This window comes from Malania oleifera, chromosome 2 (assembly GCF_029873635.1).
Source record: "Malania oleifera isolate guangnan ecotype guangnan chromosome 2, ASM2987363v1, whole genome shotgun sequence".
NCBI lineage: Eukaryota > Viridiplantae > Streptophyta > Magnoliopsida > Santalales > Ximeniaceae > Malania > Malania oleifera.
The window spans coordinates 110,524,240-110,596,328 of NC_080418.1; the positions used below are offsets into that span (position 1 = coordinate 110,524,240).

General features: G+C 35.8%; 2 protein-coding genes across 2 annotated transcripts; one reads left to right on the plus strand and one right to left on the minus strand.

Annotated features, from left to right (window-relative positions):
- The first annotated feature begins 19,270 nt into the window (after positions 1-19,270).
- LOC131148671 (uncharacterized) lies at positions 19,271-43,378 on the plus strand. The gene is made up of 18 exons (XM_058098540.1): positions 19,271-19,527; positions 20,313-20,430; positions 20,539-20,726; positions 20,834-20,941; positions 21,322-21,386; positions 22,194-22,299; positions 24,200-24,283; positions 24,553-24,699; positions 24,842-24,970; positions 25,952-26,019; positions 41,254-41,287; positions 41,371-41,455; positions 41,723-41,790; positions 41,863-41,976; positions 42,092-42,127; positions 42,274-42,360; positions 42,776-42,867; positions 43,069-43,378. Exons 1-18 carry the CDS (start codon positions 19,381-19,383, stop codon positions 43,190-43,192), a joined length of 1,800 nt encoding a protein of 599 aa, XP_057954523.1. The 5' UTR covers positions 19,271-19,380; the 3' UTR covers positions 43,193-43,378.
- Positions 43,379-44,348: 970 nt separating this feature from the next.
- On the minus strand, positions 44,349-48,870 carry LOC131149498 (uncharacterized). The gene is made up of 5 exons (XM_058099969.1): positions 48,214-48,870; positions 46,213-46,334; positions 45,645-45,736; positions 44,683-44,769; positions 44,349-44,592 (listed from the first exon to the last, which is right to left on the minus strand). Exons 1-5 carry the CDS (start codon positions 48,573-48,575, stop codon positions 44,485-44,487), a joined length of 771 nt encoding a protein of 256 aa, XP_057955952.1. The 5' UTR covers positions 48,576-48,870; the 3' UTR covers positions 44,349-44,484.
- Positions 48,871-72,089: the final 23,219 nt, after the last annotated feature.

Sequence of the window (72,089 nt, forward strand, 5' to 3'; positions counted from 1 at the left end):
CTTCAGGCTTTTCATAAGCATGTCATTAACATATGCCTCCATCATTTTCCTGAGTAGATCTTTAAATATATTGTTTACCAACCTCCGATACGTTGCCCCCACATTTTTCAACCTGAAGGGCATCACCCTGTAATAGTAAAGCCCCATTTCCATGATGAATGATGTTTTCTCCTCGTCTCTTGGGTGCATTGGGATTTGATTGTATCCTGAATACGCATCCATGAAACTGATGAGCTCGTGTACAGATGTCGAGTCTACCAGATGATCGATATGGGGAAGGAGAAAGCTATCTTTTGGGTACGCCTTGTTCAAATTCGTGAAGTCAATACACGTCCGCCACTTTCCATTTGGCTTATTTACCAAGACCACATTACTGGGCCATTCAGGATAGTTAACTTCCCTGATAAACCTGGCCTTTACTAGTTTTGTCACCTCTTCATATATCACCTTGATTCGCTCCAGCGCGAAGGTCCTCTTCTTCCATTTAACAAGCTTATGGTTGGGGTCTACCTACAACCTTTGCTACATGATCGCAGGGTCAATCCCCGACATGTCATCAGCCGACTAGGCAAAGACGTCCACAAACTCACTTAGTAATCTGCTCAGCTCTGCTTTCAAAGTGTCTAGTAAGCGACTTCTGATCTAGACACACTTCTCATGATCTCTATTTATGGGGATATTTATAAGGTCTTCGTCAAGCATGCTGATTTGTGAATATTCTCCCCTTACCTCTAGGTCTTCGACAGTCAGGGCCTATCGTGCTTCACCTTTGCCTTTCAGTGCCATCACATACCAATTTCGAGCTGCTAACTGATCTCCTTTAATCATCCCCATCTCTTATGGGGTAAGGAATTTTACCTTTAAGTGGAAGTCACAGCTCGAGCTGCATTGAACGATGGGTGGCCCATTATGATGTTGTAAACTGATGGCCAATCAACCACCAGGACGTCTATCATCAAGGTGATTTGTTGTGGGGATGTCCCCATTGTCAATGGGAGCGTTATCGTACCCATTGGATGTATGACGTCTACTATAAATCCAACCAATGAAGTGGAGATGAATTTTAGGCGTTCTTTACCTATTTTCATCTCTTGGAGCATCAACCAGAATATTATGTTGGTTGAGCTCCCATTGTTTATCAATACTCGTCTCACCTTGTAGTTAGCCACTAGTAGCAACACCACCAGGGCATTGTAATAAGGCTGTTGTATTCCCTCCTCATCTTCCTTGTTGAAGGTGATAGTGTCTTCTTGCTTTTTTTTTTCTTACCATCTAGCTTCCTTCCCTCTGTTAAAAGTACTTGTTTGGCATATCTCTTCCAAGCACCCCCGCTGTCTCCACTATTAGCGGGTCCGCCAAAGATCACGGCTATCTCTCCAACGACCTACTTTTCCTTCTCTTCTACATCAAGCTTTTTCTGTTTGTGAACTTCCGTTCGGCAATCCCCTTTTTTCATGAACCTTGGTAGATGCCCCCTTTTTATCAAGGCCTTGATTTCATTTTTGAGGTGAATGCATTCCTAGGTATCGTGCTTGTGATCCTTGTGGATCTAACAATAATTTGACATATTTTTCTTATACGAGGGTGTTCACATAGGCTCAGGCTATGAAATGTATGCTTTCTCCTGTATGTGCATTAAAACACTGGTGCGAGGCGCGTTTGGGGGAGTATAAGATTGAAACTTACTAGTATATCCCGATCTCCTAGAGTTGCTTTGTGGTTTGCTGCTCTCCTGTCTTTTCTTGGCCCTGGAGGATTCACCGATATCTCTAGCCCCCTTTCTTTTCAATTCAGCCTGATCTCTTCATGTATCCATTACTTCCTCCAAGTTGATATATTTTTGTGCCCTATTCATCAGCTCTCCCACGTCGGCTGGTGGCTTCTTCCCTAACGAGTATAGGAAGGCTCTAGTTTGGAGGACCGTGGTTAGGGATGCAAGTGCCACCCCATGATCCAAGTTGCGGATCTATAGGGTTGCTATGACGAAGCAGTGTATAAACTTCTTCAGTGTCTCCCATTCCCTTGAACCAGACACATCAGATGGGTCATGGTTTTGGCGATCCTTTAACTGCTAATGAAATGGCCAGTGACCTGTTGCTCCATCTTAGAGAAATAGTTGATCTATCCAGGCTTAAGGGTTTAGTACCACGCTTTGGTGTTACCTTTAAGGGTGGTAGCAAATGCACGACACATTATGGCATTAGGTGCGCCGTACAATTGCATCAATACCTTGAAGGTATCTAGGTGATCAACTAGGTTAGTCAAGCCTTTATACTGTTGACTTTTTGAGTCTGATCCCTGTTTTGATGCTGACAGAGCACATGTATCTTATGTGTGTGCTTAGTGTTTTGAATAGGTTTACAATTCAGAATGCACACACAAAAGAGGAAGATGGAAGCCAGAAAGCTTACATCAACTGATGTTTTCCACGAAATACAGAAGAGCAAAGAAGAAGACATTTGTTTTGTAATTGTATTGCATTTAATTTGTTATCTTTGGTCTATAATAATGCATGCATTTGCATGATATGTTTGAATTCTCGAAACGACCGTAGATAGACCCTAGGGATCAGCACATTTCACCAAAAACTTTTTTCTAAAAAAAATTAAAATCATACAAAGTTTTTGGAATAGCTTTAGGGTCAAAATTGGGGCAAAAACAAAGTCTTCTTCAGTCAATCGATGCCAAATTTTTCGAGCAAAATATTCATTATTAATGCCCTCGGTCGACCAAACCAAACCAGTAATAACAAGCTTGGTCGACCACACCACTATTTACCCAGAAGTCAAAGTTTGACTTGCTCGGTCGACCGAACCTGTGGCAGTATAAAAGCCACGGTCGACCGAAAAGTCAAAAGTCAACATTTGACTTCGCTCGATCGACCGTTCCAATTTGAACACACCGCCCTCGATCGACCGAACCAACATGTGTCTGATATCGAACTACTTGATCGACCGAACCTTGTAGTTCATTTTTGCCACGATCAACCGAACCCAGAGAAATGGTGAATCGAACCTTACCTTGGTCAACCGAACCTACGAAGGGTTTAAAATCGCCCTAATATGGTCGACCAAACTTGTAGTTCAAATTATCCACAATCGACTGAACTCAATGATATGGTCAACCGAACCTCTCGAGTTGGGAATTTTTTAAGAACTAAAACGTCATTAATTTTTTAATTAAACTTTTTCAAAATACCGAGTGTGTCCCCAACGGTCATAATTTTCAAAAAATCTATAAATACCCCCTCCATAACTCAGATTAGCAACTTTGATTAACTCTAAATTCTCTCTAAACTTTTGTTAATCAAAGTTCCCCCAAAACCAATTTTTATTGATAAAATCATTCTTTTAGGACAAAATATTTTATACAAATCTCTCCAAGTCTCTTTCATGCTTTTATTTCAAAATCATTTTTTGAGGAAAGTATTTTATTTAGAGCATTTTATTTGCATATACTCTTACTTAGCACTCAATCTTTGAAAAAAAATTTTGAGAGTATTGTTTAGGTTTTCTCCCAGTTATTTCTTTGATAAATATTTTTTGGGAGAAAATTATTTATAACACAAATATTTTCTTGAGCCTAAGTTTTTAGATTCTCCAAATATTCTTTATTTTCAAAAAAATTTATAGGAGAACAATAATGCTCATTTTTCATATACATTTTATTTGTGCAAAATTATTTGATAGCACCCTTACTCTTATAAGCATAATGCATATCATTAAAGAGTGCATGTATTTGAGCTTAAACGTGTACATCTTTTGTAACAACCCAAAGAATAATGTTATTTAAATAATAAAGAAGGGGGGGGGGGAATGGAAACAGAAACAGAAACAGAAGGAGGCAGCAAATTTCGTCGATGACATTGCATTTTGAATATAATAACCCTAGAAATTTTCCAAGCATTCGTCAATGAATACATGGGTTTCGTTGACGAGGGTTCTTCAGGATCTCGTCGATGAGGTCTCGTCTCATCGACGAGAAGATACTGAGAGAGGATTATTGGGAAGTCTAAAATTCATCGATGAGGGGGCAGGTTTGTCGATGAACTTTCTATAGAACTTGTCGACGAGGTGATGTGGCTCGTCGACGAATCTCGCAGTATAAATAGTGCAAAACCTCGGTTAAACGTAGAAATTCAGCGCCGTTCTCTCCTCTCTCTCTCTCTCTCTCTCTCTCTCTCTCTCTTTCTCTCTCCTATGGTCTCTCCTCCATCTCTCTTTGATTTCGGCCCTGTAAGTCACTAGATCGATGATCTGAAGCCACCACGACACTCTTGGCAGAGTTCTCTTCAACTCTGCTGGGGTGGATCATCGGTGGGATTGAGTCGAATTTCTTCCCATAATCAGGTTAAGGTATTTTATTCAGTTTTTGGCCTTCTCGCAGTTGTAGGAAATGATGTAAACCAAGAAATATTGATATTCTGTTTTAACAAATGTGGTTTTTAGGGTGGGAAATAGGAAGCCCTGCGGGTGTAGGACCAGTATTCAATAGGGGCTTTTCGACAGTTAGGTAAGGGAAACATGCTATGCTAGGAAAACCTAGTATGATTTCAGTATGAAGTTTATGTTTTTACTATATTATTATTTAGCGCAGAAATTTATGCAATTTATTATTGAGGTTAAACTATTTTAAATTATTGTGTGGCATGAGAGTATGAATACAATATAGAAACATGTTTATACAGTATTTTCAGGAATATGTTTTACAGAATATACAGACAATGAAATGCGTTTATAGTATCTTTCAGAATACCATTATTTTACAGTTTTATAGCACCATAACAGGTAGATTTATAGTTTATCTCAGAAAGATACAGTTATTACAGAATCATGGTAAAACAGTTAGTTGTATATAGAAATGTATTATATAGTATCAGACCCTGATGGATCAGACAGCAGAGCACGGTACCGTAGCTACAGATATACAGATATTCAGTTTAGAGTGCAACCACTTAACTCAGATAGTAAGTGGTATGAGGTCGATCTTTCCTAGTTGTGGACAGGCTCCCCATCAAACATGGGTTAAGGAAGGCCGATATGACCAAGGAGTAGAGTGGTTTACCCTGCCAACCAGGATAGATCCAGCCTTCGGGCCGCACAACCCTGTCATAAGGGGTTAAATCATGACATACAACCATCCAGGAAAATATTCTCAGATATTATAGTATTATCAGATTTTCCAAAATAGTAGTATTATTATGAAAATTAATTTCATACAATTTGATATGTTAAATTATCTAGTTAAAGGTTTTATAATATGTTATGTAGTACCAGCATTTTCAGATTTAGTTATTTATACTACTATTAACTCGGATTAATTTTTACAAATCTACATCTTAGTAACCACACACTAGTGATAGCATGTTTCATCTTACTGAGCTTTGGCTCATCCCAGTGTTGAATTATTTTTCAAGTGAACCAGTTGGGCGAGCGGAGTAGGCTCGCAGATAGAGGAGCTGTTAGTCTGCCCTTTTTTAGGGTGAGTGTTTTGGGGTTCAATTTTGTTAACCCTGATATTAGTAAGAGTAGTTCTTAAGAGTACAATATAATATGCAATATTTGTGGAATTTTTAGACACTCTGGTATTGTATATATATATATATAAGGTTGTGCTTCATGTTACTTGCTTTCCACTGTGTAGGAAATGGTTTTAATTTAAAATAGTAGAAAATTTATCTTTATAAGGAGGTTGTTACATCTTTGTTTGTATTTTCAGAAGCACTATCATGTACAAAAATAATTTTTATGTACCGATTGAGTTGGATTCATCCCATTAATTGAACTGAGGAGTCTTAGCCCCGTAAGTGAGATCGTTTTGGTTCAGCCCGAAAATTGAACTGGAATTTTTCTTGCCCTGTAAGGAGAGGATGTAAACGGCTTCTACTCCGCCCTTTTAAGCAAGTAGGTTTAGTGGAATCCTTAAGGGTATGCCCAAGGCGGGGACGTAGGTTGGTTTGGTCAAACCTCGATAACAAAATTGTGTGTTGCTATCTCCTTATCTCATTTAATTGATGCCCTTTAAATTTAGCATGTGTATGCTTGTACATTTATAGTTATAATTATTTGCATGCACAATTTTATTTAAATGGGATATGTTGCACGTGTATGTTCACACTTATAGTTTAATCATTTTTCATACACGTTATTATATTGAATGAGATATGATATGTAGTGAATCGGCGTAAATGTTTAATTTAGCCAAAATGCTTTTAAAACCGAATTCACCCCCTCTCTTGGGATCACACCAATTACAACACATACCTTTAAAAAGTTAGCATTTTGGACTTGCTGGGCAGCGGGACCTCCATAACTTCTTTGGTGAGTGGTGGATCCGACGACTTTAACAAAGTCTCTCCATAAGAGGGGTTGGTTCGGCCTTCTTTCATCATTTTTTCTATTTGATCTATCTTTTTTATTCTCTTCCCTAGCTCATTCGATCATTGCTCATTGACTCCTACGTTGTTCACGTCCTCCACCTTCTTTGTAAGGTTGGTTTCTCCATTGCTCTCCTTCGGGTCTTCCGCTTTCTCTTGTGTGTTAGAATCAGCTAGCTGCTGGTAGGAGGCAAGTTCTCCATGACTCTTTTGTTGTAAGAGAATGTTGAACATGTCCTCTATCTTCTTTTAGGAGGCTTCCATTCTCCTTTGGAAGATAAGGAATTCCTCCCTTGTCACTCCCAAACTATCTTTAGGTGCAGAATGAATTGAGCGGGGTAATTGATCACCCACAATAGGGTCGGATCTGGAATTGGTGGTTGCTGTCATGTTTTAAGAATCAAGATCGAAGGTAGGATGTGCACCTCTTATAAGCGTTCCCACCGACGGCGCCAACTGTTGCTAAATAAAAATGTCAATGACCTCCGATGAACTTTCTAATCTCGATCACCTGAAAAGGATGAAGAGGAGATTGGCTTGGAGAACCTGGGGTGTACTCTGGGGGATCTCTCTGATGCCTAAGTTAGGGATTGGCTTTGAGACGTATGAGGCAACAGTAAAGTATGGTTTTAAATGAGATACCTTTGCTTCTCTACGTTACCTCCTTTTACAGTGGCGAGGTTTGACTCTTGGGGAGACCCGCCCTTATGACGTCCGACGTGATCAGTCCAGCTATTATTGCACCAGTGTGGATCTCTCCAGTCATTATTGGATTGGAACTAAATGCTCTTGCTAGAGCATTTGACTTGGGAAATGACTGCCCTCATCAATGCTGAGTGTAGGTTTCTTTTTATTTTGGTGCTGATATATTTAGGGCATATTAGATTCTATAGTTCAGTTCAGTTTGTTTCAATTTTTCAGCTTTTCTTACCCACCCCTACCCTTCATCTTTTAATGCAGTAGTGTAATATGGGTACTCCTGATCCTAGTTGTAGGCATGTAGTGTAATATGGGTATTTTTCAGCTGGGATTCACTGAACTTTGTAGAACATGCTTCCAAGTTATGAACATCATTCTTGATATATCTCCAAATATCTGCATTTAAAAGGAGGAATGGTTTCAATTCCATCATTAAACCTTCTTCCATAACCTACTATTTCAGCCCATAAAGAGACTTCTTCAATTTGCAAACTAAGTGCTCTTGCCGAGGTTGACTGAATCTCTCTAGTTGTACCATATAGATATGCTCCTCCAAGTCACCATGGAGAAATGTTGTCTTCATGTCTATTTGTTCTAAATGTAAGTCATAATGAGCTACTAATCCCAACACTACCTGATGAAAGTGTGTTAGACCATAGGTGAGAAGATTTCATCATAATATACTCTCTTCTTTTGCGAGTACCCCTTTGCCTCTAACCATGCCTTGAATTTCTTTCATTCCTTTTCTGAAATTCTTTCATTCTTCCTATATACCCATTTGCAGCCTATTGCCTTCTTCCCATTTGGAAGCTCCACCAAATCTCAAGTTTGATTCTTATGCAATGACTTAATTTCCTCAATCATAACACTCATCCACCTACTTTTCTCCTAGCTGTGCACTGCCTTTTAAAAATTAGTTGGATCATCGCAACTGGTAATGAAAGCATAAGATACCAGTTCATCAAATCCATACTTGGGCGGTTGTCTGATAGTGCGTATGGATCTCTGTATAGGAACACTGTCAACTTGCTGGTTTCCTAAACTAGAACTCCCTCCAACCGGGGGATCAAAATCATTGCCCTGAGTTTCTAACTCCACCTGCACAGCATGCTCATTTATACTTTAATTTTCTAGCTCATGTTTCTCTTCATCATCTTCTTAAGTACACTTCACCACGCCTGAAAAATGTAGCGTCTAGACTTTGCGTCAAGTTTCGATCTCTCCGCACTAGATACATATACATAGGCTAGACATCTGAATACCCTAAAACCAGAGTAGTCTACCTCATTACCTGTCCATACCTCCTCTGCCACTTTCCCCTCTAGTGATGCCATTGGGAATCGGTTTACCAAGAAACAAGTCATACTAACTACATCGGCCCAGAAATTCTTCGCAAGCCTTACATTTAGCCTGAGACACCGAACTCTCTCAACTAGAATCCAGTTTGTGAATTCCAGTATTATCCCAAGAGGGGGGGGTGAATTGGTTATTTTAAAAATTAAGTCTTTCAAGTTCTATTTTTGAAAACTATCAATTACAAACTTGCAAGATACTTACAACTACCTCAATGTTTTTCAATTAATCAACCTAATAAGTGATTTTGTCAATCAACCTAATTTACTCAATTACTTTGTAGACCTACTATATAATTAAAATATTCACAATATTCACCCAAATAAGATTATGCTAAAATTAAATAGAGGTAAGGGCAAGAGAGATGCAAACTCGATTTTTACGAGATTCGGCCTACCTCAGTCTACATCCTCGCCTTAAGCAACCCACTCAAGGATTCTACTAAAAATCTGCTCCTTTAACTAGGTCAGAACTTCCCTTACAATCCGTTACTTACAAGAGACGTAACTTCCTCCTCAACTCCGGTTCACAGCCTGAACTATGAATACAAATTAATGAATACAATTTTTGCAAAACTCAAAATGCTTCTAACCAAGCTAGTGAGTACAAGATAAATCCTAGTACATAATCATATGATACAACATGAAGCTCAATGAGTGTGTAAGATGTTTTCAATGATATTTGTGTATCAACAAATATATGATCTTTGCCTCTAAAAATTTTATTCAACCTAAAACTAATGTAAATGTATCTTTCATGAAATGCATGAGTCCTAAGGGTCTGTTTAGGGTATATTTGAGATTTGAATTATATCATATGACATATGTAAATACATTCAATTCTAAATACCCATTCCGATTGAAGATTTTGAACTTGAAGCTTGCTTCTTCATCCTTTTATTCCTGTAGTTCCATGGATTGAGTCAAGTGATATGTACTTTAGGTTCCTCATGGCTTCCATATCAAGTTTACCGTTCATGCAAATTATAATCCGATTCACAAACTCAATTGCACAAATTAAATACCAAGTGATTTGTCATTATCCAAACAGAATTGGACTCATAGAGTCAACACAGTTCATCATTTCAGTCACACCATTTTGTTGAGGTGTCCGATGAACAGTGAAATGTCTCCTAATGCCCTGCTACTCACAAAATTCCATGAACCTAGAATCAGCATACTCGATCCCATTGTCTGACCTGAGGCATTTAATTCTCTTCCCGGTCTGATTTTCCACTTCAGTTTTCCACAACTTAAACTTGACAAATGTATCTGACTTGTGTCGCATGAAGTTCACCTAGACCTTCCATGGGTAATCATTAATAAACTCACAAAATACACATGTCCTCCCGTGATGCTACTCTCACCGGCCCTTAAACATCAGAATGTATGTAATTAAAAATGCCTTCTGTCTTATGCATAGTTGTTTTAAACTGTACGTTGTTCTACTTCCCAAGAACACAAAACTTGCAAAAGTTCAACTTACATGTTTTCATACCCTTCACAAGTTTCCTCTTATGAAGTTCTTTCATGTCATGCTCACCTATATGCCCTAACCTCATATCCCACAAAACGGTGTCATCAAATTCAAAATCTACGGTTGTAGCTCCACCTACAACTGTAGTGCCCAGGAGTGTATAAATGTTTCCATCTAATTTTTGCCTTTTCATCACCATTAGATTGCCTTTACACACCTTTATAACTCTACTTTTAGGCTTGTAACTAGATCCATTATAGTCCAAAATGCCTAATGAAATTAGACTCTTCCGTAGGTCCGGAATGTGTCTTACATCATATAGGGTTCTTACAACACTATCAAACAATTTAATTCATACATTTCCTATTCCAATGATTTTACATATAAACATCATTGACCATAAGGACTGAACCTGAGTTAACTAACTTGTAAGGTTGAACCACTCCTTATTTGAAGTCATGTGGTAAGAACATGCTAAGTCTAGGATCCAAGAGTCCGTGAGGTTATCCAATCTCGACAAAATTGAAAGTATGTCACCATCACTGCATTCTGAATTTCCTTTTTCAACTACATTTGCTAATTTTGAAGTGGCTCATTGCTTTTCAGCATTCCCTTTCTTCCATTCCGAACACTTTTATTTTATGTGTCCTTTTTTACTGCACTTAAAACACCGGATATCATTTTTCTTCTTGAATTGAGATCGGGACTTACTTTGACTCGATCCATTTCTAAATTTTCCTCTCTCACATTCATGGTTACCCTTCACCACAGGCCTTTCCTCGTGTGAAATTTCATCGCTGGCTTTTTTTTTTTCTTTAATGAAAGCCCAACAACGCGCTTGTTACCTCTTCCAAATTCTGGATCTCTTTACCCCATGTAAGAGTCGTAACCAAGTTCTCATACGTGTGAGACATTGACAGGGAATTCAGTAGCATCAACACCTTGTCATCTTCCTCGAATTTCATAGCAACCCACATTAAATCACTTATAATTTGATTAAATGCATTGATGTGTTGGTTCAAATTTGAACCTTCCACCATCTTAGGCCAATATAAATTTTGCTTGAGAAAAAGTTTATTCATAAGAGACTTAGACATGTACCGGCTTTCAATCTTTTGCCAAATAGCCACAGGAGAATTTTCTTCCATGATGTGATACAGCATGTCTTCGACCAAACACGATCTAATAGTAGCCACAGTCTTTGCCTCCAATCCCTTACAATTTGCCTCATCCATGCCTTCTCGTTGAACACCATACAAGACCTTCACCACCCTTTGCTACATAAGCAAATCTTTCACCCTTCTTTGCCACAAACCAAAGTTCTTGGTTCCATCAAACTTGACAACGTCAAATTTTACAAACGAAGTACCCGAAACCATTACAGCAATGCTTTAATATCAATTTGTAGTATAGATTGTTTTTGCACAACAGAATATTGAATAAATCAATTGCAGCAATCAATGATAAAGCAAATACAAAACACAACCACGTAGTATGTCTAAAAACAATAGAAACGACACAAGAAATTACGTGGTTTGGCAATGCCTACATTTATAGGAGCAATTGGTAAAGAATTTTACTATTTAGTATCAAAGACACTTACAACACTTGGAACATTAAAAATACATCAAAAGCAATGTATACATAAAGTTCTTGGGGGCTTTCCCTCCAAACCCCAACCAACTTAATGTTCCTTTTTCAAAATTCAAAAATTTGTGCTATGTTCTTGAGCCAAATCGTTGACTGATTGGGCCAAATCGTCAATGGTTTCAGATAGAATGTAAATTGTCTGAATTCAAGTGTCAAACCGTCAACGGTCATAGCCAAACCATTGATGGTTTCCCTGCTGCTCCTCAACACTTTGATTTTTAATCATGATCTCTCCTTTTATATGTATCTCATTCAGTATATGAGCCACATATCACAACAGATATTAAAAACTAAATAATGAAGATATGATAAGGATCTAATGCTAATGGTATGAAATCAAAAGGGAGGAAAGGATGAAGAAAATATAAGGAAGGAAGAAGAAGAAGATACAAGGAGGATAAACAAACCTAACCTGTCAATTTCAAATTCAAAAAGTTGTTTACAGCAAAGCCTAAATGCACATCTATTTACAAACAAACCCCACATACACATACACCTAACTAATAATATAACACATTTTAAATGATCCTTTGAACCTATTATTTAAAATTAGCCTCCAAATTGGATAAAATGTGACCCATCTAATAGCTAGTTTGCATCCAACATCACAACATTAACTCTCTGTCATTCTGGATCATCTATAGATCAAATAGTTTCATCCACTCCAAAGCAACTCTAGAAGTCATTGCAGTACATTTGAGTTTAATTTTTTATAAGTTCCCAAGATTTTTAAATTTTATATCATTGTTACACTGGAAAACTATTTTTTCTTCTTATTCTTCTTTTTCTTTTTTTGGGGGGGGGGGGTTTGGGGAGTTTGAGAAAACAAAAGTGAAACAAGTAAAATTAAGACGTGTACCTTAGTTTTCTAAGTGACCAGACAATAGACCTTCCCTATATATGATATAACAAGTGATGAACAACATTCAACATATTCTTTAGATATGCTGCAAAAATGTGTAGATGTACCAACAAAAGTTTAATTTTTAGCATTAAATAAAGTTAAAAAATTACCAATAAAAAAAAAAAACTAATGCTCATTAAAAAAAAGAATAAAAAAATTAGCATTGCATGTTAAGGTTGTTCATGATATCTGAGTCAAACCTGTATTTACCAAATCAAAACAATGAACAACCCGAATCAAACTTGTATTTAGCAAGTCAAACCGATCTCATCGATTTGGAGATTTTTTAGAGATTTAATGAACCAAAACTGAATCAAGTACTTTGATTAACTGACAACATGGTTAATCGATAGCATGGTTAACTAATGGTTCAATTCAGATATCTGATTCGAACAAAATATAGTCACCTTTTATATTATAAACAAATATATAAATATTGATCTCTTACAATAAAAGAGTTCACTTCTAGAGATAAAATTGAATGAAAAAAGAATCTATTATTGTTGGGAAATAGAAATAAGAACACATAAATGGAATTTAAACACTAGATCCACCAACAGAAAGAAGAACACAAAAACGGAATTTAAACACTAAAAACTGAACCAATATGAACACTAAATCCACCTACTAGAAAGAACATAGAAAATGGGATTTAAAATTATAAACTTACTAATAGAAAATTGTTAGGAAAGGGAAGGGGTGAGTAGAACTACAAAAGGGCAACAAATGGTGAGGGCAGCAAGGGGCAATTGCCTGTAGAGAACATGGGAATAGTCCAACAAATATTTGGGGCAATTAGGAGGGTAGTTTTGGTTGGAGCTTGGAGGAGAGAATGAAACTTGAGAAGAGGCAATAGAAGAGCAATCAGAAGGGGGTGAATGAAACTATGGAAAGGTGGTAGTTGGCGAGGGCACCAAAGAGTGATGGACGATGGAGAACAAAGGAGGTAATTTGATGGTGATTTGGAGCCGTTGAGCCGAAATAAAAATGGAGCCAGCTTTGATGAGTTGTAGAGAGCTAGGTTTGTTGTGTTGTAGTGTCAGTACCAATCCTAGCTCACCTCATTGAACCTCATTACCACCATTCATTTATATCCATCCCCATCCATCTATATAAATGGAGATGTGTGCACATGAAAAATATGTGAGTGAATAATTGAGTCGAAGGTGAGAGAGAGAGAGAGGTGTGAGAAAGAGTGAGTTGAGTTAAGTGAAGTGCAATTGCCTCCTCCTCCTCTTGTTTTTTCTCTCAATTTTAGTGAAGATCGGCGTGCTCTATGGACGTAGGTCAGTTTAGGTCGAACCACATTAAATCTTAGTGTTCATTTTGCTTGTTTATTTTATTTGTGGTGTGATTGTTGCTCCTAGATCCCCAACAATTGGTGTCATAGCTAAATCAGAGAAAAAAAGCCTCTACCCAGTATCTCAAAATCAAGTTTTGAGCATACCAGTGTGTTCCTCTCGACGAGACAAAGCCAATGGTACAAACCGGAGTTCAAATGGAGGTTCCACGAGCCCACATGCGCTTTTAGGAGTTTGCATCATCATCATGCACCACTAGATCATCGACTCGTGACCTCACGTGCCCACATGCGCAGCATGTATCTCACACATATGTTGCAGCAGCTGACATCAGTGTGTCCTTATCAGCTCCTTGTCAATAGCCGCAGTCCACGTTTGTTATCCTAATTAGTTGCTGCAGTAGTAGTTGGGACCCACTTTGCCACGTTAGCAACTGGGACCACTTTACCACGTCAGTTGCCACGTCATCATCTAGACCCCACTTTGCCATGTCAATAGCCACATCAGCAAACAATGTTGATAACGACTTTAGCATATTCCGTTAAAAAGAAAGATATTTTGTTAAGTTTAACGTAGTTTAACCAGAAAGTTTGACTAGGTTTTTTAGAGCCATTTCAGGTCTGTTTTTTGAACGAGTTGAACCATTTCCAAGGTTTTTGGCCATTCTAGATTCAACCATGCTATCCGTTTGATCTAATTCCATCTTTAGGTATGTGAATCGAGATGTAGAATGAAAAGAGCTCAAAGATCAAGATGTTTGACGATATCAATTTCGATTTTTGGAAGATGTAAATCAAGGACTACTTATTTGGTAAGGAGTTGCACTTACCACTGAAGGGAAAGCCAGAATCCATGAAGGAGGACGAGTGGGAGTTGCTTGACTGAAAAGCTCTCGGAGCTGCTAGGATGACATTAGAAAAATTTGTTGTCTTCTACATCAAACACATGACAACCACCAAATCACTTATGGATGGGCTTTCCAACATGTACGAGTAGCCATCAGCTGCCAATAAGGTGCACTTAATGAAAAAATTGTTTACCATACACATGCCCGTAGTTGAAAGTTTTAGTAAACATCTGAACAACTTCAACAAGTTGTCAGATCAACTCGCCTCAGTTAAAATCATATTTGACAGTGAAATTCCTACCTTACTGATTATTAGTCAATTGCCTGAGAGTTGGAAAGGTATTGTTTGTTGGCCTTACAAGGTTTAAAATCTTGTTCTCTTGTTTTGATGCTAAGTGGAATTTAACATATTTGTATGAGTAATGTTGTCTCAGGGCTCATATATGAGAAAGCACGGTCAAAGTGCTCACAAGGATCAAATGAAGTTTAAAAGAGTCAAAACATGGATTTAAATATCAAAGCATGAATTTAAAGATGATATATTAAAACTTGAAGAATATGAGGATATGAATGATTTGTTGAAAGGCAAGGAATGTTTAAAGTCAAAAGAGCCAAAGAAAAGCAAAGTGGGAGAGCTAAAAGAATATTAAAGCTTGAAGACCAAGAAAGAGCCAAAGCAAACACGAAGACTTGAGCGTTTAGAATGTTAATGTCATAGAAGTTTCATGTAAGTGCTTTAATGTTTAAAATATCGTTTGAAATATTATAAACCTCTTAAGTTAACTTATTAGACCTAGATACCTTTTAAAATACTTGAAAAATATTTTTATAAGGTCAAAAATTATTTTAAAAAGGTTAGAATCATTTTTGGAATGAAAAACACCAAAAAGTGTTTTTCCAAATGTTGTCAATTTTTATACATCTGCATTGAGGTACATTTTTATCTATCAAAAACTCATTATTTTAAAATATGTTCAACATGAAAGTTGTAGGATTTTCTTTTAGATTTCTTTTGATACTAAGAACACCTAATATGGAGTTATATAGAAAATGTTATGAGCAAAACACTGAAACAGGGTCACAATTGTCAGCCAACCGAACATTGTTCACGAGAGGAACTTCAGTTGATTGAACAACACACAGAACTACTTTAGACGACCGAAGTGTAACTTCAAATGTCTAAAGAATAACTTCAGATGACTGAAGATTAAGTTCAGTAATCTAAAGATTTTTTGTTGAATTTTTTTTAGAGGCAGAACCACCTAAGATGACTGAACCCGAGACTTCAGTCATCTGAACACTGTTCAACGGGCAGAAATTTTAAAAGTTTTAATTTTTAAATATTCGTTGCTTGGGCTCCAAACTTTTTAAAATTTTACTATAGCAACATGGAAAAGAGTTTGAAAGCCTATAAAAACATGGAATTGCAAATTAAAATACATCCAAGAATTGAAAAATCTGTTTTGAGAAGCTGAAAGCACTCTTGTTCTTCCAAAGTTCTCTTGCTCACTCATTGAAAATATCTTTTGCTGAGATATTCTGAAGTGCTAATCCTTCCTTCTCTGAATTCCTACTACTAATCCTCATCTAAGAAGGATATTGGTGAATTCTACACTTAAGCTTCATCGTATTTCATATTGATATTTTACATTGAAGTATATAGTGTTGAACTTGTACTAACTTGCTCTTTGTGAGAGTATATTTGTACGCATACTATATCTTGTTTCGTATAGTTCTTTGATGTTCCAAGGATTGTTTGGATCGTTGGCTAAGCAAGGGGACATTGCTTAGAGAGGCGGGCTCTAGCCTAAGTGAAGGAGTGTTTGAGCGTGGGGTATCACTTGTAAAGGTTTTGTTCCACCCGTCAATGGAACAGGTTTAGTGAATCCCTTGGTGGTTTGCCAAAGGTGAGGACGTAGGCCGGGTATTAGCCGAACCTCGTAAAAATCTTCATCTCACTCTCTCTTTCCCTATTCTTTATTTTCAATACATATTTAAATTGCGTGGATGGTTTAAATTTGAAAATCATATAAACTACCTATATTTGGAATTCAAGTAAACCTTAAAGTTTGATTTTGATTTGGGTTGTGGAAACTGAAAGGGAGTACGTTGGTTGAACCATTCTATGCGGAAACCATACAGGAGTATGTTACTTAACTAAACATCCCAAAGAAAAACTAACTTAAGAGTTTATTTGAATTCTGAAGTTTGGAAAGAGCAATTGGATCTTATATTGAACATCACATTGAAGAAGCATTTTCATATACACAGGGCTTTGTTCAAACTCGCATTTATTATAGGGCTTAACACAATACAAAAGTTGAAAGTTACATATACCATTAATATATTGTGATTGTATGGTATAAAGCTTGAGATTAAGTGAGCTGTGTTTATATTTCAGAAAGTGCTAAATCTTGAATGATTTCATCAATCTAATAGTGCTGAAGTGAATTTATATTTGGCAAACAAATAGGTTGTTGGTTTGAGCATTGTGGTTGATAGGCTTGACTAGTTTAATTATTTGTGTGGTTGAAGATTGAATGTTTTATTAGTTGTCTTGTTTATCGTTTAAGAGAAACCAAGTTATTGTTTGATTGAAAAAATAGATAAACAAGTCAAAGAATTGGTTAAATATTAAAAGAAGTTAAGGACTTTAAAAAGAACTAAAAAGAAAGTTTTAAAAACCAATTCACCCTCCCTCTTGGGAAGTTATTCCTAATTTCATCGTTATTGTGATCAGTAGCTCCGCAGGAAAATCAAAGCAGAAGTACGACAAGGTCATTAGCATAATTTTGACGGAAGAAATCAAGATGTAGTTAAATAATGCTTCCACTTCAAGTTCAGCCTCGAACGTGGAAATCCAAGTGAAAGATTTAGGGAAAGGAAGCGGGAATGGATGATTAAATAATCGTGACAGATCTAGGACCAGATGGTCCAGATTCAAAAATCCCAGAGGTTCCTAGTGCACAAAGAACATTGAGTGCTAGAACTATGAAAATATTAGATATTACAGAAATTAGTGCAAAGGTCCAAGGAGAGAATATGAGGCGAAGACAAAAGCAACCGTAGCTTCAGAAAAAAAGTGATATGTTGATATGCTTTTTGGAGAGCAAGAAGGAGTCTTGGGTCTTAATCATTGGAGCCTTATTTCACTCCACTTGTAGTAGAGATTGCTTAGAAGAGTATACACCAAGTGATTACGGTAAAATATACATTGGTAATGATCAACCTTGCAATATAGTCAGCAAAGTAATTGTGAAAATCATGATGAATGAGTCTATATGAAAGCTAAAGAATGTTAGATATATTTCAAACCTGAGAAAGAACTTGATCTCAATTGGACAATTGACATATGAGGGATACACCACAACATTCATTGGCGATGAATGGAAGATATCAAAGAGTGTACTGACGATTACATGAGATAAGAAAAGTGGAATACTTTATGTAACATTCAATGTCTACATGTCTATTTTAGTTGCTACAGGAACTGACGATAGTAACATTTGACACCAACGATTCGGTCACATGAGCGAGAAGGGACTCAGGGTGAAGCACTCAAAGAGAAAATTGAGTGATCTACGGTTAGTCGAGATTGATATGTGCGAGGATTGCATACTCAGAAAACAAAAGAGGGTCAGTTTATAGACATACACTCGTACCCCAAAGAAGGAGAGACTTGAACCAGTTCATTCAAACGTATGAGGACCGACAACCGTTTCATCCACAGGCAGAAGGAATTACTTCGTGACATTTATTGATGTTCAGAGCAAAAGGAGGGTGACTATGGTTGGAGCTTGGAGGAGAGATTGAGAAGATGGAACAGAAAGGGCAATCTACTTGAGCCCTAGTTGTAGTTTGATAAATTGGGATTTTATTTTTTATTTTCTTTTGAGTTTTTATCTAGTATGTTTAGCTAAACACTATTTACCTAAGGTCCTAAATAACCAATAAAATATAACCATGTGAATTCATTTTTAATTTTAAAACATTTTATAATTAGTTGTATATTTATACAATAAATTAGAAATATATATATATATATATATATATATATATATATATATATTGGTTTGATTTGGGACTAGTTCAAACCGAAATCAAATTGATATCCCAAATTTGTAAAAAATCTTAACCAAATTTAACCAAACAAATTGATTACCTTAATTTTTTATTTAATTTGATTGATTCAAATTTTCGTATCAATATGATTTTTTAAATATTTATGAACAATCCTACTAACAAAGTTTCATGTTAGATTACCACTTTATCTAAAAGTTTAAGTTATGTAGAGATAAACACATGATAGATAGCACCCATAATAAGGAATATAATATTTTTTTTAAATTGCGAGCAATAAGACTAGAACTCAGGATCTCCTGATAACTCAATTCTGATATCATGTTAGATTATCACTTTATTTAAAAGTTTAAGTGGTTAGGTTATGAGTAAACAATGTATATTAAACTTTAATACCTCATATGATAAAATTATTGGAGTGAAATAGGTTATTTTTCCTGAAATTAGAGGTTTTATCTTATGGATCTCGGAAGCTGGGCAAGTCGATACCCAACCTTTTTATTTATTTATATTTTTCCAATTTTTAAAATGAGATTCCTATTGCTCATTTCAGCAAAACACTGTTCGGGATTGGGAAGAAACGTGTGCAGTTGTCCTTCGCTTATTCTTATTTTTTAAACTCACACTGTTCCAGCCAGTGTAAGGGATAAACTATACTGGAGAAGGCAGGAGCCGAAGTGTTGAGGGACTTGAAATGGCCATATTGCATCATCAGCAGCCACCCATCAATGGATTTCTTCACTACCCACTTCAGATTTCGCCAGTTCAGAGACGAGGGCAATGGCGGGTTCAGAGGAACTTGTCCCTTCTAGCACACTCATCAGCTCCTTCAAGGACCCAAGTACACCCTCCAACCCCCAATACGTGATGTGGTCTAACAGGGCTTTCACCTTTTGCCATATCCATTTGCATTTTGGTCGAGCAGAATATCAGAATTATCAGACTGCCGTTGTTCTAGAATCACTTCCATGATTTTATAAAACTTGTCATGTTTTTTATTTTTATTTTTTAAATTTAATAGCCATTTAATTTGCATTTTGGCACCTGTCCATGTTCATTTATAATGCTGGATAGACCCCAAAATTATTTTATTTTATTTTTTGTTAAGTAAACGAGTATTGTATTGGAAGGCAAGGTGGACACCAAAAACTAAAAGGAACCCCAAGCATGCTTAATCTTCTAAATGCAATAATTATATATATATATATATATATATATATATATATATATATATCTTCTGAACGCAGTTATGTAATATGGGTATTCCTAGTCGTAGCTTGTATTTAACTTGGGAGAGAACAAATTTGGAATTAGCCTATGTTTCAGGAGCACCTGGGTTTCGCTGAACTCTATAGAACAAGCTTTGAAGTCGTGAACATCATTCTCATCTCCCAAGTTATAATTTTCTTGCATTCTGATAAAATCTTGCTCATCTGGGGAAGCATTCATCTCCTTTTGAGCTGTCTTCAAATTTGGGGCGTGCATTACCGTACTTGCTATGGCCCTTACCGTGAACTGTGACAATGTGATGGTTAATACAAATGGTTTGCATTAATTTAGTCAATATGTCTTATACTTCTTTGTATCCCAGCTTAATTTTAACTGGCTTTTGTTTCAATCTTGTAGAGGATAATGGAGAGCATTTCAGTAGATGGAGAAGTTGGTGGTGCTGGAGGTGCATACTCATATAATGCTTTGAAAAGGTTGGACCAATTGTGGTCTAGTGTATGCTGTTCTCAAACCGGTAGAGTTCACTTGGCATTATTAATTTTGTCCATCATTTTGAAAGTTTTGAGTATGCTACACGTTGCAAAAAATATGAACTACATTGATCTTAATTTCACACTGGCAGTTATGCAGGAGCCCCAAAAAGTTGTTTCAAGTATCCCTGGTTTGTTTAGACATTCTGATCAGGCTCACAAAGCAGTTGATACATTTGATGTGTTGATTTGTGGAGGTACTTTGGGAATCTTCATTGCAACAGCATTGAGTTCCAAAGGTCTCCGAGTAGGCATCGTCGAAAGGAATATACTAAAAGGGGTATACTCCATATTGTAGTTATTTTAGAAAATTTATGGCTTGAAGAACTGCTTTCAATACTCAGCTTTGCAATGGGGTGACATGGATTTTTGATAATCAATAATCAGAGGGAACAAGAGTGGAATATCTCAAGGAAAGAGCTTTTGGAACTTGTAAAAGTTGGTATACTAGTGGAAGATGACATAGAACAAGCTACAGCTGTGAAATTTAATCCTGTAAGTTCTTAAACTTTTGAAATTCCTGAACAAATTTTCCTGGATCAGCTAGATTCTCCTTGGGCCATATAGTTGCAGAAAGCTTTGTAGATCTGGGCTATATCTCTTGGTTTGACAAATTCTATATGCCCATGCACTGCACTATTCCAATTTTCCAACAAATTGCCTTTGGAAGCAAATTTTGTTGTAGAATAGTTTCATAATGATACACTGCTGTCAAAGAACTTCTGGAAGCACTTTGTCCCTTGGGTGCACTGTGACACTTTAGGTTATTGGGAAACAAAGTCTTTTCACAAATTATGAAGCTATGCGAAACATTAATTCTTGATGCTATCCTACTAATCTTCATATTCATGCATGGAACTTCATTGGTTGCACAGAACAGGTGTGGATTTGAGGGGAAGGGCGAGATTTGGGTTGAAGACATTCTTAATCTTGGTGTTTCGTAAGTCCTCCTTTCTATGCTTAAAATGCCTTTTATTGCACTTGCTGGAAACCAAGAGTTATTTTAATTTTACAGAATTTGAGTCTCTCGACAGAAAGGAGAAAAAACATTCAGCATCCAATGGTGCTTGTTCTGCGATACAGCTTTAGGCCCTTGTTAAATAAAAATGATTGTTGTCAAAGCAAAGTCTCATTATCCCGTTTCCTTGCATCCCTTCTCTTAAGGTTGTACTATTTTGTTTGGAAGAAGCCAGACTATGTCTCCACCCATTTAAATATAGGTATGGTTTGAAAACAAATCTTGAAACACATGCTCTAAGTTCTTCCCCGCCTTCCTTTTCTTCTCTCTTTTTTGATGGATACATATTCCTATTAGTTACTTGTAAGAACCCTTTTTTCCCTCCTTTTTTATGTTGGAATGTCCTCTCCTTGTACATAGATTTGTTTGTTTTTCCACAGCCGGTCTAGGTTAATATTCTTTTCGAAAAATTCTAAGAGTCTTAGTTCTAATATTAACAATTTTCCAATATTTATCTGGGAAACAAAGTAACAAAGAATAAAGCATTTAAGAGACACTGCCCAAAATTCAAATTGGCAGGTGATCCAGATTGACAAGGATGCAGTAACTGCTGAGGAGGTTTCACTTATGTAGTTCACTTTATTTATTTATTTATTTTTCTGTTTCTGTAGTTGCTGCGTGTTGCTAATAGCTTTGTTTGACTTTGGTCTGTTTGCTAAGCATTTCAAAAGAAAACACATGTTTTTCTTTGTTTAAGTATTAATATTAATAACTTTTCTGTTGGTACAGACCTGTAAAGCTTATAGAGGTGATGAAGAAACGCTTCAATTTGCTCGGTGGAGTTATCTTTGAAGGTTGCAGCGTGTCTGGCATAGTCGTATACGAGGATGCAGCGGTGAGCTCACTAATACCTGTGACTGTTTGCTCATGATAAAAACTATGACAAACAATATTGTTCATTTTGCACAATGTATGCGAATTTGCGCACTGTGTGTGTTTGTGTGTGTGTGTGTGTGTGTGTGTGAGAGAGAGAGAGAGAGAGAGAGAGAGAGAGAGAGAGAGAGAGAGAGATCACGTATTGATGTTAGAGATCCTCCAAACTTTAGGGATGTCTTGCCTTTATAGCTCCCTTTTTTTGTTCTGTGTTTTTCACCTGAGGACCTTCAACAGTAATGATTGAGCATGGAATCTAAAGTTTGATGTGAAAACCGTAGAATTGTGAAATGGAGTGGTCAATGGTTTCAAAGAGGCATACAGAGGCTAGATCCAATATTGTAATAGTCCTCCTAGAAATACTTGCTGGTGGTAACGAGGTTGAAGAGAAAGTTGTGTTTGATTTAAAAGGTAAGAGGATTCAGAATTTCAGATTCAAGAGAGGAAGTGATGTTAATGTTCTACTTTAACGACTTATGAGGAAACAAAAATAAAAGATATGAAAAGGCTAAAAATGAGTCTAGGAAAGTATTGAATGGCCAAACAAAAGGCATGGACAATTAACATTAAAAATTTTGGAACAACTGTTATCATTAATTGACTAGAGAAGGCAGAAATTGAATGACAAAATGTGCAAGCTAATACACAAACTCATAGAAGATGCAAAAGCACTTAGAGATCTAGAAGCTAATACACAAACTCATAGAAGATGCAAAAGCACTTAGAGATCTAGAATTCTTTGGATGCATTATGGAAGACTCAAAGAGACCAATGGTCAAAGACACTTGGAAGAGAGAATATCTTTAAATATTGTTGAATGAACATTATATGGAATTTATACTAGGGTGAGCGTGAAATTGAACTCTATGATAGTGTAGCTACAATGACAACAACAACAAACCAAACCATAAGTCCCACTAGGTGGGGTTGGTTACATAAATCCTTTAACGCCAATTTAAGTAATCAATAATGATTCATATCATAGTGATTTGATAAGTTTTATGTTGGCTATCAGCTACCTAACACGAGCCTTCTCCATTATACATTTATACCTAAATGTTCTTCTAAGGTGTAATATAACCAGTGCTTTTAGCCTTCAATAAGCTTCATAGGAGAAGTTTATAAACAATAATAAGACAAACTGTGGGGAATTCCAACAAAATGGGGTACTAAAGCATGACGCTTTCTTGGAATTTTAGTGTCTAAGATGAAGATGTCAAGATGGACGAGACTAGTAATGATACCATTGAGGAAATTAGAAAAGAAAAAAAAAAGTGAAGTCGAATACAAGTAACATCCTCTACTCAATGCATTGTGTTACTTGGGATTAAAGACTTAAAGCTTGATATGCATTGTTGGACCACAACCTAATAGCTTAAGCCTTTCGGTAAAGTGGTAATCTAACATGGTATTGGGGCTAGTTACCAGGAGATCTTGGGTTCTAGTCTCATTGCCCGCATTTATTTTGTGGTGTTTAAAAAATTATTGTTTTCCTTGCAATGGGTGTTTTCTATCATGTGTTCATCTCTCCACATGCTGTTGGGGTGCACGTGCAGGGGAATGTTAAAGCTTGATGTACATTGTTGGCTCATAACCTAACAGCTTACACTTTTAGGTAATGTGGTAATGTGACACCTATGTTCATTGTTTGGTGTTTAAAAAGATAATTGTATTCTTTGTAATGGGTATTTATCGTTTATTTATCTCTCCACGTGCAGTCAGACAGCACAAGTGAGGCAATGTTTAAAGCTTGATATACATTGTTGGCCCACAACCTAATAACTTCAGATTTTAGATGAAGTGGTAATTTATCAACATGCATGAGTTGTTCTAACTGCATTCTCCATTTCCATTGTTTGTAGGTTTTGCAGCTAGCCGAGGGTCACATTTTGTCATCACGTCTTGTCATTGACGCAATGGGAAACTTTTCCCCAGTAGTTAAACAGGTAAGGTTATTACACTCGAAGTTGAAATTCACTGGTTCCAAGTGACAGAAAGAGTCTTTAAATATTGATGCAAGGCATACATGTTGCTCTTCCCAGACGCCACGGTATGGCATGGGAACTTTGTACATTGGGTGGTGCATTCAGCAAAACTGATCAAGATTTTATAATTTTGCTTAATGAGTGTATGTATTAGTGGTTCCAAAATCAAGCACAAGAAAGTTTTACATGCTTTCACATAATCTGAACCTCCTATTTGTTATGTTCCACAGATAAGATGCGGAAGGAAGCCAGATGGTGTCTGCCTCGTTGTGGGTTCTTGTGCTCGAGGTTTTAAGGACAACTCTGCAAGTGATATCATTTATAGCAGTTCATCAGTGAAGAAGGTTGGAGAGACAGAAGTACAATATTTTTGGGAGGTAATACTATATTCATTTTTGGTTAATTGTATATACAAAATATCTTTGCTTACAATACTTAATGTGTGCGTGTGTGTAGAAAGAGAGTGAGAGAGAGATTTCTTTGTTTTTAAAAAATTAAGCGTTCCTTGAACATTTACAGGCATTTCCCGCTGGTTCTGGCCCTGTGGACCGGACTACTTACATGTTCACTTACGTTGATCCTAAACCAGGATGCCCAAAGTTGGAAGATTTATTAGAAGACTACTGGGATCTGATGCCAAAGTATCAGGTTCACTTTTGAATTCACATTCTACTCTTCGAAGTCATGATTTTGCTTGTCCATTTCATCTTGATGTGCAGCCCAAAAGAAAAAGTCAAGTTTCTTGATGGTGTTTGATTTCTACTTTTCCTTTGCTATCTGCTGGAAGGACATGCTCAGCTTTTTTGTTTTTCAACTGGATACAACTAATGAGTCTTTCAAGTCATGGTGCCTCTCTTATGTTCTGCATGATGAGAGGAATGAAGGAAGGCAGCTTCCTAGTTATTTTGTTTTGGTTCTTCCTTTACTGGTTGTATTCATTCTTGCCCAAAAAAAAAGCTTCTTGCATATTTTTCCTGTAAAGTTCTGTCTTCCCAGGCCCTGTGATGTTCAGATTTTCAGCAATTTTACTTCCTATCTAATATAACAACCAAGATTCTGGGTTTTTTGAATCCAAATCTCACCCACAGAATGGTGCCTTTTCTCATGTAATGAATGTAAATTGGAACCTCAATCCTTTTGGCCTTGAGTTGAATTTTTTTTTTTTTTTTTTTAAATTGTACATTTTTTCCATAATTTTGACTTTAATTTTTTTCCACAATTGTTATTTGTTTACCTTGTTCAACACTCCTATCCAAACCATTCAGCAGGCACATGTAATACTATGCTGTTCGCTTTCTTGCACCCCACAGTTCAATGAATAAATAATGGCATTTATATTGGGGGCTGTTTTATCTGGTTAAGTAGTCTCATACCAAATGTAATTCATGCTATAGTATGGCATTTATAGGCTAGGCTCGTGCGATAAAAATTTTTAGAGAAACTTTCTATTTTCATCATCTCTAAATGCATGCTTTTTTGAAGTTATATTTTTCTGCCAAAAGTTGTACTCTCTAGCCTTTAAGTTGCTCATTCTTCAAAATTGCCAGTTTTATTTCTCTGCAATCTGCATTCCTTTTTCTCTGTTCCTTTACAAATGTCAACATAAATGTGCTATTTTATTCATAGCAGGGAGTCTCTATCAATGATCTAGAGATGTTGAGGGTTATCTATGGCATTTTTCCTACATATCGTGACAGGTAGAGATTGCATGTACTTGAATTGGGCTTTTTTTTTTCCTTTAACATTCTTTAATATTTCACTTGGGAATGTATAGAGACTTGCATTAGAGTCATTACAGTATAGATACAGCATGACAAATGCAAGGGATGGGATTTTTTATGTCAAATGTTAGATTCATAACTGAGAGACATATTGATTTAAGGCCAAAATGTCTTCACAAAAAAGGGATATGAACCCTAACCAAGATCATTTTAATTCTCCATAAACTAGTTGGTCAATAGCAACTGCAAATATTTATATAGGGCTACCTACTTGATAATAAAGAATCCCACTTGGAATCTCAAGATACCCAAAATAAAAGAAATGGAAAAAAGCTCCAATAAAATAAAAGTAAAAATAAATTCATGAAAATTTCCTTTTCCTAAATGAATTGTAAACAATGTGGGCATGCCCCTCTGTCCAAGTTAGGTCTGAGTAACACCTATAAGGTAGGATTTTTTAATTTTTATTACCACGCTGTATCATTTTCCCCAACTTCAAGAGATTTCAACCTTACAAGTGAAGAAGATTCAGAAGCTAAACATGAATTCCATTGCAAAGAACAACTAAAGGTGTCCTTGTGAACAACTGACTGCAAATAATGTCTCATAGAACTAGCAGTAATGCAACAAATTCTTTTTGCTGTCATATCATGTGGTTTTGGAATTCCCAAAGCCGTTCAATAATAATGTCATGTCACATCCAAGTCACTAACATAACAATAAATGGGGAGTCTCAATCAAATTATAAATCAATTAACACACTGTCAACACGTTCCAAATGCTCACCTCTACTAGGGTGATCGAATCACCTTGAGACGAATGGCGAACTCGAAATGAGAAATTGGTATTTAGGGGATGAGATGTGGGTCAATAATATATCAATTGAGTCGCCACTAACCTACTTTGTCCTAGGTGAGGTTAGAACACCTATTTAATTACTATCTTTTAATTTGGTCAACTAGCTATCCCTAGGGTCCAAACAACCGATAATCGAAAGTCTAAGAACCAAAGTTCAACTTTGGGAGTACATTTATGCGAGGGAAAGGTACTAGCACCCCTTATGCATCCGTTCTACGAACGGCACCTGCTAAACTTCATATAAACACCAATACATCATTATTGTCCTTCATCTTATTAAAGTTACCTTCCCATTAAATATTGTTCCACCTAGCATTCCCAAGGTATTCAGATTTAGAATGCAAGGCTTCCCTGACCTCAAGAAAATCAATAGGGAGTGCTATTACGACCCCCTATGACATCTATTGTAGGATTCATTAAAGTATTTTATGATTTCTTTAAATGCAATTCAGATACATCTATACTAGGACACATTCACAAAGAAAATAAGATGTGTAAAACAAGTAAAACACCTCATGTAAATAAACTTATCTTGACACATTCCAGAGAAGCATCAAAGGTAACTATTGTTAGAATTGAAAGTCAAATATTACCTGAACTAAAAAAGCTAAATCAAAACTTTCTAAAATAAAAGAAGTCATTTAAAGATATAAAGAAATATACCTAAATTAGAGAATTCTACCTTTCTAAACTAAGAAAGAAAAACAAAAGTAAAAGCTTTATATAGGAGGAAATTGATTTTTTTTCCCTTTTTTCTTGTGATTTTTGCCAAGATTAGAAACCCTAATTTGAGAAAAAAGAACCTAAAAACACTTGAGAAATAATCTAGAAATTTTAAACAACCTTCCTACAATTTTTTGGATTTTTAAATTATTAAAAAGCAATTAAAATAGTTATCATTCTATGAATTTAAAAATAACGAAAATAAGGAAAACAAGATCCATATCAAGCTACCATAATATAAAAGGGACTACTACATAAAGTCTATAAGTTTCCTAAATCACAAGATTCTAATCTTACTAAAATAAGGAAGGATAAAAAATAGAATTATACCAAAATAAACTCTTTATGTTCAAAAGGAAAGCTTTCCTTCTTTATTTTTTTTTTAATATCTTTTACTGGTCAAATTGAAAACCCTAATAGGTTAAAACACAAAAGAAAACCCTAAACCTAAAAATCAACTATGGAATTTCTAGGACTTTTTTTCAATTTCTTTCTTTTTTTTTTCCCAAATTTTTTTTTTTTATAAAAAAATTAAGGCACAAAAAAATCATAACAATAATAATAATAATAATAGAAAATAAACTACTTTTAGCTAATTTTTGATTTTTACAAATTTTTATTTAAAAATATTTATAAAGTAATAAATAATAAAAAAAGAAGATTTTTTTTAAAAAATAAAAATTAATTGAGTCAAGTTTATTCCCCTTTTTCCAAAACCCTAACATGAATCAACCTAGTCATTCATGAACATCAAATAATCACATGCTTATCCTAGATGACTTATTTTATTTGAACATTCTAAAAAAAATTGGAACTTTAACACCGCATATGTAATGAAAATTAAATCTTTGTTTCATACATGAAGAACATCATAAAAATTTCAACTTTGAGACAATGAAAGAGATTTTTCAAACCATTCTCCCATGCTTGCCATCAATCTCAAATCCAAGTTTATGAAACCATGTAAAGGTGAATGAAGATAGTAGATTTGCCTTATTCTTTTTTGAAGATTGTTGTGATATGTGACTCATATATTGCGTGGAACGCATGTACAAAGAGAAAACATGGTGGAAATCAGAATGCTGGTTTGCAGGAGGAAACCGTCGACAGTTTCCCTAACCATCGATGGTTTGGCCCAGGAGCAGTGAAACAGTCGATGGTTTTGAGTCTGTTTATGCGACTGCTTGCTCTCGGTATTAAACTATTGACAGTATGTCTGAAACTGTCAACGTTTTGGCTCGGTAACCTAGCGTAGATTTTCAAATTTTGAATTGGGACGTTAAGTTGGTTGGGTTTTTGGGAGAGCCTCCTGGAACTTTATAAATACATTGTATATGTTGTATCTGTAATATTGTCCATGTCTTTGGACACAAGATAGTAAGAAAAACACTACCGATTACTCCCGTGGATGTAGGTATTGCCGAACCACGTAATTCCTTGTGTTATTGTTATTGCTTTCATTATTATCAACGTGATTATTGTTCTGTATATTTCACCATTGAGTGTTGCGTTGTAAGATTGGTTTATTCCACTGCGCATTCGTTTATTCACAACAAATTGGTATCACAACATTGTTGTAATGACTTCTGGAGCTTCTTCTGCAAAGTTCGATGTTGTTAAATTTGATGGAACGAGAAACTTCGGACTATGACGGAGAAGGGTGAAAGATCAGTTAGTGCAGCAAGGCATGGTGAAGGATTTATACGGAATTCAACTGGAAAGCATGGATGAAACAAGTTGGAATGAATTGGAAACGAAGGCCGTGTCGACTATCCGACTTTATTTGGTTGATGATGTGTTGTATCACGTCATGGATGAGGATTCTCTGGCAGCAATTTGGCAGAAACTGAAAAGCTGGTATATGTTTTAGTCTTTATCGAACAAATTATTTCTTAAGCAAAGATTGTATTGGCTTAAGATGGTGGAGGGTTCGGATTTGAACCAACACATCAATGCATTCAATCAGATCGTAACTAATTTGATGCGGATTGATGTGAAGTTCGAGGAAGAAGACAAAGCGTTGATGCTATTGAATTCCATTCCAGCGTCTCACACGTATGAAAATTTGGTTATGACTCTAACATGGACCAAAAAAACCCTGAATTTGGAAGAGGTAACAAGCGCATTGCTGGGTTTTCATCAAAAAGAGATGGCCAACGATGAAATTTTACATGGTGAAAGGCGTGTGGTGAAGAGTAACCCAAAACGTGGGAGAAGCAAGTCTCGAAGCGGATCTCAATTGTAGTTCGGGAAGGACATAAGGTGTTTTGAGTGCGGTAAAATTTGGCACATAAAATCGGAGTGTCTGGAGTGGAAGAAAGGGAATGCTGAAAATCAAGAGGGTTCGTCAAAATCTGCAAATGTAGGGGAAGGAGACTCAAGGAGCAGTGATGGTGATATGCTATTTATTTTATCGGGTTTAGAACGCCTCACGGATTCTTGGATCCTAGATTTTGGATGTTCTTATCACATGACACCAAATAGAAATTAGTGCAACACCTACAGGTCAGTTAATTCTGGTTATGTTCTAATGAGAAATGATGCTTCATGCAAAATTATCAGAATAGGAAATGTTAGAATTAAAATTTATGATAGTGCTGTGAGAACTTTATGTGATGTAAGGCATGTATCGGATCTACGGAAGAATGTGATTTCATTGGGCACTTTAGATTGTAAAGGGTATAGTTATAAGTTTGAAAGTGGGATAATGAAGGTGTGTAGGGTACCACAATTGTAGATGAAGCTACACTTGGAGATTCTGAATCAGGTAATACTATTTTGTGTAAAACAATCACACACAAGACAGAAGGTATTCATAACTATATTTATTTAGATGTTTGGGGACCGGTGAGGATAGCATCATGGGGTGGACATATGTATTTCGTGGGTTTATCACGAAAGGTCTAGGTGTATCTCATGCGGCACAAGTCAGAAATGTTTGCCAGGTTTAACTTGTGGCTGAGGTGGTAAACTAGATCGGGAGAGAGATCCTTGGGTCAGACTTCGGTATTGAGTACGTTGGTTCAGTTCAAGGAGTTTTGTGAGCAGCATGGCGGGTTGTATGTGGGGTTTGTAAGGAACTTTTTGGTGAAGTCAGTGAGAATGATGCGTTTCTCGTTTAATCGATCGCCAAGGGTATCACTAGATGGGAGAGTTGCAGGAGAGGTGTGGACAGGTTATGCAGTAGACCACTCCAGTGTGAGAGTATTTGGATGTCCAGCCGTGCACATTTCTAGTGAGGTTAGACCTAAGTTTGGTGTAATATCCGAACAGTACATCTTTCTAGGGTATAAGAAAGGTAGGTTCAACTGGGTGATCCAATGGCAAACAAGGGGGTAATCATTAGAGACATGATTTTTGGTGAGAAAGTCATGGTGCAACATACTTAGGTAAAGGAAGAGAAAAAGATGTCAGAAAACTACAGCAGCAATGAATATGTGATGTAGATGGAATTACAAACTCAGGGCAGAGATGACATTGTTCATAATGCAGGGGGTTATAACTCGGGATACCAGCAGGATAACAATGGACCCAGATGCACTATCAGGTCACCACTCAGGTATGAATTTGATGATCTGGTGTTTTAGGCATTCATTACTACTAGCAAGGTTCCTACTATTTTTTAAGATGCAGTGCATAGTAAAGGGAAAAATAGATGGATGAGTGCTATGGTGGAGGAGATGAAGTCATTGTATATGAACCAGATGTGGGAGTTGGTGGAGCTTCCAGAAGAAAAGTGGGTGATAGGATGCAAGGGGGTGATGTTTCTGTTGTTTGTGAATAACATGTTATTTGCTAGGTAGGCTTTGACTGAGGCTAATCAGTTGGGAACTCTATTGAGTGAAAGTTTTGACATGAAGATTTTGGGTACGGTCAAGGAGAATCTTGGTTTGGAGATTCGCAAGGATAGAGCTGTAGGGAGATTGAGGTTATCTCAATGTGGCTTTGTGGACAGAACTGCAAAGAGATTTTGTTTGTCGTCTCAGGGTGGTTTTGTAGAGAATCAATGTAAATTGTCTACCGCTTAGTACCTAAGGACGGACGGTAATGTTTAGGATATGTCAAAGGTCCCCTATGTTGGTGCAATGGGGTGTTTTGGCCAGCAACAGAGTTGTCTATTAGTTGTGAGATTTATTGATGTAGACTATGCACGGGGCTTTGATGACAGGAGGTCTACAATGGGGTATATGTTTACTGTTGTGAAAAGGCCTTGTTGGAAGTCTAGGGTGTAGTCTCTGGTTGTAACATCTATAATTGAATCGTGGTTCACGACAGAAGCTGAAGCTGCCACGGGTAGGTTCAAGCATTGTCTGGACTTGGTTTTTGTCTCCAGTTGCTAAATGGGAGATAATCCCAACCTATTGTTCCAAGGTCAAGGTGGAGCAGCGGGGTTTATGTTTTCAGTTTCTCTTAAGGGGCGTATATTCGCCAAGGTGGAGATTGTTGTGATATGTGGCTCATATGCTGAGTGGAATGCATGTACAAAGAGAAAACATGGTAAAAATTAGAATGCTGGTCTGCAGGAGGTCCCTGTAACTATCAACGGTTTGGCCCAAGAGCAATGAAACAGTCGACTGTTCTGAGTCTGTTTGTTTGCTCTTGGTATTAAACTGTTGACAGTATGTCTGAAACCGTCGACGGTTTGGTTCGATAACCTAGCACAGATTTTTGAATTTTGAATTGGGACATTATGTTGGTTGGGTTTTTGGAGGGAGAGCCTCCGGGAACTTTATAAATACATTGTATATGTTATATCTGTAATGTTGTTCATGTCTCTAGACACAAGATAGTAAGAAAAACACTGACGATTGCTCCCGTGGATGTAGGCATTGTCGAACCACGTAATTCCTTGTTATTGGTATTGCTTTCATTATAATCTATGTGATTATTATTCTATATATTTCACCGTTGAGTGTTGCTTTGTAAGATTGGTTTATTCCGCTGTGCATTCGTTTATTCACAACAAAGATTTTGGATTGTCCAAAACCTTAAACAAGTTTTGGTCTCCTTCTTGACTATTCCTTCGTCAAACTTTTAGCTTCCTTTCTTCAATGGATTCCTCCTTGTTCTTTTTTTTCCTCTCATTGAAAGTATGCCTCTTGTGCTTAATGTGTGTTTTTCTTGTGTTGAATGTCTCCCCCCTTTGATGGATGTGTCTCCCTTTGTGGTTCAACATATGCTCCCCTTTTTGGCAAGGGCTATAGCTTCCTTCTTATAGAGAAGCAAGGGAGCTTGTCCTAACCTCAAATTTTAAAAAATGCCCTTTAACAAGGAAACCCCTTCATTGTCGTAAATGAGCTTTTAGTCACAAGAATTAGCTTTTCCAAGGATAGAAGCTTATCCTTATCTAGTATAGCTCCTAAATTAACCCAATTAAAGCTTAATTTAGCCTTAAAGAGGTGCAATTAAATGCCTAAATTTGAATTACATAAAGAAAGGCCTAGGACAAAGGGAAAGAGACTTCAATTAGACCTTCCTATTCTCCAATTAAATTCAACCCAGAAAAAATTAGGTGTCTACACTAACCATGGTAAGTAATAACTGTTAAATCAAACTTGAGTTCCAAATACGTGGATGTGATGGGATTGTATCAGAATTGAAGTTGATGAACAATTCACCAAGAGATGAGATTCACAGAAGCTCCTGTATAAGCAATAGTGTGAACCTGTTGTTTCCCATTATGCACAACAATACTGCCCTGATAGAATAGTGCATTCAATTTAGGATACGAGTTAGGACTTTCTCCTATACGCACTGAAATTCAATACCAACATTTTCCCTTTTCATCTGTTGTACAAGAAATACTGAACTGCATTATAGACTTGATTTTTCAGAGCGTCCTCTTTAGTATATCATCATCCATATCTTGTTTTGGAACCATAACATTTACTCAATTGTAATAAAAAATGAATTAATCCTACATGGTTATGAGGTAGGAAATCCTGTGAGGTACTATCATTTGCATCCTTTGGGGACTCTAGTGATAGTGGGCATGACACTATGGCATTTAGCCTGTCAGTAGAGATGATTGTGAAAATCAAGTTCAAGTGCGCGATCTCTAATTGTGCTGACATACAAACAAGTCTTATGATTGGTAGTTTGTGCTACTAGTTGAAATTTGGACATGGGCTTAATTTAAGGCCTAGTTCATCATAGTTCCTTAAATGGAAATTATCATTACTAAACAAGTATCAAGTTGGAGAAACCTATGCTTGCACAATATTACCTGCCCACTGGTATTATTTTCTTATATATATATATATGTTAAAATCCCAAGTATCTTTGTGAATAATGAGTAAATTAGGAAAGTGGGTAAATGTAGAAGATTATATATTATTCTGTTGGGGGATTATTTCCTTGTTTAGAATAGTTGATTGTATTATATAATGTAAGATTGGGATGTACATAATTAGAAGAAGAATTCAAGGAGTATTGAATTGAATTCCGCTCACATGGTATTAGAGCCAGGTTTTCTCAACCTTAGCTAACGATGGCTAGCAGCACTAGCAGAGGGTCGACCTCTTTTGGAAAACTTGACGGGGATTCAGAGGCTACATCTGTTGGGGTTTTGAATGGGCTGGACAATACAGCCTTTCCACTCTCAGTGGAGAAATTGAACGGAAAAAACTTCAGTGAATGGGCTCAATCTATAAAATTGGTGATTGAAGGAAAATGGAAACTGGGTTACCTTACTGGAGAACGAAGGAGACCAAACCCTACTGATGTTGTCGCCTTGCAAACATGGAGGTCCGAAGACTCCATGGTCACAGCTTGGCCCGTCGACTCGATCAAGCCGGTGATTGGAAAAATTTACCTGTTCTTGCCTACTGCGAAGGATGTCTGGGACGCCGTTCGTGAAACCTACTCTAATGTTGAGAGTTGTTCGCCAATCTTCGAAATCAAAACCCGATTGTGGCAAATGAGGCAAGGTGATAGAGATGTCATGGAGTATTTTATGGAGATGACCCATCTTTGGTAGGAGTTTGATCTAAGCATCGAAGAGGAATGGGAGTGCTTCGGCGATAGCACGCGATATAGGAGGAGGCTTGAAAACGAACAGGTCTTCGAGTTCTTGGCCTGCCTCAACCTAGATTTGGACGATGTGCGGGGACGAACCCTCGGCCGGTGACCTCTACCTTCAACCTGAGAAGTATTTGCAGAGGTAAGGAGGGAGGAGAGCAGGAGACGAGTGATGCTGAGGCCCCAAGGAGATCGTATTGGGCCGGACCTGTCCGTCCAAAATCTGAGTGCAAATCCTAATGGGCCTTACGTCTCGGCCCTTATATCAAAAGGCCCGGCGGGACCTGGGCAAAGATCACAAAAAGGTAAATTATGGTGCGAGCACTGTCGAAAGCCAGGTCATTCAAAAGATACCTACTGAGAGATTCATGGAAAGCCTGCAGATTGGAAGCCGAGACAATATAAAAAAAATCGTGGGTATCAGGCTACCACTGACAGTTCAACTGAAAAATCACAAGGCGAAAAAACCAATAATACCACTCCAAGTAGTGCATTCAGCCCTGAGCAGTTGGATTAGTTATATAAAATGTTTTCCTCAATTCAAACATCGGGTCATTCTTCCATTGGTTCTCTGGCTCACCGAGGTAATTATTTGTTAGCCTTAAATACTATATCCTGTTACAAATCACCATGGATAATTGACTCGGGTGCATCTGATCATATGACTGGTTCTTATCAATTGTTTTTATCCTATTCACCATATGCTAGAAATTTGAGAGTCAAAATTGCAGATAGTTCTCTCTCACCAGTTGCTGATAAAGAAAGTGTTCGCATATCTGACCCTGTAACTTTAAAATCTGGCCTGCATGTTCCCAAGTTATCTTGCAACTTGTTATCCATCAGCTAGTTAACAAAAGACTCCAATTGCTCCGCTAAATTTGTTTCATCTCATTGTGTTTTTTAGGACCTATCATTGGGGAAGACGATTGGCACTGCTAAGGCATATGAGGGACTCTACTACTTTGAGGAGGCAAGCTTGAGTGAACAATGTAATTTTGCAATTTGTGATTTTGCATCTATTTCTAGAGATAGTGAATTTTTGTTATGGCATTCTAGGATGGGTCACCCAAATTTTCAATATTTAAAACTTTTGTTTTCGTCTATCTGTTCAAATAAAATGTCTTCTGAGTTTCAATGTGAAGTGTGTGAGCTTGCAAAACACCGGCGTGCTTCTTTCCCAACATCCATATACAAACCATCCGGTCCATTTACTATGATTCACAGTGATTTATGGGGACCCCCAAGATCCCTCAATCGCACCCATACAAAATGGTTTGTTACTTTTATTGATGACCATACTCGTCTTTGTTGGGTTTACTTGTTGAAAGATAAAACTGAAGTCCATTCTATTTTTGTTAGTTTTCATTCCATGATTCAAACACAATTCCAGACTCACATTCAAATTTTACGTACTGATAATAGTACGGAATATTTTAATGATATTCTGGGAACTTATCTTCAAGAAAATGGGATTGTTCATCAGAGTTCTTCTATGGATACCCCTCAACAAAATGGGGTTGCTGAACGAAAAAACAGACTTATACTTGAAGTAGCTTGAGCATTGATGTTCACTTCAAACATGAAAAGCTATTTTTGGGGAGATGCCGTCTTAATAGCTACACATCTCATTAATAGAATGTCGAGTCAAGTACTTTCCTTTGCCACACCTCTCTAGAAATTTTAGGAACATTTTCCTACCTCTCGACTCCCCTCCAGTCTTCCGTTGAAAATCTTTGGCTGTACAGTGTTTGTTCATGTTCATGCTCACCATCAAGATAAATTGGATCCTCAGTCCGTTAAATGTGTCTTCATTGGTTACTCCCTTACCCAGAAAGGCTACAAATGCTATGACTCTGTCTCAAAAAGGATGTTTGTTAGCCTTGATGTGACATTCTTTGAAACCACTCCTTATTTCCCAAAGGCCTCTCTTCAGGGGGAGAAATGGAGTGAAAATCGGTTCTTTGACTTCTTTACTACCGAATCTGTGCCATCTATTGAGTCTCCCATTCCTTCATTTCCTGACCCATCTACTGAGCCTCCCATTGCATCACTTCCTGACCTGTCAAATACAAAAGAGCACTTAACCTCAGGGGGAGATGCAGGAAAGCAAAACAACACAGACATACTTGTTTACTTAAGAAAGCCGAACACAAAGAACGGGGAGAATCTCATACCTGAGGCACCAAGAGCATTGGGACAGGTGATGGCTCCGAACTACCATGACTCCATGCCCAATCCCGATCTAGTAATAGATAGTCATGAGCTCTCTTCTGATAATCCTGTACCTGATGACATCAATTTACCTATTGTAGTCAGAAAAAAAACCAGGTCATGTACTCAATATCCCTGGTCTAAATACATGTCTTATAAAAGCTTGTCTATAGGATATCGTGCTTTTGCCTCTAACCTTGACAGGATGAGAATTCCAAAGAATATTCAGGAAGCTTTGGAAATACCTAAATGGAGGGAGGTTGTCATGGAGGAAATGTGGGTCCTGGAGAAAAGTGGACGGGATGTAATGAATTTGCCGAGAGGGAAGAAGTCAGTTGGTTGTAAATGGGTCTTCACAGTAAAATATAAATTTGATGGGACAGTTGAACGATATAAAGCCAGACTCTTTGCAAAAGGATTTAAGAGACTTATGGCATTGACTATACAGAGACATTTGCTCCGGTGGCAAACTTGAATATAGTTCGGGTCCTCTTCTCCTTGGTAGCCAACTTAGATTGGCCACTACAACAAGTTGACATTAAGAATGCATTTCTAAACGGCGAGTTAGAAGAAGAAGTTTACATGACAATACTACTAGGCTTCAGTAAGAAAGGTGAAGAAAACAGAGTGTGTAAACTCAAGAAGTCCTTGTATGGACTTAAGCTATCTCCCAAAGCATGGTTTAATAGATTTGCAAAAGTAATAAAGAACCAAGGATATCAACAAGGGCAATCAAATCACACCCTGTTCTTCCAATAGTCTGAAAGGGGTAAGAGAACAATTCTAATAGTGTATGTTGATGATATAATCTTAACTGGGGATGATACGGTTGAGATGGAAAGATTGAAGAAAGTTTTAGCTATTGAATTTGAAGTTAAAGACTTGGGACAAATGCGGTATTTCTTGGGCATGGAAGTTGCTAGAACGAAAAAGGGTATTAGTGTCTCTCAATGAAAATATATCACTGATCTCCTAATTGAAATTGACATGCTTGGATGCAAACCTAGTGAAACCCCAATTGAAGTAGTAAAGAGGGTCAAAGACTGTGGAATACCAGTTGAAAAGGAGAGGTATCAGAGATTGGTTGGTAAGCTAATCTACCTATCACATACTAGACCAGATTGCATTTGCGGCTAGTGTGGTAAGCCAACACATGCATTCACCAAAAGAATCTCATTTAGATGTTGTGTACAAGACCCTTCGATATCTCAAGGGCTCCCCAGGAAAAGGATTCTTCTTCAAGAGATGCGAAAGTAAGGAAGTAGAGATCTTTACTGATGCAGATTGGACAGGATCAGTGGAAGATAGAAGGTCCACCACCAGTTATTGTACATTTTTCTGGGGAAATCTAGTAACTTGGAGAAGCAAAAAACAGAATGTAGTGGCTCGTAGTAGTGCCGAAGCTGAGTTTAGGGCTGTTGCTCAAGGAATATGTGAAGGACTGTGGTTACAAAAAATCTTGGAAGAACTACAGGTCCCGGTGAAATTTCCTATCAAACTCTATTGTGATAATAAAGCAGCCATCAGTATCTCTCTCAATCTGGTTCAACATGATAGGACTAAACACGTGGAAGTGGATCGACATTTTATCAAAGAGAAAGTTTAAGATGGAATTATCTGTATGACTTATGTACCTACCAAGGAACAAATTGTAGATATCTTTACCAAAAGGTTGGCACGATAGAACTTTGATGATCTTATTAGCAAGCTGGAGATGATTAATATCTATGATCCAACTTGAGGGGGAGTGTTAAAATCCCAAGTATCTTTGTGAAAAATGAGTAAATTAGAAAAGTGGGTAGATGTAGAAGATTATATATTATTCTGTAGGGAGATTATTTTCTTGTTTAGAATAGTTGATTGTATTATATAATGTAAGATTGGGATGTACATAATTAGAAGAAGAATTCAAGAAGTATTGAATTGAATTCCGCTCACAATATATCCATGCGTTATTTATTTTTGAAGTTTTGAATTGTGGAGTGTTGGTAATGAAGAGACCCTTAAAAACTTCTCTACTGATAACTTTTCTTTTTTTGATTTTACTAAGTATCATAGTATAGGTAAAGGCCTTTCTATCTTTGAAGGAATTTTTTGCTTTCCAGATAAAAGAATAAAGACAAGGATTAGCACAATCTTCCACTATGTCAAGACAATAGGATTAACAATGAATTGGATTTACAACGCATCTTCCCTAGTCGAGCCATACATCAACAATAATAATCAAGATAAACAAATTCTTGGCACTAAAGTGCAATATAAGTCATCACTAACCAGATGGAGAGTTCTCAACCAAAACAGAGGCTACTGTGGCTGCAACAAAAATCAGCTCTGCAGAGCTCCAAATAACAATAAGTGTCCTGAACAAAAAGGATGAGTGATGAATGTGCTGTCAAAATTTCAGTTCAATCGGATAAGAAATAACCATCAGATTGTCATGAACGAGCGGGGTGTGCAGGCTCCTTCAACCCAAAACTTTCAGCAAGCTTTTCCCTCACAATCTCTCTTCTTGGCCGTCCCAAGACATGCACGAACCGCTGCTGCTGCAAGCTTTTGCTCCCCAAAGAATTAGCTTTTCTTCTTCAAAGATGACTACTCATCTTCCAAGGAAAATTATGACTATGCCATTGATTCAAAGTCCATTTCAATTGCTTCCAACTAAGTAGGCTACCACTAGAAATACATGTCTTGTAACAAGCCCACATAGGAGGGAAACCTAGTATTAACTCTGCTTCTCCAAAGATGACAACTCATCTTCCAAAGCAAATTATGGTCATCACATTAATTCAAATTCCATTGCATTGGCTTCCAAATAAATGGATCACTCCTAATGCATGTGAGCCATTCTCCGCATAAGAAGGAAGCCCCGTGTGACGTAGTTGGTACCAGCAGTATGTAGGGAGGTGATTCCATCTTTAGGACAGCCTGACGTGCATTATTTTACTTGAATCTTCTGTTCATTTACATTTTTTGATTTTATTGCAAATAGGACACAGATTAATCTGTATTATATTTCCCAATATATATTTGTTAATCCAACATATTCCAGTCCTCACATACAAACACACACCATGAATGCGTACTTACTCCATTCTAAATAAATGCATTATATTTCTTCCCTAAACTAATATGGAATATGGTCCACACGTGATTGGAAATATATGGGGGAGTTTTCCTCGTTTTTGCATAAAAATGCTTAAGAATTAAAAAAATCAAAAGAGGTTTTATCTTCCCTTTCTTTTGTAAACTTCTAATCAAGAAATCGTATTGTGTGTTCATCAATATTAGACCTGACTATAAATTATTGTCAGATTATCACTTCACCTAAAACTTAAGCTTTTAAATTGTGGGCCAGCAATGTATATCAAGTCTTAACACTCTCCCACGCGTGCAGCCCGATAGCATGTGGAGAGACAACCAAACAATGAGTAACATCCATACTAGGGACACAATAGTTTTTTTTTTCCAAGAAACTTACATTAAACGCAGGCAACAAGATTAGAACCCTGGACCTTCCAGCAACCAGCTCTGATACCATGTTAGATTACCACTTTAACTGAACGCTTAAGCTTTTAGGTTGTGGGCCAACAATGTATATCAAGCCCTAAGAATTATCAATCTAAATAATGTATTTTTTTCTGTTATATTTTGGATCTTAAATTTTGAGTCTCCAGTGAAATCAGATGTAGGATGTGTGTTTTAGTTAACTATTAATAGGACTATGATTAACAAGGTGGGCAGTTTACTCTTTCTGGATCTCCCTTAAATCTTTTATTTGATGAAGTTGAATTAATATAAAGGTATATGAACTTTTTTTCTTTTGGGTCTTTTTAGCTTCTTGAAAACTCCTTGGACCCCAAACGGATTTCATCAAATTGAATTCGTCTTAACTTTGGACATCACAGTAGTTGAATTATACAATGAAGGATAGCCCATCACCATTTCACAGACGCCGTCATTCTCCTACCACATCCCAAGTTTTGAGCTTGGGACCTCCATGATGTAAGTCCTATGGTCAACCTGTTGGGCTGTCCCACAGGAAACTTACAACTCTTATTCAGATATAAAATTGAAAAATTCCTATGGTAGCTTAGTTATATGCCTTCATGCAGATATTTTGTTACTGGGACCTAGGGTTTTCATATATGTTCGATCAAAAGCAATGGAATGGAAGTGGATTTTGGCACTTCTATATTGTACAAATGTTGTGCTCTTATGACGTGAGTAACTGAGTTCACATGTTGTCAGCCATAGTTTTGTAATTTGAAACTTATGTTTTGGACGCCCATTTTAAGTAAATGCAACATGTCATATGCATCTAGTAAGGAATTTTTGGTATATCTCATTTATTAAATCTGATACATATCTCTTCTTACTGGGGGTGGATCAACTGGACAGCCCATTGCCAGCAGCATTTAATCGTGTTTTACAGGTTTTACATCACACTTCTAAAGACTAGTTGAATATGGTCACATACCAAATGGAATGCTAGTGTCTCAAAATCATTCTCTGCAGTTCGGTGATGCTAGTGGCATACAATCACCAGTTTCATTTGGTGGTTTTGGGAGCTTGACTAGGCACCTTGAGAGATTATCCACTGGTATGTTCTTGATGTGTAAATTACTGCATCATTAGATCTGTTGCTAATTTTTTTTAAACAGGAACAAGTGACACAAATAAACCATATCAGTTGGGAGTTATTCAGAATTTATGATGTTGGTCATCAATGTTTAACTCATCTAAATTTCAAATTTATATAAGAAAAAAATTTAGTTTATTCCCCACTTAACATCAAAATGTGTGTGGAATGTTATGCTAAAGCTTTAAAATTCCTAATAATTTCATCTCTGTTTGTCTGAGGATTAAGGAATATATGAAGCAATTAGCGAAGATCTTCTCGACTCACAGAGCCTGTCCCTGCTTAATCCTTACATGGTTAGTGTTTTCTGGTCTATTGGTTTCATGCCTTCTGCATGAATATCTAAATCCAATTTTTCTTTACTGCAGCCCAACATAAGTGCATCATGGTTGTTTCAAAGAGCAATGTCAGCAAAGGAACAGTCTAATGTTCCATCAGATTTCATTAACGAGCTTCTCTATATCAATTTCCAGACTATGCAGGTTGATTTTATAACATTCAGAGTTTTCTCCCAACTTTTTGCTTTTACTTCACACGCTCAAGCCCTTTTTCCTTGATATTTTTGTTTCCAAATGGATTTTATATCCACTTGAATAGAGACTAGGGGATCCAGTTCTACAACCATTTCTTCAGGTGAATTTCATTTTTCCTTTTTTTTTCCCTGTCATGTATTTCATACTCCTACTTGATTCAAGCAGTTGAATTGGGTTCCTGTTATTATCAGTCTCTCTGATTTCTTGATTACTGTGAAGCTAATCTTTATTGAAACCATATTACAGGATGTTATACAGTTTGGGCCTCTTTCCAAGACACTAGGGCTGGTTATGCTGACTAAGCCGCAAATTCTTCCATCAATATTCAAGCAGGTAACCCAATTACTTCCTTCAATATTCAAGCAGATAAGCTTTCAGATTTCATATATACACCACTATTTGAGAAAGTTATCTTACTGCCTTCCCTGATCAGTTAAAGGACATAACCCAATTTGCGCATAGAATATTGTCATGGGTATAAGATCTTACGTACCAATTTAGTTTGCTTTATTTATTTAGGATCTACTTTCATTTTCAGAATAGCTATTTTTCCTTTTGTCATGCTGCCAGAGCTTGTTAAAACTTAGGCTTCTGCTTGTTGGCTACACAACTTAAGTAGGAGAATCTTGTTATTGAATTCTCAGCTTCCTTTAACAAGGACATGCAAGATTACCCAGTGTCAAAAAGTGTTTTAGCTAAGATGTGTTTTTCAAGTGAAGCATGTGTTCATATGGACTTTGTCTTTTAGGTTGGCATTCCTGTGCTTCTTGACTGGTCTGGACATTTTCTCATGCTTGGCTACTACACATTTCTCTCAACCTTCATTGACCCTCTGATCAGGTATTATAAGATTTTTCTCATGTTCCCTCTTTGAATTTTATTGATGCATTCTAAATTATGATTATTGTGTGGCAATCCAACAAGTCTTCCCTTCATTTTGCCAATATATTAGTCCATACATTTTCTTCTGCAAATGGAGGTTCCATTTTTAGTCTGCAGTTTTACCTTCACTTGACTCGTATATGTTTCATCTTTTGCAAGGTCATTGATAAATGCATTTCCAGCCAAGATGAAGTATGATTGGAAGCGGAATCTTGATGCCTGGAAATATGGATCTGGTTTAGACTACAAACACGGAGCACAAGGAAACAAGACACATCATTAAACAGCTGAAACGAGTGCTCATAGGAAGAGCAGATGCTGAGATAGTACTTACTAGTATATCCTGGAAATGTTATGAAAAAGGAAAAATTTAAGCACTGCCTTAAACCTGAAAATAAAAGTGTTTTATTGATAAATTTTTACACTTGCTTGAGAATAATGTCAATTGCATCCCATTCTTTTCTTAGAATGCTTTATTTTCCGAGGAAACTGGGTGTCTCTGGGAAATCTATAAAGCTTTTAAATAAACAACTAATACAAGCTGCAGATGTGCCAGAGCACTTGTACCCAGTCTTTAACCGCAAAAATATTTGTTCATGTACAGTGGTGTTGCAGGTTTTTTTTGTGTACTAATATTTACTAGCTTTTAGGCGCAAAAGCTGGAGGGAAAAATTTGTAAACATGAAATGCAGTAATGAAGCAACAAGGGATATTTGTCACCCTACTGCACTTCACATTTTTCAAGAAGGCATGACTTCTAGAACTGAACAACACTAATTAAAATCAATTAGTGTTTACTTATATTAGTATCCAATACATCAAATGTTAATTAAAATCAATTAGTGTTTACTAATATTAGTATCCAATGCATCAAATGTGAACTTCATATGTAGAAAAAGGTTTTTGGATACTGAGTTCCTCTCTAAGAGCTTCCCTAATGAAGAATGCCCTAAGCTGCCACCACTTAAATTTTCAAACTAGAGACAACAAGAAATGTTTTGATGCATCTGCAACTTGCTAAAACTTGATTCAAAATTTGCATCCTCTGAATCTGTCCATCAAATCATCTGAGTCATTAGAGTTGTGATTTGTTCCGTCATCTTGTCGTTTGTCAGTAGGTAAAGAAGCTTGATTATAGTGGGATTACCATCTGATTGAAATACAGTTGGGCTGAAAAAGAATCCTGTGATTAAAATGTCTATTCAAAATTATTATTGCATGCTCATCTGTCCAAGAAGAAAAGAGGTCGGTGATATAAGGCGTTGTAGTTTTTATATTAACCCAAAGTTTACAACGCATATTTTTTATGATTTCTGATAATTGGGTTCAATTTTTTAAGTCTGAATGAAAAAGGGCGATTTTACCATCACATAATATGTCAATGCATGAGGATTCATCAGCTGCCATGTCTAAGAATATGCTAAACTGCTAATCAATAATTTTGGAAAGCCCGGACAGATGGCAACCATTTTATTTATACAACATGCGCATTTATTTTCTTCATTTCGTTCGAGCACAGTAACAGACATCAGCACCTTGACACTATGTACACAGTAAAACGTAAAAACTAGACAATCAATTGGCCGTCTTGGCACCCAAAATTTTGGAAAGCTCCTTCATCATAGGTTTCTCTTTGGCATCTTCTCCCCTTTCCAAGTGCCATTTTCTTGACATGTTATCAGCCTGAGATTAGAAGCTGTGCGTTAGTTTTCAGGAAAGATAGAACTATACAATTTTTAGAGTGATCTTGTTCAGATTCTTGTTTTTTCATACCCAAGTTCTCAAGGGGATCAGCTGCTCCCTGAACATCTCAACTTTAGGTTGAACCAGATCCCTTCCTTTAGTTCGAATATCATCAGTCTATCCAATAATAAATTCATGTGAATTTGTCAATTACTACTACATTTAAACAAATGGATGAAAATAAAGATTACAGCTCATAAAGAGGGGTGAAAGAATGCATCGACAAGACAGTCAAATGACCACCAAATGCAAGTCTTTCAACTAAATATGAACCTTGGAAAAAATGTAATTGGACAAGCATACCAGTGTGTCAATATGCAGCCAGCAATAGATAAGTTGCATGTTGCATTTACACACCAAACCTACTACTTCTTGGCATCCCAATTTTTCCCAATTTTTGAATCAGAAATATGTTGAGCCATTTGGTTCAGTATCACCTCAATCCTCTAACAAAGAGTTTCCAAACGGCAGTCAACAGTAAATGCACCTTGCATACCATTATGACCAAATCGAATTGATATTGGTCAACAGTTTTGTATAGAAATGTCAAGAGTCTGACTTTTCCATGCTGAAAACCAAGTCCAGTGGAGAGCAACTCCAAGCAAGAACGTACTTTAAAATCATTGCTGATGTGACTGAGCAGTCACTGGTTGGTCAGTGATTTTCCAAACACATTCAAATGGATTTTTCCAACAACCACCACATTTCGGAGAAAGAAAATTATTATTTGTCAGTGCTTTCAGAGTTGAAACCATGAACGACAAAATTTCACCATTTGTGTCTCAATGTTATAAAGCAGAGCTTATACATACTGCTTACACCAATATATTTTCAGAAGCAAATATAATAAAGTATTCCTTAAGCTGCACTGCCAAAACAGATATTAATTTTTTCTTTACAGGTAAAAAGAAAGATAATTGTCACTATATCATGATAGGAAAAATCCTTCTAAATAAGAGACCTTAAAGACAATGGCATAAATTTATACTTACATTGTGCAGCTCTAGCTTGGATGAAACCAGTCCAAACATCAAGGTGGCACCACCAAAAATAATTGCTGTAGCAACAGCGAATGCCTTTCCAACTACAAAAAATAAAAATAAAAAGACACCACGAGTTAGGATCCATAAGTAGAACGTCATAAGATACCATTAGTCTTGATTTCAATGAAGAGAAGTGGCACAAAAGGGAAACACAACATTGTCACAAAAGAAAGAAGAAAATAGCCGAGGCTTTTGGAGCGTGGCATGCTTCCGATCTAAATGCAATTTCACCACCACTATTCAATCATGCAAATGTGTGGTCCCTTGACTTTCTCCTCCCCCATCTTACATTAACTAAAATAAATGATTCGCAAGCAGAAAACGCAAGTATGGACACACAGCAGTATATTAAAGAATCACTGTCAAAACTAAAAGTCTCAATTGGTAATATGCAAACTGTCAGTAATATCTATAACTACTATGTAAAACTAACAGCAATCAAATATTATCAATGAAAAAATCAATATGGACGTATATACACCAGTTTGAGAAGAATAGAAAAAGATACAGGACATACTTTGTGACAGTCCTTCAGCTGCGGCCTTCAACTTCTCGGGATTAACATGGGTGTACTTGTCACGGCGCAATTCATTTGCTGTTGAAGCCACAACTGAGTGTTCTGTGACAGGCAATTCCCACCTGCAAACATAGTTGTCAAATCGAGATTCAATTAGTGAATCGAACTGTAAGATTCGGTACAAGCAGCGAAATAGTAGAATGTGTTTAAATTTTGACAATAAAAAATCATATTTCATGTGTATGCTTTCCCTAAGGCCAAAACAAATGAAAAGTAAGGGAATGAGTAAAGAAATATTAACAAAGACAAATGAAAGTCATGTTGTTTAGGGGATGAAGTCAAGAAATAATAATCAAAAATTGAACTTTTAGTGGTTATCAACTATTTCTAAAAAATAGTAATATTTCATGCCTATTGTTTCTCTGATTAAAAAGGAAAAAAAAAATTAAAAAGTGATAATAACTGAACGAACAACTAAAAACCATCCTTTGAATCTTAACAAAACAATGAAACATAACTACCGCCCTAGTTGATGAGTGTTCCGCCCCTTCTTCTCATTGGCACAACACTATACTCCTCCACTAGTGATGAATGGTTTTGTGAGGCAACATATGACCTAAAGTTCTATTTTTCTCCTCTTTTTTAGCACAAAACTGATGTAGAGAAGGGATGGAAAGTAACTGTGTAAAAACCAAAGCAATAAAAAAATTGTTGCTTTGGGGGTTTCAAACTAGTTGGTCTTGTTAGTATATTATAGAATTGTGTAAAAAATCAAAGCAATAAAAAAGTGTTGCTTTTGGGGTTTTAAACTAGTTGGATTTGTTCGTATATAATTGGTCCGGAATTGTGTGAATGGATAGCTTAGATCGATCTGCTAGATTCGTGAGGCAATTTGATAAATTTAGCAACAATCTAGTGTTTTTAGATTCACTAGTAAGATTCGAATTGACTTGATGTGGATTTGATACGAATTGTATGAACGGAATCCCTAATCATAACATTCTAACAACCATGCCTGCACCAGATAGATTGTTATTTGCTGAAAGCACTGCATGCAAAGAAATCAAAACTTTCAAGCCCGCAAGTAACAACAGTATCTTTCATCCCAGCATTACTTGCTTCTCATAGAAATTATTTTCAGAAAAGCTCAAACCAAATAAGAAAAAAAAAAATTAAATAACGTAAAAAATTAATTTTCAAAATTTAAACTCAAGTGCAAGGCTGCTTGTTAAACAAATGCTTTCATGCGAAAGAAAGAAATACATGATCACCAGGCATATATATTCACTATAAGATTAGAAAAAGGAAGTTCTCTCAATTGTAATTTATGAAAAACATTTTGCAATAAATCTTCAGAGTGCAGGAATGTGAATTAAGCATTTTGCTTGTATATTCTAGTTGCCAGTCATAAGAACAATAAAGTTCAATGTTTTCAGAGAATCAGAAAGTAAACAATTATCAGCAGTATCAATTGAATCTGAGAAGCCAAATCCGCTAAAATCACTTTAGCTGTCAATTTCAAAAGTTGAAGGCATGAAAGTACCCACTCACACCGAAGCAGAAAACAACCCATAGACAAAATGTCTGAAATGATTTAAAGAAAAAAAGAATGAAATAAGCTAACTTGGTAGATTCGCGAGAAAACAGAGGAGAACACTCTTAGCCAGACAATTGTATAATGTAAAGCCCAGTAATGATCTCTGCCTTGTGGGATTCCGAATGATGACAAAAATGAAAAATTTAATATTCAAATATCAAACATACTTCTATCAATTCACTCAAATTTCCACAAAAATAAACAGCTTAATACAATATGTAGAAATTATGATTCATCTTCTATCTCTAGATTTTCTCATCAAACAAGGAGAAGCAACAAGGACCTTCAGGGTGCTTCCAAAATTTCGATTCACTTTTTTTTTTTTTTTTTTTCCAACATTTTCCCGGAAAGCAAACGGATTAAAAAAACCATACCCAAAATAATAAAGAGGGAGCATTGAGTACCTTTTGGGGCCAAAGGTGACCGGGGGCATAGAAAGGTAAGCTCGAAGAGGGTTGAGAGCATCGGGGGAGACAGAGGAAACACCGCCGGCGTCGGAGGGAAGGGCCCATTTGGAGGGTGGGGAGAGGGAGGAGTCCAAGGGGGGTTCGAAGAGTTTGGAAGGCAGAGAATGCCGGAGAATCTCGGGAAGAACGTCAGCTGCAGCATCGTCCACCTCCAGAGAAGAAGCTATGGAGGAAGTTGGGGATGGAGGAAGAATCTTCCTGTTCTTGTTCTTCCCCACCAGACGCCCTACTGCGTGTTTGGATTCTTGCAGGAAATAGGCACCCTCCGTGCTTGCCAATCTCCCCGCCAGAAAGCTCATTCCGCCGTGCTTGGAGTTTGTGCCGTGGTTCGTCCCCTATTCTCTATTCAGGCTTTGAGTCTCCCTGAACTTGGAAGGAAGGGGCTTTTGTGGGGCGGCTTACTTTTTAAGGGCATATATTTGGAGCTCAGGCCAAATAATATTCTGTAATTTGACATAATTTATACATAATTTTAAAGGTTGAACCCACCATCTAAATTTGATAATGATCAATTTGTTAAATAAATATTTAATTATATTTGAGTTCGAACCGATTTCAAATCGACCTCAAATATACTCTCGTTTAAGTTTGTTTATTTTTATCAATGAAGAATTGAAAAGTCTTATATCAAGCCAGGATAAGACTTAAATCTCAAGAAATTGTAATTAATATCGTCTTCAGATTTCCTTTTCTGGTTAAGCTCACCTCTTGATCGTGGGCGTAAATCAAAATTTAGTTTACGGAGTTTAGTCTAAATACAATTCCTTATTTTAGATTACTATTTCTATATTTTTCTACAAAATTGCTTATTTCTACCATATTCCTTGCTAGATGAATTGGGACAACCCTTTTTATATTTACTTCTTTTTTTTTTTTTAAAAAAACATTACGTCTTTATAATTTTGTTACAATCTCATCGTACTCTACTCCAATCCTAAGAAATAAATGTTTCATGAACCAAACATAACCTTAATCTCAACTTCAAAATTGTATTCTCTAAAACGTAACAATAATATTAAGGGCAAAAGACACCCACATCCGTCCCTTTAAGTTTGACAAAAAAATAGAGATCTCTCCCGAAGTTTTAAAATTGACAAATACTATCCCTAAGATTTCAAAAATACTACGGAACTCCCCAATGACGGATTCAGGAATCAAAATTAGGAAGGTCCTTGAAAGTCTTAAAATCTCAAAGAAGGTTTTAGACTTCTTGAAACCTTAAAGAAGGTTATTATTTTTTTGCTAAATTTCAACGAAGGTTAGTGTCTTTTGTCCTAATATATAACTACAGAAAGCTTGACTTTGTGCTTGAACATTAGAGTTCGAATATTGGAATTGGGTTTGTTTGAACAAAAAATAATTAAAATAAATTATTCTTTCCCATCTATTTTGGAACCCTACAAGGGGATGTTATATTAATGTTTTGAACCTAAAATTACTTTGGACTCCACATCATTTTGGATATACATCAAACATATCTCTTACAAGTCCAGGGAAAGAACTTGGGAGTCAATTTCAACGGCTATTTTTTAATTAACCAATATTTTCCAATAGTTTCTTGGGAAACAAGCATAAACTCTCTCTCTTATTTTTTTTAATGTTATACTCTTATACTGCCTTGCAAATTGTAATCCTCTCTCTCTCTCTCTCTCTCTCTCTCTCTCTCTCTCTCTCTCTCTCTCTCTCTCTCTCTCTCTCTGTGGATGTGGATGGTGCTTCTCCTTTCATGGGCGTGACAGTGACCTTATTTTAAAAATTTACAATTCTTCTATTTCAATGAATTAGAATCTCCTCATACCATTCTTTGGACCATCTTAAACTGCCAAAAATGCATTAAAAAAAAAAAAGACATGGAAATAGCTAAAAAAGGTTGAGGAGAGATAATAGTGAGGGAAAAGGCTCTTGGTCAACTATATTATGACATAATGTTAGGGACTAATGCAGATAAAATTTAGTAGTGATAGCAACCATTACCTATTCCTTCAATGAGAAGAATGCAACAAATTTAAAAACGAAAGAAACTAACCCGTAAGTGCAATAGTTCCAAATAAACAAATTCAATCAACACCTAAAATAAAAGGTAATTCCAACAAACCCATCAAACTTAAAGCAATAAAAAATAGGAACAACTTAAGGCAAACCTAATCAATCTCTGAATGCAATAATGATAAGTAGTGGTTCCAAATGAAACCAATCCATCCCTAAATGCAATAATGATGTGGAATGGTTCAAAATGTGAGGGTTCGTCTTCCTTGTGTTGTTAGATGGTGTAAACCTGAGATAGGTTAGGTTCAGTTGAATGTGAATGGAAACTGTAGAGGCAACCCAGGTAACTATGGTGGTGGAGACGTGATAAGAGATGAAAGAGGATTAATTAAAGTAGCTTTTTCTTCTTTATTGGGTTATGGAACCAATAATATGACTGAAATGAAAACGATTATTATAGGGATAAATATGTGCAAAGATATCGAATTTGATCAAGTGGAGATTGCCTGTGACTCTACTTTGTTGGTTCAGTGGATTCATTTTGGGAAGTGTTCGGCTTGGAACTTATGAGAATTGTGGGAAGAACTTGTGTTAGCATTGAGAGACATACATTACAAAGTGGAACATGTTTACAGGTAGGTGAATCAAAGTGCGGATTTCTTTCCCAAGCAGAGTGAATCTGGTATATCTCGATCATATAGTTGCCAGGATGAGCTTCCACAACAGATCAGGAGAATGATTCGATTTGATTTTTTGGGATTTCCTTCCTTGTGCTCATAATGTTTTGTGCTGGTATTTTGTGAAGGTTGGAGTGGTTGGTTTATTCCTTGAAATCTTCTGGAGTTTTGTTTGTTTTCCACTTATAGTTGGTTAGTTCTTATTTATTTGTTTGGTTGTTAGTCATTGGTTTATTGGTTTTGAATAAGTTGGTTAAGCCAGTTTTAGATTCTTAGGCTTTGATTTTGTTTTCCCCAAGTCTAAGGTTGGAACCATGGTATTCTTCCATCATAAGTGAGGGGTTTCCTAATAAAGATAGGAGGTGCCACCCTCTTTTTTCAAAAATAAAAAAAGGGGAATGGTTCAAAACGAACCCAATCAACTTGTGTGGGAGGCCATCTTTATAGCTACAGGATGCTAACATCAATCCTTTTTAAGAGTAATATTAAGGGTTACTCAAAGTCATACTTAGATAGTGTTTGATGATCATGACCTTATTGGATGATCAAAGAGGTCATTTCCTTCTTTAAGGTGTGCACGTTCATATTGGAAGATCAAAGAGGTCATTTCCTTCTTTAAGGTGTGCAAACACATATGTAATCACAATAACTATTATTCAAACGAGTGATGATAGATGTCTATGTTGGTTAACCATCTTTAAGACAATAAGCTAATTACTTTCCCTATACACAATTGTGTTCTTGACTTAATCTATTATTTTTGTAAACATTTTGGTATATGTTTTCTTTTTCTTTTTTTCCTCTTTCAAAAGAAAAAAAAAAAGTACGAACTTCATGTATGCTTTTCATGTCTTTCTTTTCTTGCATTTATCGTGGGCTCCCCTTTCTTTTCTTTAGTTTGCTTATTTGGGAGTGTTATGCTAACCCCTTTTTGTTGACACACTCCAGCAAAATTTTGCTTTGACAATATGTATGGTAGTAGCTTGGGTTGCAAGCAAGTTGAGTTGAATCGATTTTCAACATGTTTAGGTTCGGCTTCAAACAAGAGTAGGTGGGCTCGAGCTTGGGCTTAGGCTTGTTCTAGTTCGAGCTCAAATAATCAAGCTCGGGCTTGACTCAAAATTTTAATTAATGGCTTGGGATGAATTTGATATAAACCAAAAACCAAAAAAAAAAAACCAATTCAACATTTAATATTTTAACAACCCCATTTTTTGGTTTTAAAACAAGCTTCTAAAGATGGTTAAGAAGAAATCAGGTCCATTAATAAAATGGCAAACCAAAGGCTTGCAAGCATGCAAGCCCACCCACAACTAAGTGAATAATAAACAAGTCCACTCACAACTAAGAGCAGATAACAAATAGGCAAACAATGAAGATTCTGTTGTGTCGGGCACTCCATTTGTACCAAACACCAATACTACAACTAATGCTATTGAATATATAAAAACTAAAGTAAAACAGAAACTAATAATAAAAGACAGTAATAAAGAACAACACAAGAATTTAATGAGATTCGGTACAGAATTACCTATGTCCTCAGGCGCCGACGATCAATCCACTACTTCCAGACAAAGTATAACTTATAGATGAATTTTACAAATGGAGAGGTGAGGTCTTTATATAGCTTCAACCTCAAGTCCAAAAAACATTTCCCACCAATGTGAGACAAACAAAAAACTTCAAAACAACTTTCCCACCAATGTGGGATAAACTACCCCTTGACGATAAATTCAACAAATTTTTTAGTCACCAACATTCTCTAGAGTTCCACATCATCAGCGCCTTCCAAAAATATTCAAACTTACAGGATATTGATCAAATACAAACAATGTTTGAACTTGATTGTTGTCACAATCTTGAACAACATATCTGCGGGATTTTCAACTATAGTAATCTTTTGAAGGAGTATTTTGTCTTAATCAATTATATCCCATATAACGTGAAACCGAACATCGATGTGCTTCGTTTGTGCATGGTAGACTTGGTTCGTTGTCAAATGAATAGCACTCTGGCTATCACAGAACACAACAATGTGCTTCTAAACAACTCTTGAATTTTCAAGTAAACCCTACAACTAAATAACTTCCTTATCAGCCTCTGAAGCTTCCATGTATTCTGCTTCTATTGTAGACAAAGTAATGGTAGACTATGACAGTTATGGTGTATTCCTAATAGGGGGTGAATTGGGTATTTAAAAATTTTTTTGGCTAATTAAACTTGCGCCGATTCACCACATCATATTCCATTTATAATTTAAAGCGTGTATGTAAGCTAATTAAAACAATGAATGAAGACATACACATGCAGAAATTAAAGTGCATAAATTAAATGAGAGAGAGAGAGAGAGAGAGAGACACACACACACACACACACACACACACAAAAGATTTAATGAGGTTCGGCTAATCTTGCCTACATCCTCTGTAACACCCCGATCCCGAGGGGTCTGAGATATTAACTTTTTACTACTAATTTACAGCGGAAGCAAAATAAACTCAATTTGTATTAAACCAAAGCCCTAATTATCCATATTACAATCATTTATTTCAAAAGAAGGAAAATTACACAAACATAAATATCTGAAACCATACTAATATTTCTAATCAATCTTTATTTTTCTAATCTCCACCTGCATGCTTGCTAAGCCTGATTCTCGACATGTCCTTCAGAGTTATCTGAAATAAAATATGATTGGGATGAGACGACGCTCAGTAAGTAAATAAAATTATTATTAGTGTGTGGCCAAAATGAGTTTTTAAAGAATTTCGTAAAACAATAATGAATACTATAACTTCAAGATTGCTTTTAGAATAAACATAAATTTAACAATTTCTGCATGAAACTTTTGTCATCAATTTCAACAGTAAATTTTTAAATCATATACTATAACTGCTAAATTAAACTTTTAACTTTAAAACTGTAAAAATATTTAATGATAAACATACATATACTTTTCCTTATACGTTTTCCTTAGATCGTCATATAAGCACCAAAATGATCCTTTTCACGTAAACTTACACTTTTCCTTCAAATTATCAGTAACTTTGTACACGTAATTAAATATGTATAAACATATATTGTAAAAACCACCCTTAGGCCTGTTTGCCGTAAGTCATGTTTACCCCCATGACTGGGTTGTGCGGTCCGAAGACTGGACTTAGCTGGCTGGCCGACTAAACTAAATCAACGTACGTAAACTTTAAGCGAGATTTTCCTTATTAAGTCCTGGTCCGGAACCAGGTGTGCACTCAGGAGAAATCCACTAACATAAATAACCACTCTGTAAACAGTGTGGGTGCACTCTGATCCGTATAAACTTTAAGTTGCGGTACCGAGCATCTGTAACTTTGAACTTTCGTTGCCATAAGGGATTTTAAAATCATCTTATTATAATTTATGCAATTTAAAATAATATCGTGAAAATCTCATCTTTACTCATATTTTCATAAAAAATGTAACGTAAAAATAAACTCATGCCACACAATTTTTGTGTTAAAAATATATATAATTTTATTTTTGAATAGAAATAAATGCTGAAAATTTACTCGAGGGGATTAGAACATTTTTTAACCAAAATATAGATGCAAGTATATTAAAGATAGAACTGGTATAATTAAATATGCATAAAAATAAACTCATAGAAATTTTGTGGAATTAAGTAACATAATTAAAATTTACGTACAAAATAAACTCGGGTATGAATTTAAAATAAAAAGAAACTAACATAATCAAAATTTACTTACCTTCTTCTTTTACCGTGTGCTACGAATACAATAATTATCTTTAAGAAATGAGATCGGAAAAAGTGGGTGATTGAGAATTTATTCAAAAATTCTCTCTCCACCACAAATTCTTTCACTCATTAATCCTTCTCTTCCTTAGAAAATTGTTGTGAAAAATGAAGGTTGAGAGCTCCCTATTTATAGGAAAATTTTGGGGAAGAAATAGAATTTATAAAAGTGTGGGGAGATGGGTGAAATTATAATTTTTTTTTAAAAAAAATTAAAGAATGGGCAAGGGATGGGTAAGGTATGGGTTGAGCATGGGATGGGGATGGAGGCCATGTGGGAGTGCTTGCCACCATTCCCAATAAATAAATTTTTAATTAATTACTTACCTAATTAATTAATCAATTACTTAATTTATTATTTTATTATTTTTTTCCTAATCATTATTATCATTATTATTATCATTGTTATTAATTTTAAACTACTTTTAGTATTTATTTATTTTATTATTTATTTTTGAATAAGAATTAAATTTAAATTTTGAAAACTCATGTGGGCCCCACACAACTTCGAGACCCGAATGGATCCTACATAACTCGAATAACTCTTATACGATTTTATGCATCCTACATAGTTTTGAGACTTGTGTAAACCTCTATACGGCTTCGGGACTCATGTGGGCCCCACACAGTCTTGTGAGCCCCGCATAGTTTACCAATATTATTATTATTTTATCATATATTTCTTCAAATTATATCAGTTAAAACATTATTTTATGTACTTATTTACGTATATAAACAGTCTTGTGGCTCCGGGACTCATGTGGACCCCACATAGTCTTGTGGACCCCACATATGATACATATATTATTATCATCTTATTATGTATTTTTACAAATTATGTCTGTCAAAATACTATTTTATGTATATATACTTATTTACGTGTACAAACAGTGTCTATCCTGTTTATCCTATGAAATTCCATTTTGACCAGGCCGACTTCTAGGGAGCGACTGAGCCGCAATGGTCTCTGAGCACTCGCTAAGACAAGGTCTTTCTTAGGCATCAAACATGGAATCATGGATCCTACAGAAAAACACTTCTGTATTGATATTAACTTAATGACTATTTTTATTATTTTATTATTATTGTACTTTAATCATATATATATATATATATATATATATATATATATATATATATATATTTTGGGTCATCATATCCTCGCCTTGGGCAAACTCCTAAGGATTTCACTAACCTTGCTTACTTAACGGGTGGAGCAGAAATCGTTTACAATACTCCTTATAAGGCGAAGTCTCCCTATCTCACTTAATTGGGTGGAGCCAAACCGTTTTTCCTTACAAGCGGAGTATCCCAAGCTTACTTATTGGGCTAAGCCAAACCGGTTCTCCTTACGGGGCAGAGTCTCCCCAGCTCACTTATCGGGTCGAGCCAAACCGATTCTCTTTATAGGGCGGAGTCTCCCTAGCTCACTTAACCGAACTGAGCCAAACCGTTACACTTCTTACAAGGTGGAACCCCCCTAGCACATTTAACAGGGTTGAGCCAAACCGTTCCAAGTGATCTACCCTCACTTGGCCCATGGTTCACAACCTGAACCAGGAAGGGTTGTTTCAAAAAACGTTTTTGTACAAGTAAGATGCTTTTCAAAATAAGCAGATTTGTACACATTGAAATCTAAATGTACTCTCATATGATTTATGAAATGAAGCTCATTAGAGTATTGGATTATCTCTCAAAATATTTTTTTCAAGTGAAAATGAAGAGTTTGGAAAATGATTTTTCTTCATAAAAAATGACCTTTTGAAATTTAAATACCTAAAGGCTTCCGAGCAAAATATTATAAATGAATATGTGCACTTACCTTTTATCAAGAAACTTATCAAGCAAAATGTATATCAATTAATACATGCTCAAAGTTTACTTGAATACCCCAAATAATTTCTACAAAAAATATTTTTCAAATAAAAGAATATGGGAGAAACTAGGGATTTCTTTCCTAAATGATTGACCTTCAAAAATAAGGCTTTCAAGCTATATATATATATATATGAATGATGATATAAGCTTAAGCCTTTTCAAATAAAGCCCCAAAAATATTTTTCCTCGAAGAGATATTCAAAAAGAGTAGGAGAAATATGAACTTTGATTTTCAAAATAATAAGAAGGTTTTCAAGCTATATATTATGAAAGTGAATATAAGCTTAAGCCCTCCAATAAACCCTTAAATAGTTTTTCCCAAAAAAAAATATTTTTCAAATAAAAGGAGTATGGGAGAAATTTAAACTTTGAAAATTATACAAAGGCTATCAAGTAATATATATATATAAACTTGAATATATATGCTCAAGCCTTTTAAAACAAAACCTTCAAAATATTTTTCTTCAAAAATATTTTCAAATGAAGAGTAGAGGAGAAACTTTGGTCTTTGGAAAGCATGAAAATAAAAGGGCTATTACGCACAATATATATGAAAGATAAAATATGCTTAAGCCTTTTAAAACAAAATTACCTCAAGAAAAAGAAGCCTTTGAAGCAAAAATATATGAGTGGATATATGCTCCAAGTTTTCTTCAATAACCCACAAGATTTTATTCCAAGAAAAAATTTCAGAATGAAAGAATAGGAGAAATATGAAATTTAAAGCACAAGAAGGGCTTAAAAATAAAGGGGAGAATCAAAAAATATTTCCCTAAGCTTTTCAAATGATTTTCCAACATTTTTCAAGTGTTTAAAGCTTGTATTTATAGGCCAAATGGAGATATAGTCGTTATATGGCCGCTGGGGGAAATAAATGATATTATATTTTGAAAAGTAGTCATTTTTGCCCGTTAGCGTCATTTTGCCCGTTGGGCTCATCGACTAGTCCATACCACTTGTCGACTAGTCAATACCAAGACTTGTTGACGAATGACCTAGGTTTTCTGCGCGGACACTTTTTAGTATTTTGGATATAATTGTTTATATACTACTTCAAATTGAACGTTCTTGGTATCAACAGAAAGTGAAGAGAAAATCCCACAACTTTCATGTTGGACACTTTTTAAGATAGAAGTGTTTAATAGAGAAAAGTATTCATCAATGTGAGAGAAGAAACATGAAAGGGTTTTTTTTTTTAAAAAAAAAAAAAACTTATTTTGGAAAAATATTTTCATGAAAAGTTCAGGCCCCTAAGGTTAATCTAAGGTCATATGAGAGCTTCAATTCAAATCATGAGATGCTAAACTAAACCTTAATTACTATTACAACTAATTAAAAAATATACAAGTCTTCACGCTTTTACTCTTTGCAAATCTTTGGAATACGCCATGGAATATGATCGTGTAGGAGCTTTTCAAGGCTTCCATATTGCATCATCATCATTAGTGCTTTTCAAAAAGATAAACCTGTACACACTTGGCACACAAATAAGATGCTATGTTTTTTCATAATCAAAATAGGGATAGGATTAAAAAAGTCAACAATCTCCCATTTTTTGATGATGACAAACACTAGAGCAAAATTAGGTTAGCCTGACAAGGCTCCCCCTAAATAGTGCATGACATGAATACATTAAAGCATGGAAAGAAAAAATATATCTTATATAAGATCAGCTTTTGCCATAAAAAAATTATTTTGAGAGAAATTTCCTCGTTTGATATTACAAATGAATACTGGGGATTATGCTTACTAAAAAAGAGACTTTAACTTAAGAGTTCAACCAAGCCATGTTTTTCTGGAAAATAATTAAGCACAGATCATTTCAAAATACAACTAGAAAATCCAACCATATAGATCCTAAGGATTTGAAATTTTAAAACCAAGATCATATGGCAACTTCAAAGAATATTGTGGCTAAGAAATATATTTTCAATCAAGATATTCAATAAGATCATCACACTTAAGTATATGCTGCACAAAATTTCTTATTAGAGATCTAAGCCAAACATGTGGGTGAGCACACAAGATAGGATTTTGAGTTTAAAAGCTCCCCCTATTGATTCAAATCCTAGCTTAGATGCAGTTAGTTACTTATACTAGTACTAATTGTGAAAAATTCATTACAACAGTATAAGCAAACATTTTAGATCATTAAAATAATTCTACTGGTTATAGATTAAGCGTTTTAACCAACTAGTAGGGTCTTTTCAATAGAACACACATGCTTTAGAAAATTAACACAAAGTCATGCAAGGTGTTCATCCATACCATGAACAGTCCATATCAAAGATTGGTTCAGTGGAGGCAGGATATGATGTTCAAAGTATTCAGAAAAGCCTTCAGACTCCAAAACAAAAAAACAATAGCCATTATGAAGCAAATGAGTCCATGGGGCAAGTGAATTTAATCCGTTTTTCTTAAGGATGGGGCTTAAGCTCCCATTGTATATTTGCATACATACATACTTGCATTTAGTCCAAGGATGGCGTTCATTTAGCACACATCACATATTCATCGTTAAAAAAAAATTCAGCATGTAGCAAATATAAGACATTTAGCACATAAGCATGACATATTGTATTTTAGCTTGCGTATGATAGCTAATCAAGGCTATATTAAGAATTTAAGCAATAGCTATGCTATGGGGGTTCAATCACGAAGATAACACAATTCAAGTCATAAATGAATTATGGGGCACCATTAATAAGATGAGCATGACATTGAGTACTCTAGAGAAAGTGAAATTTTTGGCACAGTCTCAGCCTAATCCTCAAGTATACTGATAACAACAACAACATGTACATAATGTCTTAGGGGATTCTATTGATACAGCGAAGGTTATTACTTTGAGAAATGGAAAAGAAGTTTCCCGACCTGAGATATCCAATGATAGACAAATAGTTGTCCCGACACCTGAAGTTACATCTGAGACAGATGAATAGCCAAAGAAAAATCAGAGGAAGCAAGCCTATAATTGAAGAAGTCAGTCAATGTGGAGGCCGAGACTAGTAAGGAGTATCAACTTGTGGTACCTCATCCTCAGAGGTTGAAAGTTGGCCAGAAGAACAAATATCACACTAAGATTCAAGAAATATTCAAGCAAGTAAAGATTAATATACCGCTTAGATGCCATACAACAAGTTCCTTCATATGAAAAATTTTTAAAGGATTTGTGCACAGTGAAAAAGAAGCTGAATGTAATGAAGAAAACTTTCTTGACAGAGCAAGTCAACACATTGATATTGAGTGAAACTCCTCAAAAGCTCAGGGATCCTAGTTCTCCCACTATTTTCATCATGATCGGTGAATCTCATATTGCGAGAGCTCTACTTGATTTGGGGAGTAGTGTGAGCTTGCTACCATTCTCAATATATGAGTAGTTGGGGTTAGGTGAGCTGAAGAAGACCCCCATGATGCTACAATTGGCTGACAGATCAGTCAAGGTACCACGGGGCATTATTGAAGATGTGTTGGTTCGGGTGAACAAATTTTATTATCTAGTGGACTTTGTAGTTTAGGATATGCAACAACCAGTTTCCACCATTTACTAGGCACCTGTCATTCTTGGACGTCCGTTCCATGCTACCTCTAATGCATTGATAAATTGTCGGAGTGGAGTACTAAAGCTCACATTCAGGAATATGACATTGGAGATTAACATGTCAATGCCTACAAGATGTCAAGTGGTTGTGATGACTCAGAGGTACATGCAGTTGATTTGATAGATGACTTTGACATTTCAGAGTTGTTATCGGTACTTGATTCTGATAGTGCATTTGAGAATGACTCTTTAGAGCAGCCTGATGTTTTTGATGAGATAGTTCCTTCATATATAAAGTTGACAGAGTCAAAGGGGCAATTCATAAGGATAGATAGTTCCACTCAGTTTTTAGACGCGAGTTACACGAGTAGTTGGCATAAGCCAACTTTGAAGCTCTTAACTTACCGAAAGTCATGAAGTCATCGAAAGAAGAAGTCCCTACACTTGAGTTGAAGCCACTACCTGAGGACTTAAAGTACATTTTTCTAAGCCTAGCTGAGGGCACATTTCTGGTGGTAATTTCTTCTCATCTTACTTTGAAGCAGGAAGTTGAATTATTACAGGTACTAAGACAACATCGAGAAGCAATAGGCTGGACTATCGTAGACATCAAGGGTATTGACCCTTCAATCTGTACTCACAACATTTTTCTAGAAGGAGATGTGAGACTAGTTCATGATGCACAGCGGAGATTAAATACCACCATAGAGGAGGTGGTGAAGAAAAAGGTGCTGAAATTTTTAACTGAGGACATCATTTATCCTATCTCCGACAGCAAGTGGGTAAGCCCGACACAAGTAGTTCTTAAAAAATTAGTTTAACTGTCATTGAAAATGCTAGTGGAGAGTTGATCCCATCTAGGAAGGTAATGGGTTGGAGAATGTGTATCGATTACTGTAAGTTGAATTCATTTTGTCGAAAAGATCATTTTCGTTACCTTTTGTGGATCAGATACTCGAGAAAGTAGCTAGTAATGCTTTTTTTTTTTGTATGATTTTTCTGGATACTATCAAATTTCTGTAGCACCAAAGGATTAAGAAAATACCACCTTCACTTGTACATTTGGTATTTATGCTTTTCGTAGAATGCCATTCGGTTTATGTAATGCACCTGCTACTTTTCAGTACTGTATGATGAACATCTTTTCTGACATGTTAGATGATATATGTGAAGTTTTTGTGGATGATTTTTTTTTTTTTTTTTTGTGTTTGGTAATCTTTTAATGTTTGTTTGAAAAATTTAACTTCTATCTTGAAAAGATATGAAGAGAAGAATTTGTTGTTGAATTGGGAAAAATGCCAATTTATGGTCAGTAGTGGTTTCGTACTTGGTCATCTAGTTTTTGAGTGCGGTATAGAGGTCGACAAAGTCAAGGTAGAGTTAATTTCCCAGTTACTCGTCCCTAGGATAATGAGGGATATTCGGTCTTTTCTTGGCCATGCTGGCTTTTATAGGTGTTTCATTCAAGGTTTTATTAGTATTTTTAAACCATTGTGTGCTTTACTACAAAATGATACTGATTTCTTGTGGACTGATGAGCGCCAACATGCCTTTGAGACCCTGAAGAAACACTTGACAGCTGCACCCATTATGCAACCTCATCGATGGGACTTTCCTTTTGAAATTATGATTGATACTAGCGATTTGACTCTTTGTGTCGTTCTTGGTCAAAGAGTCGATAACAAGCCGTTATTTATTATGCAAGTCGTACTTTAAATGATGCTCAGAAAAACTATACTATCACCGAGAAGGAGTTGTTAGCTGTAGTGTTTGTTTTAGATAAATTTTGTTCTTATATTATTGGGTCACCTGTTATTATTTTTACTGACCACTTTGCTTTGAAGTATTTGTTGGCAAAGAAGGATGCTAAGCCTAGATTGATCCAATGGATTCTTCTTCTTCAAGAGTTCAACATTACCATTCGACACAAAAAGGGAGTTGAAAATATTGTAGCTGATCATCTTTCTAGTTGCAGCTACTTGATGTATCTTTATCTTTTCCTCGCTTAAATGATGATTTTCCTGATGAGCATCTTTTTTGCAGTGTCACACGCTCCTTGGTTTGTAAATATTTTAAATTTCCTTGTCACCAACTGAATGCCAGAGCATTGGGCCGCTCAGGACAAGCGTAAGTTTCTTATAGAGGTACGACACTACTATTTCAACAATCCTTATTTGTTTAAATATTGTGCTAATCAGTTTGTGCTTCGATGTATGCCTAATGTTGAGTTTACTTCTATGATGCAATTTTGCCATAATGGGGTGTGTGGAGACTACTTTGCTACAAAGAAAACTATCTAAAAAAATTTGCAAAGTGGACTCTACTGGCTTACTATGTTTAAAGATGTTGAATATATTTGCAAAACTTGTGAGCCCTGTCAAAAACTTGGAAAAATTACAGTAAAGAATGAAATGCCTGTAGGAACCCGAACCTAAAAAATAAAAGAAAATAAATAAGGAAGAGAGAAATAAAGGAAAAGAAAAGAAAAATAAGGAAATTGGTTTGGTAGGACCCAAACCGTCGACGGTTTTATAGAGCTTGGGAAAAATTGTCAACAATTTCCATCAATTGAGGAGGTCAATTGCCAAACCATTGACAGTTTTGTTAAGGCAGGGAAAACCGTTGATAGTTTTCCTGTGGATCTATTTACTTAAGGGTTAAGCAACACTTATTTTTTCATAACTCAAATATTCTCTCTCTGTCTCTCTCTCTCTCTCTGAGGGTTTTTGGACTCTTTTTCTCTCTCTTAGGGTTTCTGGACTCTCTCTCTCTCTCTCTCTCTCTCTCTCTCTCTCTCTCTCTCTCTCTCTCTCTCTCTCTCGTAGGCTCACCTAGATCCCGTGATCACTCTCCGTTCACTTTTCTTTCCTTTCTCGACTTGCCAGTTTGTTTTCGGCGGTGGATCGAAAAGCTAAGGTTTTGTGTTTTCGAAACGTTAGCGGTCTATTTTTTAGGAACAAGTAAGGGGATTAAGTTAAGTCAGGTTTTTATCAAGTTTGAATTGATTAAAATGTGTTATATGTATGTATATACTTGATTTCAAAGGTTATTTTGAAAACCGACTATTCAAAATGGACTTTACAAACATAGGATATATTATATAATATTTTAGATAAAATGAACAGTGGAAAGCTTGGTTTTATCATACGAACTTTATATACTGTGTTTTCTTGATTGTTTAAATGGCTATGTTCAAAATACTGAAAATCATGTGGCAGGTGAATAATTGGTATGGTTATTGTGTAACCAAATTTGGGTATGGTTGTAAAAATATTGGAATTGCCTTTGCAAAAAATTGGGATTTGATATGATGGTCGGGGGTCGAGTTTTATTTAACGGCTAGGGGCCATATTTTATTTGACAGTCGGGGCTAGGTTTTATTTGATGGCCGATTTTATATGAAATAAGTTTATACTACAATTTTTATTACTTAAATTGTATGATATGGTTTAAGAATCCTGAGGACCGGTTGTATTGTGAGCACGGTACCGTTACTAGGGAATTACTATTTGGCCATGTGTGCCCACACTGTATTGAGAGATGTAGGGTGGTTTTAGCTGATTAGCTTGCGTAAAGGTGAAGTACCTTTCATGGGGTTTGGACCAGGAAGTGGTAAGGCAATCGAACTTGAAACTAGGGGTTGGATTCCTGCAAACGCACTTGCAGATGGTTGCTTTGACTGTGTCTGGGTTGATCCCCTAAGGCATAAGTTTAGCCTTCGGACTGCACAACCCGTACCATGGGGGAAATAAATGGTGTGTTACTCTCAGGGAGTGTCTTTTACACATATATGTTGATTTATGTAAATGATGTTAATATTTATTGAACTGGTTTATACTGAGGAAGCAAATGCATATTTTTCAACTATAAATGTGTGAATACATGTATGTGAATTAAAATGCATAAATGTTTATGGCGAAGTAAAACTCTCCGTCCAAGAACTTACTGAGTAAGGTGAGTGCCCTGATAAGTATCAGTTGTAGCCTCACCCAATTAAAAGGGTAAGGTTACAAACAGTATCAGAGCAAAGGAGCGTTACATGTATGAGCATGTAATCTCCCTTATCATTGGGAACTCTCGCTTATAAATGTTTATGTATGTATAAATATAGTCTGCATATGTTTTCTCAGTTGATGTTAATTTACAAACAACTATATTTTGTTTACATTAAAACTCATGTTGGCCACACATTGATATTAACTTAATCTGCCTTACTGAGAAGTGTCTCACCCCAATATACAAATCATTTTTCAGGACCATCTCGAGATCGAGCTTAGCAAGCTCCGAGGCAGGGTGATAGCTAGTTTCTATTTGTGAGTGTCTGTAAAAACTCTAATATATTTAAGTTATGTTTGAAGTCCCTGGATATGTAATATGGTCGTATGGACTAAATTAGTTCTCTCTCTTTTGGTTGGGATGTAATATGGATATTGGGAGACTTCTATGTGTGTTAGCAGTTTAGAACTCTGGTAATGTATTTTGAAGGATGTATCATTTATTTTCGTTGCATTTATATAATAAATATGGTATCAGGAACACATACGTCACTAAAGTAGCTCCCCAAGCCCCACGTGGCGGGTCCAGGCGTTACAATGCCTCTTTCCCCTATTTTAACTCTTGAAATCTTTGATTGTTGGGGAATTGATTTTATGGGACCCTTCCCAAACTCCTTTGGGAATTCCTACATTTTAGTTCTTGTAGACTATGTGTCAAAATGGTGGTAGCCATACCTTGTAGGACAAATGATCATAAGGTTTTCATCCGATTTCTTAAAGACTTGTTTGCATGTTTTGGCATGCCCAAGGCGATCATTAGTGATGGAGGGTTGCATTTTTGCAATAAACCTTTTGAAAAACTCATGAAAAAATATGGAGTGTGTGATTTTCGATGTTATCCTAAAAGGGGGGTGAATTGGACTTTGAATCTTTGAATAAAAATATAACTTTGAATCTTGCAAAGATTTAAACAAACTACTTAAAAGATACTCCTCAAAAATATGTATTTAGAAGCTCTACAAATGTAATCAAAATAGTTTCTGCAGTAACAAAATATCGAGTCTTTGAATGAAAATAAAAACTTGAATATAACAAATATTCAACTTTAGCAAAATCCTTTCTCAAATAAAATTTTCAAGTAATAACACATGGATTTTTCTTCTCAATGAAAATAGTAGATATATATGTATGAAAAACAACTTTGAGGTATATATATATTGGAATCACAAACCAACTACTTATTTATCAAACCTCAATCACCAAGGAATGCTTACAAGATGTGTAGATGAAATTCCTTTGAAAAGCTGAGATGATTTGCCCAAAGAGTATAGATGCAGTAGAGTATTGGAAAATTCTTTTGAGTGGAGGCACACTTAGCACAAGATCACAAGATTAGTCTCTCTAAAGTGTTCTACTTGTGTCTCTAGGGTTTAGGGTATGTTTAAATAGTGTTCTCATTCTTAGATTAAATCCTGGCTGTCGGATTATTTAAAAATAAAGGTTTTATGTGTGGGTCCGCACTAAAACGTTATTTAGTGCCGCGATATTCGTCAACGAATGGGTACGTTTGTCGACGAGTGTACAACACTCATTCGTCGACGAGGCCATGAGTTCGTCGACGAGAGCACTGTATGAACTTTTTGGGCTCTCGTTTCATCGACGAGACAACACTATTCATCACAAAGTGGCCTTTATACGTTCGTTGACAAGGGCAAGGGGTTCATCGACGAGGCCTCTAAGATTTGCCTCGAAAAATTTATTCAACGTAGAATTAATGTAAATGAATATTTCATGAAATGCATGAGTCCTAAGGTCTATCTAAGGTATATTTGAGCTTCAATTTAAATCATATAAAATATATAAATCCTTGGATTGAGCCAAGTGGTATGTGCTCTAGATTTCTCGTGGCTTCCATATCATGCTTACCATTCGTGCATTCTAACTTATGATCTTGTTCACAAACTCAATTGCACAGGTCAAATACAAGTGATTTGTCATTATCAAAACAGGATTGGACTCATAGAGTTAACAGAGTGACACACAAGGTCTCTACTCCACATCACCCTCAAACTAATGATCAAGCTGAGTTGGCAAATAGAGAGATTAAGATCATACTTGAGAAGACGGTCTGTCCTACTCGAAAGGATTGGTCAGAAAAATTAATTGATGCACTCCAGGCCTATAGGACTACATTCAAAACTAATTTAGGGATGTCTCCTTACAGGTTAGTTTATGGTAAGGCTTGTCATTTACCTGTTGAAGTTTAGCATCGTGCTTTATGGGGTATAAAACAGATTAACTTTTTACTCGATAATGCTAAAGGTTTAAGAAAGTTGCAAATTTGTGAGCTAGATGATTCTAGGAGGGAATCCTATGACAATGCCCGCTTAGCACATGAGTGGATGAAGTTGCTGCATGACAAGAAAATTAAGACAAACAACTTCTCCCTGATCAGCAAGTGCTTCTCTATAATTCCAGACTGCATCTTTTTCTTGGGAAACTAAAGTCCTGATAGGGTGGTCGTACATCATTGAAGAGGTTCATTCTCATGAAGCGGAAAACATTGTAGATTAAAAGAATGACAATTGCATCACAGTCAATAGACAATGTCTCAAGCCATTTATGACTCCCTTTGATCCAAATGAAGAGGCCTTGCTTATGCAAGACCTCAGGGGAGTCCTCTGACCTTTTTATTTTATTGTCTTTCTTTCTCTTTTTCTTTTCATTTTATTTATTCTTATTTGAATCTTTATTTTCTTTTTCTATTGCATTAGTTGGCTGTTATTTTCTATTGTTTTTTGTTGGTTTGTTACCCTCAAGCACATCATTTCCATTTCCCTTATGCTTTCACATTGAGGAAAATATTTCATTTTAGTTTTTTTTTGGGTGGGGGGGGGGGGGAGAGAGAGAGAGAGAGAGAGAGAGAGAGAGAGAGAGAGAGAGAGAGAGAGAGAGAGAGAGAGAATTTGTATGTGCAATTGTGTGCAACCATCTGGTGAGTTTTAATATGATATTTGCATATGATGTTTGCATGTTAGTTTGGTCCACCTTTGGGAAATGCTAGTATTGAGTTCAGAGCATGTTAAATTCCTTGTTTGTAAACGTTACATGCTATTTTTTTTTTCTTTTGAGGACATGAAGCCTGTAGGATATAGTGTAAATCAGAGTTTAAATCAAAAAGGGAAATTTATTAATTTCACTTAGTTTCAACCAAGGGAAGGATGTTGAAAGTTTTGCTAAACACACACAACACAGGTCAGAATACTTAAAAATACTACCTTAGGTTGTTATTGGTTGATGTATACTTCAATTGTTTGAGACTCTAATGAACCATATCCTAATGGCTTAGAAAAAAAGGGAAAGTTTGAAGCAAATGAAAATAAGAAACAAGCTAGGAATCAATTGCAGAGAGAGAGAGAGAAGAAAAAGAAAAGAAATAAGAAGAGGAAACAATTTTGTTTTGGAAAGGGCTACCTATTACCGGGGTCTTAACTAAATAAAAAAAAGTGGGCGCCTTCTAAAGTGTAGCAGCGTGAAAGCCACCATTGTACATTCATATATTGAAAACAATTATCTACTATTGGGGCCTTAACTAAGTAAGAAAGTAGGTACCTTTTAAAGTGTAACATTGTGAAGGCCGCCACCAGAATAGTTTTGAATTAGAGTAAGACCATGCGATTGTCTCAGATTAACTGTTGTAAATGAAACTGTTAATGCCTATTGGTAGTCAATCTTGAAATTCTAATCCTATTCACATGCACGCGAGTTTTGTCACATTCCATTACCTTGATTGATTTACTAAATGGTGCATAAATCTCTTAGTTGATACTTAACTTGAATTAATCTGTTTTCCGTATTCCTAAACTCAATAAGCATATTTCATGGCATGTGGTTTTCAAAAGTATTGGAAGTATGATTGATACTCCCCTAGTTTCAATGCATTTACGTTATTTGTTAGAAACTAGCAAAACATTAGTTGGGAGGGTGTGATTATGCGTCAAAATTGCGTAATTAGGTATTTAAAAAACATTAATTTAATAGTTCAATTTTGTTTAAATGCCTAATTACGCCCAATATTTCAATATTGAGTTCGATTCATAATATTTGAATTTTTATCCTATACTTGCCTTAAATTTATGAGTTTTTGTATTTAATTATTGTAGGATCTTTTTGGAAATTTAAAGGAGAAACAAAAAGAAAAAAAAAATTGTGTGAAACCCTGCAATGTTAAAGGGGCTGTGCGGCCAACAAAGAGCAAAGCCATGCACAAAGATGAGGTGGGCTGTGTGCATGAGTCAAGTTTTTATGTGGGTTGTAGTAAATTGGAATTGGTTGTGGAGCTTTATAGAGGGGGCAGGGGCAGGAATGCCCATTCGGCCATGCAATCGAAGGGCAAAGAGGCCCAGGCGCCGACGTACATTGGAAGGAAGCTGAATTGGATTTTGGAATTAAAGTAGGGGCCAGCAGCCGAATAGACAGCAACAAAAAAGAGAGGATTTTTTGGGAGCCGTGCTCTGAAGGCAAAAAGGAGGCATGTGGCTAGGGCTAGGGCTTGAGGGGCTTTAATTAAAGGATAATAGAATATGGTGTTTTTTAGGAGGTAGTCTCTCTTTAGGAACCGTGAGGAAAGGAAGGAGCAGCAGCCATTCAGCCATCTCCAACTCTCTCTCTCTCTCTCTCTCTCTCTCTCTCTCTCTCTCGCTCCCTCCCTCCCTTGTTTCTTTATTTAATTACTTGTTGGAACTTATTATTGTTTGATTGATTTTCATTTAAGTTTAAGTTAATGTGAATTTATTTTATTTAAGTATTTGTTTGAGTTTATTTTTATTTAAGTCATTGTTAAAATTTAGTTTATTTTTGTTTTAAGTCATTGTTTGAGTTTATTTTTAGTTAAGTCATTGTTAAGTTTAGTTATTTTTGTTGAAACTTTTGTTGGGATTTATTTTTATTTAAGTTATTATTATGTTGAGTTATTTTATTATTGAATGTTTTTCATTAGATTAATAAAACCTTCATTTTGATTCACTATTTGAATATTTTAAAGCCACATAGCATAAAGTCTTAGTGTTAGATATATGTACTAAAAAATAGAAGAAAAATGATAAAATAAACCAGTGTAAAAGAACTAGGTGGTGAAACCTAAAAGGAGAAAACATAATAAAATTTAAAGATAAAATGATCAAAGATGGGGATTGGACTATAGAGGATAGGATAGATATAAATACTCTTTGGAGTAAATTAGTTAGCTTTATTAAAAAGATAACAAAAGAGATTTTAGGTGAATTAAGGGAAAGATTATCGAATAGCAAAGAAAGTTGGTGGTGGGATAAAGATGTACAAAAAGCAATAAAGATAAAAAGAATTTGGTATAAAATGTGACAAAAATGTAGAAATAACGATAATTTTGAAAAGTATAAAGAGACAAGAAAAGATGCAAAAAAGTCCATTAGTGAAGCTAAATACAAATCATTTCATAGTTTATATAATAGATTAGATACAAAAGAAGGGGAAATATATATATATATTTAAACTTGCTAAAGCTAAAGAAAGGAAAAGTAATGACTTAAGACATGTAAAATGTATAAAAAATGAGGATGATATTGTCTTGGTTTAAGGACGAAGACATTAAAGAAAGATGACAAAATTACTTTAGTAAATTGTTTAATGAAAACCAAATAGAAGGTTTAAACTTAGAATTATCAAATGAAGGAAAGATTAAAAATCTGAGATTTATTCGCCAAATAGAGTTAACAAAGTTAAGTTTGCACTAAAACAGATGAAAAATGAGAAAGTTATGAGACCAGATATTATCCCAATTGAAGTTTGGAAATGCTTAGGTGATAACAGAATTATATGGTTAACCAATCTAAAAAAATGCTAGATGAATGGAGGAAAAATACTTTAATACCTATATACAAAAATAAAGGAGATATTCAAAATTGTAATAACTATCGTGGAATTAAACTTATGAGCCATACGATGAAACTATGAGAAAGGATAGTTGAACAAAAATTAAGGCTAGAAACGAAGGTCTCAGAAAATCAATTTGGTTTTATACTTGGGAGATCTAGCATAGAAGCTATATATCTTTTAAGAAAATTAATAGAAAAGTTTAGGGAAAAGAAAAGGGATTTGCATATGATATTTATTGGCCTTGAGAAAACATATGATAGGATACCTAGAGAAGTTCTATGGCGGGTTTTAGAAAAAAGGGTGCATGCAGTAGGTATACTGATGTCATTAAAGATATGTACGATGGAACAATGACTAGTATAAGGACTATAGATGGAGAAATTAGAGAATTTCTAATCACTATTGGTATACATTAAGGATCTGCTTTGAGTCCTTATCTTTTTACTTTAGTGATGTACCAATTAATTAAGAGTATTCCAAAAAAGGTTCCATGGTATATGTTGCTTGCAGATGATATTACATTAATTGATGAAACTAGGGACTGAGTAGAGGCTGAGTTAGAATTATAGAGAGAAGTTTTGGAATCTAGAGGCTTTAGGATAAGTAGAAATAAGACAAAATATATGAAATGTAATTAATTTTAGTAATGATAGGAGGAACATCGAAGACAAAGTTAAACTTGATGATGAAGAAATAAATAATACTTGTAAATTTAGATACCTTGGATCTATTATGCAAACTGAAGGAGAAATTGAAGATGATGTAATGCATAGAGCTAAAAAGGTTGGGTAAAATGGATAAGTACTTCAAGTGTGCTCTGTGATCATAGAATACCCTTAAAATTGAAAGGGAAGTTTTATAGGATAGCTATAAGACCAGCTATGCTATATGGATCGGAATATTAGGCGACGAAGAAACATAATATCTAAAAAGTAAAAGTTGTCGAGATGAGAATGCTTAGATGGATGAGTGGTATAACATTGAAAGATAAATTAAGGAATGAACATATTTGCGATAAGTTAAGTGTAGCTCCTATAGAGGATAAAATTAATGAGGGACGACTCAGATGGTATGAATGTTTGTAACGTAGGCCACATAGTGCACCAGTGAGGAAGAGTGAGTTAGTTACCGTGGGGGGCAGTAGGAGGGTCAGAGGCATACCTAAAATAGCTTGAGAGGAGATAGTGAGTATGAATTTAATATCCTTGAATCTATCAAAAGAAATGATCCATAATCGCATAAATTGGCAGAAAATGATTCTTATAACCGACCTTACCTAGTGTGACTTAAGGCTTGTTTTTTATTTTTTATTTTTTTTATGTTGTTGTTATTTGAATATTTTAAAGTTTTGGTTATTTTGTTCATTTACTTTCGTCATAGTTTATTTGATCGTTTGAATGGGTTATTGAATGGATTATATGGGTAAGCATAGTTGTTTGGTTTATTTAATTTCATGGTAGTTATTTTACTGTTTAAGCATGTTATGTTTTTAGCTTAGGTTTCGCTTTGTTTTAATTTTGTTACAAACTCTCAAAAACTCAAGAATATGAATTTGAACCGTGTTCAGTAAATGTACGTTTTGTTTTCTCCTTATTGTTTTAACATGATTTTGAAATTAATCTACATTCCTTAAGAAGGCGATCTGACCTTTTTGGCTAATTATTATGCAACAAAAGTCCTATACTTGGGATAACTTTTGTACTGCTCATTTTAGAGTGAGTCAATACTAGAAGCGGAACGATTTCTTTTTCAAATAGAGTCGATTTTCCAGACTCTTAGTCATAAATGCATCCTCTAATATATTCCACAATTTCTTTGCAGATGTCTTCCTTATAACACAATATTTCTGATTTTTAGTGAGACACAAAAAAATTGTACCACATGCTTGACGATTGATCTTTTCTCAATCTCTATCACCCATATCCACTAGTTTATCATCTAAAGACATATCTAATTCTTGTTGACATAGGATGTCCATCACCTTACATTGCCACATACCAAAATTGTTGGTGCCATCAAATTTCTCCACC

Bases quoted from the DNA above. Each gene is read 5' to 3' on its own strand.
- LOC131148671 (XM_058098540.1), top strand. From the start codon at position 19,381: ATGGCCATATTGCATCATCAGCAGCCACCCATCAATGGATTTCTTCAC. The intron at 20,727-20,833 runs GTATACTCCATA...ATCAATAATCAG, and splicing joins AAAGGAATATACTAAAAGGG to AGGGAACAAGAGTGGAATAT. The intron at 24,971-25,951 runs GTTCACTTTTGA...TATTCATAGCAG, and splicing joins ATCTGATGCCAAAGTATCAG to GGAGTCTCTATCAATGATCT.
- LOC131149498 (XM_058099969.1), bottom strand. From the start codon at position 48,575: ATGAGCTTTCTGGCGGGGAGATTGGCAAGCACGGAGGGTGCCTATTTC. The intron at 45,737-46,212 runs GTATGTCCTGTA...TATTTTTTGTAG, and splicing joins AGCTGAAGGACTGTCACAAA to TTGGAAAGGCATTCGCTGTT. The intron at 44,593-44,682 runs GTATGAAAAAAC...TTCTAATCTCAG, and splicing joins TGATCCCCTTGAGAACTTGG to GCTGATAACATGTCAAGAAA.